Source organism: Nicotiana sylvestris, chromosome 12 (assembly GCF_000393655.2).
Source record: "Nicotiana sylvestris chromosome 12, ASM39365v2, whole genome shotgun sequence".
Classification (NCBI taxonomy): Eukaryota; Viridiplantae; Streptophyta; class Magnoliopsida; order Solanales; family Solanaceae; genus Nicotiana; species Nicotiana sylvestris.
The window spans coordinates 37,155,022-37,227,110 of NC_091068.1; the positions used below are offsets into that span (position 1 = coordinate 37,155,022).

The 72,089-nt window shown below is 39.7% G+C and overlaps 2 protein-coding genes across 2 annotated transcripts; both read right to left on the minus strand.

Annotated features, from left to right (window-relative positions):
• Positions 1-35,125: 35,125 nt before the first annotated feature.
• LOC138882915 (uncharacterized) lies at positions 35,126-35,659 on the minus strand. The gene has a single exon (XM_070163559.1). It carries the CDS (start codon positions 35,657-35,659, stop codon positions 35,126-35,128), a length of 534 nt encoding a protein of 177 aa, XP_070019660.1.
• A 410-nt stretch (positions 35,660-36,069) lies between these two features.
• LOC138882916 (uncharacterized) lies at positions 36,070-36,861 on the minus strand. Its single transcript, XM_070163560.1, has one exon. It carries the CDS (start codon positions 36,859-36,861, stop codon positions 36,070-36,072), a length of 792 nt encoding a protein of 263 aa, XP_070019661.1.
• Positions 36,862-72,089: the final 35,228 nt, after the last annotated feature.

Consider the following 72,089-nt stretch of genomic DNA (forward strand, 5'->3'; position numbering starts at 1 on the left):
TCATTGATTTCGGAGGTTCATGAGATGCGTTTCTACCGCTTGCAGAGTTTGGTTATAATAACAGCTACTAATCGAGTATTAAGATGGCTCTGTATGAAGCTTTGTATGGGTGGCGGTGTAGATCTCCAGTGGGTTGGTTCGAGCCCGAAGAGGCTAGGCTATTGGGGACTGATTTGGTTCAGGATGATTTACAGAAGGTGAAGGTGACTCAGGAGAGGCTTCGTACAGTGCAGTCTAGGCAAAAGAGTTATGCTGATAGGAAGGTTCGAGATGTGTCTTACATGGTTGGCGAGAAGGTTCTGTTAAAGGTTTCACCCATGAAGGGTGTCATGAGATTTGGGAAGAAAGGGAAATTGAGTCCTCGGTTCATTGGGCCTTTTGAGGTGCTTCGGAGGATTGGGGAGGTAGCTTATGAGCTTGCTTTGCCACCCAGCTTGTCGATTTTGCATCCGGTATTGCAAGTTTCTATGCTCCGGAAGTATATTGGGGATCCGTCTCATGTTTGGACTTCAGCACGGTTCAGTTGGGTGATGACTTGACCTTTGATGTGGAGCCAGTAGCTATTTTGGGTCGTCAGGTTCGGAAGTTGAGTTCAAAGGATATAGCTTCAGTGTAAGTGCAGTGGAGAGGTCGGCCCGTGGAGAAGGCTGCCTGGGAGACCGAGTGGGAGATGCAAATCAGATATCCTCACCTATTTGAGGCTTCAGGTATGTTTCTTGACTCGTTCGAGAACGAACGTTTGTTTAAGTTGGGGAGGATGTGACGACCCGTCCAGTCGTCTCATGAGTTACCACTCCGTTTCCCCCATTTTTGCTTCTTTATGCTTCGTTATCTGTGTTTTATGATATCGGGTTGGTCGGATTGAGTCCGAAAGGAGTTTTGTGAAGTTTGAGACACTTAGTCTCTTTTAAGAAGGTTTAAGTTAGAAAAGTCAACCGGATGTTGACTTATGTGTTAGAGGGCTCAAATGTGAGTTCCGATGGTTCGGTTAGCTTCGAGAGATGAATTATGACTTAGGAGTGTGATCGGAATGGGTTTCGTAGGTTCGGAGTAGAATTAGGCTTGAATTGGCGAAGTTGATATTTTGGCGATTTCTGGTTGATAGGTGAGATTTTGATATAAGGGTCAGAATGGAATTCCGAGAGTTACAGTAGCTTCGTTGTGTCATTTGGGATGTGAGTGCAAAATTTTAGGTCATTCGTACGTGGTTTGGTTGGGTTTTTGATCAAAAGCGTATTTCAGAAGATTTTAGAAACTTAGGCTTGAATCCGATGTGATTTGGTAGATTTGATATTGTGTGAGGTGTTTTGATGATTGGAGCAAGTTTGAATAAGGTATTGGGTTATGTTGGTGCTTTTGGTTGAGGTCCCGAGGGGCCTCAGGGTGATTTCGAATGTCTAACTGAAGAGTTGAAGAGTAATTGCAACTGTTGAAGTTGTTGCTTCGGGTGTTTTCGCACCTGCGGTTTGAGGACTGCAGGTGTGGTGTCGCATATGCGGGGGAAGAACCACCGAAGCGGTATTGGAATAAAAGTCTGCGACCGCAGATGCGGTAAAGGGCCCGCACCTGCTGAGCCGCAGATGTGGCGAGTGCACCGGCGAGTGCACTGCAGATGCGGTTTTGGTCCCTTAAGTGAATTCCGCAGAAGCGGAGGGTAGACCGCAAATGCGGTACTGTAGATGCGGTTAAAGTGTCGCAGATGCGAAAAGGACTGGGCATAAGGTATATATTTCACCCTTCGTGATTTTTGAAGAGTTTAACCATTTTTGAACTCGGAATTGGAAGCTTTGGGCGATTTTGAAGAGGGAAATGAAAGAGACTTCATTGAGGTAAGGATTTTGGACCTAAAACACACTTTTATGGTAGAATTTCATGAATTAAGGCTGTAATTAATGGGATTAAAGGGCTAAAAATGGAGGATTAGGGTTTGAGTTTAAGATGCCTTTAATGAAGGATTTGAGGGGTCATTTGAACTCCGATTTTTGTATTCTTGGTATGTATGGACTCGTGGGGAGACGAGGAATCTATTTGTATAAAAATTTCTGAGTTTTGAGAAGTGGGACCAGGGCTCGGGTTTTGATAATTTAGGGATTTTTGGTATTTTTCGGTTGCTTTTGCTTGGGCTTTGTTTCCTTGGCATATTGTGACGTATTCGTTCTGATTTTTGATAGATTCGACGCGAGCGAAGGACGATTTGAGGAGAAAAGGCATCGCGGAGTAGTATTTTCACCGGTTCGAGGTAAGTAACCATTGTAAATCTGGAACTGATGGTACAAAACCCTGGTATTTGACTTGTTTTGATAAATGCGGTGACACACATGTTAGGTGACGAGCGTGTGGGCGTGCACCGGTAGGGATTGTGACTTGGTCCATCCTGTAGCAACTATTAAGCCGCGTATTTGATTTGGAATCTTATATTATTCGGCACTTTAGTCATTTATTCTGTATTATGGGTTGTATGCCATGTTTGGGGCCTTGTACCGACCTGTTGAAATCCTTAGGGGCATTTTTACTATTTTTCCTCACTTTACTTGTTGAAAGCATATCGTCAGTCATGTTTTACCTGTTTAAATATTTAAAGCTGGTTTTATCACTCCACTTCTAAATGTGAGGACTATTTGGGCTGAGTTCCCTAATTTCTATTGTTATGACCGAGAGGCTGTGTGGTTAATGACTGAGAGAGGTTGAGAACCTAATAGTGGGGATATTATATGTATATATTATGGATCGGTCTGCACGCTGTAGCAATACTTATATGGATCGGGCTGCACGCCACAACGATATATATATTGGATCGGGCTGCACGCCGCAACGATATATATATTGGATCTGGCTGCACGCCGCAGTGATATGATGTTTGGGCTGTAGGAGCCCCTCCGGAGTCTGCACACCCCCAGTAAGCGTAGTTGACTATAAATACATGGATCGGGCTGCACGCCGCAACAGTTACTATGATTTCTGTTATAATGAGGTAAATATGAGCCGAGTGCTGAGAGTGAGCACTAAGTGATGAGAATTGAGTCCCGAGTGACTGAGAGGCTGCCCGAGGGCCTATATTCTGAGTGATTCCTTGCCCGAGAGGCCTTGTTATGCTATTTTCATTGCTTTACTCTTCTTTTTAAACTAAGCCTCTGTTGGAAATACTTCTAAGTATGTGGTTTCAAGTTTTTAACTGAAAGTATGGATTTTATGACGAAACTGGATTTAAACTGTTAAGTTGAGCTATTATCCTGTTGCTATTTTCAGTTATATGTTTTAACTGCTTGTCACTATCTTTAGTCTTTATTTACTTTAGTTACTTACTAAGTTGGCATACTCACGTTACTCCCTGCACCATGTGTGCAGATCCAGGAGCCCGTGTGGCAGAGTGAACATTCTTTAGCTGGTTCAACTTCTGTTGGGGATTCCGAGGTAGCTGCATGACGTTCACAGCCCCGAATTCTCCCCTCTATCTTATTATTTTTTGCATTTCTAGACTATCTATGTAGTAGGTTGTTCAGACTTGTAATTAGAGGCTCTAGACTTGTGATACCAGATCATTTGGGTTGTGTAGTTATTGTCATTTTTACTTTCGCATATTTTCTGTTATTCTACATGTTTATTATGAAATCAGTATTTAAATCGTGTATTGAAAATGGTTTATTACTATAGGAATGGGTTATGGTTAGTTGACTGGTTGGCTTGCCTAGTAATGTGATAGGTGCCATCACGACCGGTGTTTGGAGTCGTGACACCTAAACAGTACACATACCAGAGGGGCAAAACTTAATAACCTAAGAGTAAGTGAGAGTGCTTAACATAGTTTGAAAGGCTTAGTGAAAACAATTTAGGAGTGAAAAATATTTTTTTGAAATAAACTAGTTTTGAGAAATGCTAGGAATGAAATCCAGTTTTTAGAAGAATACTGATAACATTTTGGAAATCTATTTTGAAGAGAGCAAATTCAGTAGACAGTTAATCAATCATAGAAGGTTCAGTTTGACTAACACTTTAGCAAACATGTTTGCACATAGGGGAAAAGGATTGGGAACATATAGGAGTCTCATTGAGGGTGCATGAATAGGGTGCAGGGAAGCATGTAGACAACAATGTGCATAGAACACTTACGAGCTTCATAGCCCTAAAAGATTAACCAAGATAGTGGGCAATTAGGACATGGAGGAAAGATGTAGAAGACTGAAATAGACACACAAGTAGGATGAACACATAGATAAGAAATTAAACATGAATTACAAACATGCAAGCATCAGATAACAGGTGAAGTGTAGACATAATAATTATACATTTCGATAGGACAGAATTAAAGTAGTAGATAGGCTAATATAGTTAGACATGCTAATCACATATTGATCAAGACAATGCTAAGCAAGACAGTGGACATGAACAAGAACGAAACTTATAATTGATGAACTTAAGGCGGTAATTGAACACGTAAGGTTTAGATTTAAAAAATAATTAGGGACATACCAGTTAGGAAGAGAAAAACAGAGAATGCAAAGAAGATGTTGAGCAATATCTAGCCTTGGCATACAGCCGGCTAGACCAATGAATACAACAAGTAATAGAGAAGAAAATATAGCTTTTTAGAGTGCAAAAGTGTTTTTTATGAACTAATGTTCGTTATAGAAGTGAGAATAGAGGAGAGTATATATAGTAGTTAGGAGAAAAACATAATAAGGTAAAGGAGATCAATCAGTCAGCAATTAAGGAAGCTTACTGAATCAATTATGCACAAAATTAGTATAGTCTCCCTTAATTAAGGGGTAATTACCCAACGGTAAAGTGGAGGACAATATTTAAGGAAAGAAAATCAAGTAAGACTTAAGTACAAAGTGGAAAATTAAGGGTAAATAAGCAGGGGTTCAATTAAGGAACAATCTTGAAGAATCAGTAAGTATCACAATTAATCAAAGAAGGTAAGAAAGTAGATAAGGTCGCAAATAAAGGAATAATCAAGAGTCAACCCCTAGGTTTTTACGGAGCAAATCAGTGAATCAGGAATCCAAAATAGTACTGATTTAAAGGAGAATAATATATGTTTCCACAAATACACGAATAGGCTAATTAAGTATAACACACAAAATTAGTCAAGAAATCAAGTCAGAAACCTTAATAGAGGCATACTAGGGTAATAATCACAAGGCGTTTAAATTAGACTAAAGAGAAATTACAATAATCAAAGCATAGAACGAAACAATGCACAGGTAACATAGTCAAGCTTAGAATCAAAGCAAAAATGTAAAAATTGGGGTTCTAGCATGAATCAACTAGGGCTAAGGCAAACTTAACATAAATCGACCAAAATCACACAAGAACAAAAGGTTAACCATCCAAAGTCAGAAAACGTTTGGAGAAAAGGATTTCTAGGAAACCCTAGCTTTAGAAAAATGAAAAATCACTCGAAAAATCAGAAGATTTGTTATGAAAAACATGTGAAATAGGTCCGATTCTTATAAGATTTGTACAAATCTGAGAAGATTAAACAAAAAATTAGGATTTTCAGGAGTAAATCAGATATGAGAACATAGACTTAGGAACCCACGGATTTAAGACGAAATAAGAAGTTCTTGCTCAAAATTGAGCCATAACGGCCTGAAACAAGCAAGAAAGACCTAAAGGCGTAAGCAGACTAGCCCTGGTCCCTTGAGAATCTTCTCAAGGACCTTAGAGATGGAAGTACCCAACATAGAAGAGGCCAGGGGTGGTGACGAACCACCATGAATGGTAGTAGGTGAGTGACGACGAGGGGAATTAGGGTTAAAGTTAGAGAGAGTTTGAGAGAGAAGGGAAAAGGTGACAGCGGGGTATGGTGGAAAGTGATTTAGGTTAGGAGGGGGTCGTTTGGAGTTAAAATTGGTAAGAATTAGTATGGGCCGTTGATCTCAGAGATCAACGTCCAGGATTAGGGGGGCCTGGGTCAGGTTTAATTGAATTTGGGCCTGGGTGAATTGGGCTAGGGACTTGGGCTGGTATTTAGGTCAGAAAAATTGGGGGAAATTAAAAGGCTATTTGTTAAATACCCAAATAATTGAATAAAAAGTATTTTATAAAATAATTAATAATGAAGGAAAAATAATTTTAATGCATAGAAGGTCTTCAAAATAATTATTCAACAATTTAAAAATATAATAGACCAATTTCTGGTAAAATAATGCAATGAGGCATGCATGGGCTATAAATTCAAAACTATTGCAATTGTAACCAAAATATGTAAATCTGGCCATTTATGAAATGATTTGAACTTAATAGGGCTATAAATAGCAAAATTAAATCAATTAAGTGTTGTAGAGCCATTTGTGATGTAATTTTGTAATTATTTATATAAATAAAATACTAGAATAAATTAAATTAAAATATAAAAATTATGAAAAAATATCAATTGATGCTAATGCATAGTTTTAAAGGTATATATGCCCTTTTAAAAATATTATAGGGAAACATTGGGTATCAACATCTGCCCCTCTTTACCCAAGAAGGATGAAAGAGTTTTTGGGTAAAGAAAATGATGGCCAATTTTGACAGAATGGGATATTTTGAAAGATAGAGGCCGAACTCTAGTCTTGAGCTGCCTACATATCCCTGGTTTTATAGGAATCAGGCCATGTATAGTTTCGTATCCATTGGTGGAATATGCCGACGAAGTCATTACAAGAACGGATAGGAGATTTCGGGATGGGTGAAGGAATGGTTATGGTGGGCAGTCAGGTTTGAGATAGTTGTAGGAATTGGAGCGAGGTCGCTCCTGCTGGGATAGCGGTTGCTTATTGTTCACCTGCAGATAAAGAGATGCAACGAATATGTATTTGTGCGAAAATTTAAATATTATACAGATTCCCTTCGGACCATGAAAGTTGTCTTTGGATGGTGCGGATGATGTCCTTAGACCATGATGTCCTGGGCCATGAATTATTCAGTGAGGGATTTTGTCACGACCCAAACTGAAGGGCCATGACTAGAACCCGACCACACTTGCCGAGCACCAACGTACATTTCATCTAACCTTCATTATTATCTTTTAAGGCTAAAGAGATCAATATAAATGGTAGACCTAGATCATGGACAACCAGCAATAAAATATGACGGCATGAACATACATAGCAGGGGATGACCAGACAATCAAGAAACTACATATAAGGTATGAGCTACCACGCTACTATGAAAGACTATACAACAAAAACTAGCCGACAAGGCATACCAAACTATACATGAGCCGACACTTGTCTATGAGCCTCTAAAAGAACATAAGTGTTGCAACATAGCCGGAACAGGGCCCCGACATACCCATAATGTCTATAACAAAAATTGCATACCAAGACCAAGGCAAGTCCGGAGAAGGGATCTCGCCAATCACCGCTGAACTGGACAGTCTACTGTGGTGGGGGAGCTGCACCTGTCTGTCTATCAGGACCTGCAGCACGACATGCAGCGTCCACAAATAAAAGGACGTCAGTACGAATAAAGTACTGAGTATGTAAGGCAAGGAACCATAAATACGATCAGTAATGTAAGCAAGGATAAAGAATATACCACCTGTAACATCTTAGTACCTCTGAGGGCTACTTACATGAAATGCATGATACATATGTATAAATACATAAACCTTTAAAGCATTCGCCTCTGTGGGCATCATCATCATCATATCGTACCCGGCCATAATAGGCTCGGTAGAATCGTACCCGGCCACGTGGAGCTCGGTAAAACCCAACTGATCAGTGGTTGCACAATAGGTGCCGTACCCGGCCAACTATAGTGTGGCTCGGTAGAGTAAAATAGATACATATATATAATGCATGCTCGACTCATGGAATCACATTCTAAACCTTTCGGAGTGACGTAAGGTCGGTATCCTCTGTACACGTTATTAGGACTAACTCTTCACTATGAACCTTATAAGAATTAGGAAGTACCAACAACATTGATAACATAAGAATAAGAGAAGTAACATTAACATCAATCGTTCCCTAAGAGGGAAAACAATGTAAGTACTGCTAGCTTCTAAGAGTAGAGTATCTTTGGAAGCTCGTTCATTACATTATGTACAATCGGAGTCGTGCAAAAGAAGGAAAGGGATAGCCTCACATACCTTGTATATACTGCCCCAATCTCAAGCTATGCAATTGTCAAAACTCCTTAGTCTACAATAAGAGAAACGATACTATCGTTATCATTTAAGCGTCATAACTATTATGTATCGACCACAACCTATTTTACGATGAAACGGACAACACCTCCCCTATATATATGACCTCACACCATTCAAAATAGTCACCAAACAGCCCAAACAACATCAATAATAAACATATTGAGCCTCCCAATATAGTCCACACACAGCCTAATCACTCCATACATACGACGACCACCATAGTCGTGTCAAACAATCTGGAAATGTTACGAATAACTATCAGCCCATAACCCTACATATATATGGTGTTTCCCCACACCCTTCCTCCTCCAAAACTCCACAAGATAGTAGTAAAATACGCAGCCCAACAACAACGCAAAACAGTCCACAAAACAATAACATTACTACCAAACCTTTCGATATATATCTCACAAGTTCTAGCTTCAATGGCTTAGCCGCAACTTGGATAATCTTAAATACATATAGAGTAAGAGGTTCCTTACCTTTATACAGAAAGAACAACTCCAATTTGACCTTAAATTTCCATGAAATATCCCTCCAATGCTGCCACACAACAAAAAAAATGAAACTAGCGATCAATTAGTGTTTTTCGGCACTAGAATCACTTTAGAAGGCTTGAAATCACCTAGGATTGATATTAAGAACATGAGGGAGTATTTACAGAACATAAACCCTTTAAAACAACCTCCCACACGGGCTGGAACGACACAAAAATGAGCAACAACAAGAAGAACAAGAGACTTACTAGCGCCACGGAATTCCCGACACTTGATTTGTGTTGTTTGCCCTTTTTGGGTCTTGAATCTTGAGAGAACCTTGAGAGTATGTTCCTAGGGTTCTAAGGTCTGAAAATAGTGAAAAGAAATGACTTAAAACGGGTTGTAGTCATCCTATATAGGTCCAAATATCTTAAACCGACTTAGTGGGCCCCATAGAGGTGCTTGGCGCAGTCTCGCGAAAACGCGAATATCTCTCTACTCCGAGATCGTATCAATGAACGGTTTAATGAGTTGGAAACTAATAAGGTAAAGGAGATCAATCAGTCAGCAATTAAGGAAGCTTACTGAATCAATTATGCACAAAATTAGTATAGTCTCCCTTAATTAAGGGGTAATTACCCAACGGTAAAGTGGAGGACAATATTTAAGGAAAGAAAATCAAGTAAGACTTAAGTACAAAGTGGAAAATTAAGGGTAAATAAGCAGGGGTTCAATTAAGGAACAATCTTGAAGAATCAGTAAGTATCACAATTAATCAAAGAAGGTAAGAAAGTAGATAAGGTCGCAAATAAAGGAATAATCAAGAGTCAACCCCTAGGTTTTTACGGAGCAAATCAGTGAATCAGGAATCCAAAATAGTACTGATTTAAAGGAGAATAGTATATGTTTCCACAAATACACGAATAGGCTAATTAAGTATAACACACAAAATTAGTCAAGAAATCAAGTCAGAAACCTTAATAGAGGCATACTAGGGTAATAATCACAAGGCATTTAAATTAGACTAAAGAGAAATTACAATAATCAAAGCATAGAACGAAACAATGCACAGGTAACATAGTCAAGCTTAGAATCAAAGCAAAAATGTAAAAATTGGGGTTCTAGCATGAATCAACTAGGGCTAAGGCAAACTTAACATAAATCGACCAAAAGCACACAAGAACAAAAGGTTAACCATCCAAAGTCAGAAAACGTTTGGAGAAAAGGATTTCTAGGAAACCCTAGCTTTAGAAAAATGAAAAATCACTCGAAAAATCAGAAGATTTTTTATGAAAAACATGTGAAATAGGTCCGATTCTTATAAGATTTGTACAAATCTGAGAAGATTAAACAAAAAATTAGGATTTTCAGGAGTAAATCAGATATGAGAACATAGACTTAGGAACCCACGGATTTAAGATGAAATAAGAAGTTCTTGCTCAAAATTGAGCCATAACGGCCTGAAACAAGCAAGAAAGACCTAAAGGCGTAAGCAGACTAGCCCTGGTCCCTTGAGAATCTTCTCAAGGACCTTAGAGATGGAAGTACCCAACATAGAAGAGGCCATTATAGGCCAGGGGTGGTGACGAACCACCATGAATGGTAGTAGGTGAGTGACGACGAGGGGAATTAGGGTTAAAGTTAGAGAGAGTTTGAGAGAGAAGGGAAAAGGTGACAGCGGGGTATGGTGGAAAGTGATTTAGGTTAGGAGGGGGTCGTTTGGAGTTAAAATTGGTAAGAATTAGTATGGGCCGTTGATCTCAGAGATCAACGTCCAGGATTAGGGGGGCCTGGGTCAGGTTTAATTGAATTTGGGCCTGGGTGAATTGGGCTAGGGACTTGGGCTGGTATTTAGGTCAGAAAAATTGGGGGAAATTAAAAGGCTATTTGTTAAATACCCAAATAATTGAATAAAAAGTATTTTATAAAATAATTAATAATGAAGGAAAAATAATTTTAATGCATAGAAGGTCTTCAAAATAATTATTCAACAATTTAAAAATATAATAGACCAATTTCTGGTAAAATAATGCAATGAGGCATGCATGGGCTATAAATTCAAAACTATTGCAATTGTAACCAAAATATGTAAATCTGGCCATTTATGAAATGATTTGAACTTAATAGGGCTATAAATAGCAAAATTAAATCAATGAAGTGTTGTAGAGCCATTTGTGATGTAATTTTGTAATTATTTATATAAATAAAATACTAGAATAAATTAAATTAAAATATAAAAATTATGAAAAAATATCAATTGATGCTAATGCATAGTTTTAAAGGTATATATGCCCTTTTAAAAATATTATAGGGAAACATTGGGTATCAACATCTGCCCCTCTTTACCCAAGAAGGATGAAAGAGTTTTTGGGTAAAGAAAATGATGGCCAATTTTGACAGAATGGGATATTTTGAAAGATAGAGGCCGAACTCTAGTCTTGAGCTGCCTACATATCCCTGGTTTTATAGGAATCAGGCCATGTATAGTTTCGTATCCATTGGTGGAATATGCCGACGAAGTCATTACAAGAACGGATAGGAGATTTCGGGATGGGTGAAGGAATGGTTATGGTGGGCAGTCAGGTTTGAGATAGTTGTAGGAATTGGAGCGAGGTCGCTCCTGCTGGGATAGCGGTTGCTTATTGTTCACCTGCAGATAAAGAGATACAACGAATATGTATTTGTGCGAAAATTTAAACATGATACAGATTCCCTTCGGACCATGAAAGTTGTCTTTGGATGGTGCGGATGATGTCCTTAGACCATGATGTCCTGGGCCATGAATTATTCAGTGAGGGATTTTGTCACGACCCAAACTGAAGGGCCATGACTAGCACCCGACCACACTTGCCGAGCACCAACGTACATTTCATCTAACCTTCATTATTATCTTTTAAGGCTAAAGAGATCAATATAAATGGTAGACCTAGATCATGGACAACCAGCAATAAAATATGACGGCATGAACATACATAGCAGGGGATGACCAGACAATCAAGAAACTACATATAAGGTATGAGCTACCACGCTACTATGAAAGACTATACAACAAAAACTAGCCGACAAGGCATACCAAACTATACATGAGCCGACACTTGTCTATGAGCCTCTAAAAGAACATAAGTGTTGCAACATAGCCGGAACAGGGCCCCGACATACCCATAATGTCTATAACAAAAATTGCATACCAAGACCAAGGCAAGTCCGGAGAAGGGATCTCGCCAATCACCGCTGAACTGGACAGTCTACTGTGGTGGGGGAGCTGCACCTGTCTGTCTATCAGGACCTGCAGCACGACATGCAGCGTCCACAAATAAAAGGACGTCAGTACGAATAAAGTACTGAGTATGTAAGGCAAGGAACCATAAATACGATCAGTAATGTAAGCAAGGATAAAAAATATACCACCTGTAACATCTTAGTACCTCTGAGGGCTACTTACATGAAATGCATGATACATATGTATAAATACATAAACCTTTAAAGCATTCGCCTCTGTGGGCATCATCATCATCATATCATACCCGGCCATAATAGGCTCGGTAGAATCGTACCCGGCCACGTGGAGCTCGGTAAAACCCAACTGATCAGTGGTTGCACAATAGGTGCCGTACCCGGCCAACTATAGTGTGGCTCGGTAGAGTAAAATAGATACATATATATAATGCATGCTCGACTCATGGAATCACATTCTAAACCTTTCGGAGTGACGTAAGGTCGGTATCCTCTGTACACGTTATTAGGACTAACTCTTCACTATGAACCTTATAAGAATCAGGAAGTACCAATAACATTGATAACATAAGAATAAGAGAAGCAACATTAACATCAATCGTTCCCTAAGAGGGAAAACAATGTAAGTACTGCTAGCTTCTAAGAGTAGAGTATCTTTGGAAGCTCGTTCATTACATTATGTACAATCGGAGTCGTGCAAAAGAAGGAAAGGGATAGCCTCACATACCTTGTATATACTTCCCCAATCTCAAGCTATGCAATTGTCAAAACTCCTTAGTCTACAATAAGAGAAACGATACTATCGTTATCATTTAAGCGTCATAACTATTATGTATCGACCACAACCTATTTTACGATGAAACGGACAGCACCTCCCCTATATATATGACCTCACACCATTCAAAATAGTCACCAAACAGCCCAAACAACATCAATAATAAACATATTGAGCCTCCCAATATAGTCCACACACAGCCTAATCACTCCATACATACGACGACCACCATAGTCGTGTCAAACAATCTGGAAATGTTACGAATAACTATCAGCCCATAACCCTACATATATATGGTGTTTCCCCACACCCTTCCTCCTCCAAAACTCCACAAGATAGTAGTAAAATACGCAGCCCAACAACAACGCAAAACAGTCCACAAAACAATAACATTACTACCAAACCTTTCGATATATATCTCACAAGTTCTAGCTTCAATGGCTTAGCCGCAACTTGGATAATCTTAAATACATATAGAGTAAGAGGTTCCTTACCTTTATACAGAAATAACAACTCCAATTTGACCTTAAATTTCCATGAAATATCCCTCCAATGCTGCCACACAACAAAAAAAATGAAACTAGCGATCAATTAGTGTTTTTCGGCACTAGAATCACTTTAGAAGGCTTGAAATCACCTAGGATTGATATTAAGAACATGAGGGAGTATTTACAGAACATAAACCCTTTAAAACAACCTCCCACACGGGCTGGAACGACACAAAAATGAGCAACAACAAGAAGAACAAGAGACTTACTAGCGCCACGGAATTCCCGACACTTGATTTGTGTTGTTTGCCCCTTTTTTGGGTCTTGAATCTTGAGAGAACCTTGAGAGGATGTTCCTAGGGTTCTAAGGTCTGAAAATAGTGAAAAGAAATGACTTAAAACGGGTTGTAGTCATCCTATATAGGTCCAAATATCTTAAACCGACTTAGTGGGCCCCATAGAGAGGTGCTTGGCGCAGTCTCGCGAAAACGCGAATATCTCTCTACTCCGAGATCGTATCGATGAACGGTTTAATGAGTTGGAAACTAGACTCATAGATCTTTAATTTGGTGGGTATATCACCCCGTAATTCCTTGTAAATTATGAGAAAAGATTAGAAACATTTGACCTAATGTTTAAGTAAAATTATGAACCTAAGTTGCGACAACTTTTGTCGACTTTTGTTTCATAACTCGTTTGACTTCAAGACTTATGATACGGATATTATATGATTAAAATACCTTCATAAATGACCTCTTGAGTGTATTAAGCACCGCTAGATTACCTGAAAATTCGAGTTACAACATCCTTGATTCGTTTAACTTCTAATACTGGTTAATCACCCTTATACACTCTTGTATCACTTAAGACCAATAGGATTGACTTCTTATCATCTCAAAGATAATTCCTTCTTGGATTTATGTTAACTAATATATGTCATGAACTAACACATGTGGATATGGGTTGTAACACCCTCCCCCCTTAGGAACATTCGTCCTCGAATGTAAGGGTTTATGGGGAGTTTAAATCATCGTGGATTCCAATGGAAATTTCCGATCAATTTTCCCCTATAAAATGGTCACTAGCAAAACTTGCAAGTAATTAAGCCCAACATATGGTTTCACAAGTCTACACAAAGCATTATGCGTATTTACATTATCTACATATCATCATTTTGTATTAAGGAGGAGTATTCTCAAATTATTGCTTACCTCATAGAGCCGTTTCTTCTTCCAATGTATCCTGTCTTCCACCAGCATCCTTGTTATCTTCATTCTGGAATAAGTAAGGGTATTTTGACTTCATCTCCTTTTCTGCTTCCCATGTCATTTCTTCCATATTTTTGTTCCTCCACAATACTTTGACGGAAGCTACATCTTTTGTTCTCAGCTTGCGGACTTGCCGATCTAATATCGCCACTGGCACTTCTTCATATGATAGGTCCTCTGTAACTTGTACATATTTGATAGGGACGACTCGAGAAGGGTCTCCAATACATTTTCTCAACATAGATACATGGAATACCGGGTGGACAAATTCCAATTCGGATGGCAATTCTAACTCATAAGCAACCTGTCCAATCCGTCGAAGAATTTTATACGGCCCGATATACCTTGGACTCAGCTTACCTTTCTTCCCAAAACGCATAATACCCTTCATTGGTGAGATCCTCAGGAAAACCCAATCACCAACCTCAAACTCTAGATCACGACGTCGGACATCAGAATAAGATTTTTGCCTGCTTTGTGCCGTCCTCAATCGCTCCTGTATCACTTTCACCTTCTCAATAGCTTGGTGAATCAAATCTGGCCCATATAATTCTGTTTCACCGACTTCGAACCATCCAACTGGTGATCTACATCTCCTCCCGTATAGTGCCTCGTATGGGGCCATTTTAATACTGGAATGGTAGCTATTGTTATAGGCGAATTCTATGAGTGGAAGATGATCATCCCAATTCCCCTTAAAATCTAGAACACATGCTCGTAGCATATCTTCCAGTGTCTGAATGGTACGTTCAGCCTGTCCGTCAGTCTGCGGATGAAATGCAGTGCTGAGATTTACTTGTGTGCCTAAACCCTTCTGGAAAGACCTCCAAAAGTTAGCCGTAAATTGAGCTCCTCGGTCTGATATAATAGATATGGGCACACCATGAAGCCTAACAATCTCCTTGATATACAACTTTGCATAATCTTCAGCCGCGTAAGTTGTCTTCACTGGCAGAAAATGGGCACATTTTGTAAGTCGATCAATTATCACCCAGATGGAGTCAAACTTATGATAAGAGCGAGGTAATCCAATAATGAAGTCCATATTAATCACCTCCCACTTCCAGGTCGGAATCTCTATATTTTGAAGCAATCCACCGGGTTTCTGATGTTCTATCTTTACTTGTTGACAATTGGGACACTGGGCTACAAATTCAGCAATAGACTTCTTCATATTATCCCACCAATACTGCTCCTTGACATCATGATACATCTTTGTCGAGCCGGGATGGATGGAATATCGGGATTGATGAATCTCATTCATAATCTTCTCTCGCAACCCTGCCACATTAGGCACACATAATCGGCTCTGGTATCTCAGTGCCCCATCTTTTCCGATCCTAAAAGCCATACTTTTACACTGTTGAATGCTTTCTCTTAATCGTACTAAGATAGGATCTTCATATTGTCGTGCTTTTACCTCGGCTACCAAAGATGATTCTGATGTATTCTGTACAGTAACACCTCCGTCATCAGAGTCTAACAATCTGATTCTCATATTGGCTAGCTGATGAAGCTCTTTAATCAACCCCCATCTACCTGCCTCAATATGTACTAAGCTTCCCATTGATTTACGGCTGAGAGCGTCTGCCACAACATTGGCTTTACCGGGATGATACAATATCTCGACGTCGTAGTCTTTCAATAATTCAAGCCACCTACGCTGCCTCAAATTCAACTCTTTCTGCTTGAAGATGTATTGTAAACTCTTGTGATCTGTGTAGATGTCAACATGGACGCCGTATAAGTAGTGCCGCCATATCTTCAAAGCATATATTACTGCAGCCAATTCCAAATCATGGGTTGGATAATTCTTTTCATGCTTCTTCAATTGTCTTGATGCATAAGCAATCACATTCCCATGCTGCATCAATACGCACCCCAAACCTATACCTGAGGCATCACAATATACCACATAACCTTCTGTTCCTTCAGGAAGAGTGAGCACTGGTGCAGATGTCAATCGATTCTTCAACTCCTGAAAACTACGTTCACAAGTGTCAGACCACTGGAATTTGGTAGCTTTTTGTGTTAACTTAGTCAATGGTGATGATATAGAGGAAAATCCTTCTACAAACCGCCTATAATATCCTGCTAGCCCTAGGAAGCTGCGGACTTCTGATGGTGTTGTAGGTCTCGGCCAATTCTTTACTGCATCGATCTTCTGAGTGTCGACACTAATACCCTCATCAGATATCACATGGCCAAGGAATGCTACTGAGTTCAGCCAGAATTCACATTTGGAGAGCTTAGCATATAACTTACGATCCTGAAGCGTCTGTAATACTATCCGCAAGTGGCCCGCATGTTCCACCTCCGAACGAGAATACACTAGAATGTCATCAATGAATACAATCACGAACACATCAAGATAGGGCCTGAATATAGTATTCATGAGATCCATAAAAGCTGCTGGGGCATTTGTTAGCCCGAACGACATCACCAAGAACTCAAAGTGCCCATATCTTGTCCGGAAGGCCGTCTTTGGAATATCCTTCTCCCTAACCCTCACCTGATGATACCCTGAACGTAAATCAATCTTAGAGAAATACTTGGCACCCTGGAGTTGGTCAAACAGGTCATCAATTCTTGGAAGTGGATACTTGTTCTTTATAGTAGACTTATTCAACTGTCGATAGTCGATACACATCCGTAACGACCCGTCTTTCTTCCGCACGAATAGGACTGGTGCACCCCAAGGTGAAGTGCTAGGCCTAATAAAGCCCTTATCCAGCAAGTCCTTCAACTGCACCTTCAACTCTCGCAACTCTGCCGGGGCCATTCTGTATGGAGGAATAGAGATCGGTTGAGTGTCAGGCAACACATCAATGCTAAACTCAATCTCCCTTTCAGGAGGAAGGCCTGGGAGTTCATCTGGGAAAACATCTGGGAATTCGTTGACCACAGGGATTGATTGTAAAGTAGGCGGTTTCGCCTCCGCATCCCTAACGCGAACGAGATGATAAATGTAACCTTTTGAGATCATTTTCCTTGCCTTAAGATAGGAAATAAACCTACCTTTCGGTGTAGCAATGTTCCCTTTCCATTCAATGACGGGTTCACCCGGAAATTGGAACCTAACCATCTTCGTACGACAGTCAACATTTGCATAGCATGAGGCCAACCAGTCCATTCCCATTATCACATCAAAATCAACCATTTCTAACTCAAATAAATTTGCCGAGGTTTGACGACTACAAATCATCACAGTGCAACCTCTATATACCCTTCTAGCAATCACAGAATCTCCTATCGGAGTAGATACCGCGAGGGGTTTACTTATCAATTCAGGTTCAATGCCAAACTTATTAGCCACAAAGGGTGTAACATATGATAATGTAGATCCCGGATCAATCAGCGCATATACATCATAAGAAAATACAGATATAATACCTGTAACAACATCTGGAGACGACTCGAGATCCTGTCGACCTACTAGAGCATAGGTTCGATTTTGAGCACCACTCGAACTCGGCACTGCACCTCTACCCCTACCACGACCTGTCGACTGCTGAAAACCCCGTGCTGGAGGTCGAACTGATGAGGAAGAACCAGACACAGATCCAGTCGGCTGAGCCATACCATCACCTCCTCTATTAGGACAATCCCGCATCATATGGCCAGGCTGCCCGCACGAATAGCATGCATCAGAACCTCGACGACACAGTCCAAAGTGGGCCTTGCCGCACTGATCACAATGTGGTGTTGGGGGTCTCATCTGACTAGTATCCCTGTGATGTTGCGAGCCAGATGCCCGCGAACTCTGACCTGGACCAGAATAGGATCGATCATATCGAGGCCTCTGAAACTGTGGAGGAGCACTAGCTACAGGTGGCGCCGAACTCCTCGAAAACTGTGGCCTGATGCGGCCTCTGAAGTCATCAGAATACCCTGCAAATCTCGCCCTCTTATGTTGGCCCCTATCCTGCTCCCTAACTGCCCTCTGCTGGCGCTTACGATCCTCTAGGGTCTGGGCATAAGCTTGAATACGGGAAATATCCATGCCCTCCACCAAGGAGGCTGTCGTACACTCATTTATTAGATGTGGTCCCAACCCATTCACGAACATATGCACCCTATCACTCATCTCGGCCACCATATGGGGAGCATACCTTGCCAAAGAATCAAACTGCATACTGTACTCTCGCACACTCATATTACCTTGTCTAAGGTTCAAGAACTTATCAGCTCTAGCTCGTCGTATCTCAACTGGCAAGTAGTGACGAAGAAAGGCCTCAGAAAATTCCTTCCACACAGCTGGAGGAGGGTTCGGACCCCTGGATCTCTCCCAACTATCATACCAGAGAACCGCTAAATCCCGTAACCGATAAGAAGCCAACTCTACTGCCTCTGTATCACTAACATGCATAACCCGAAGTGTACGATGAACCTGGTCAATAAAAGTCTGTGGGTCCTCCTTGGGGTCTGATCCGGTAAACACTGGAGGGTCTAAATTAATAAAATCACGAACTCTTGTACTAACTGGTTTCTCAGCAGCACCTGTATTCTGCCTCTGAGCCTGAGCAGCTACCAAGCTAGTCAATAACTGCAAAGCACTCTGCATATCCTGGTCTGGAGTGCCAGACGGAGGAACTGGAGGCGCTGGGTGCCTTCTAATATCCTCTGGAGGAGATGGAGTAGATGAGGTATGAGAGGGCATCTCACTTTGAGCCTCACTTTGTCCTGCTCTGACTTGGGGCACCTGACTGGTACCCTCTCCCGCTGCTGTATCAAGCCGTCTACTAATCGTTTGCTTCCTAGTCGAAGGCATCACTGAAAAAAACAAGGTGAATATTAGAGACAAACACTTACGACTCAACTCTACGCACGATCTAGATTCAGGAAGAAGGTAACAACCCTAGATGTCATGTAGCCTCCTGATTATAAATGTGGCGCGCTACACATCCATAATCAAGACTCTACTAGACACGGCTCATAGACAACCCCTAGGACAGACTTGCTCTGATACCAAGTTTGTCACGACCCAAACTGAAGGGCCATGACTAGCACCCGACCACACTTGCCGAGCACCAACGTACATTTCATCTAACCTTCATTATTATCTTTTAAGGCTAAAGAGATCAATATAAATGGTAGACCTAGATCATGGACAACCAGCAATAAAATATGACGGCATGAACATACATAGCAGGGGATGACCAGACAATCAAGAAACTACATATAAGGTATGAGCTACCACGCTACTATGAAAGACTATACAACAAAAACTAGCCGACAAGGCATACCAAACTATACATGAGCCGACACCTGTCTATGAGCCTCTAAAAGAACATAAGTGTTGCAACATAGCCGGAACAGGGCCCCGACATACCCATAATGTCTATAACAAAAATTGCATACCAAGACCAAGGCAAGTCCGGAGAAGGGATCTCGCCAATCACCGCTGAACTGGACAGTCTACTGTGGTGGGGGAGCTGCACCTGCCTGTCTATCAGGACCTGCAGCACGACATGCAGCGTCCACAAATAAAAGGACGTCAGTACGAATAAAGTACTGAGTATGTAAGGTAAGGAACCATAAATACGATTAGTAATGTAAGCAAGGATAAAGAATATACCACCTGTAACATCTTAGTACCTCTGAGGGCTACTTACATGAAATGCATGATACATATGTATAAATACATAAACGTTTAAAGCATTCGCCTCTGTGGGCATCATAATCATCATATCGTACCCGGCCATAATAGGCTCGGTAGAATCGTACCCGGCCACGTGGAGCTCGGTAAAACCCAACTGATCAGTGGTTGCACAATAGGTGCCGTACCCGGCCAACTATAGTGTGGCTCGGTAGAGTAAAATAGATACATATATATAATGCATGCTCGACTCATGGAATCACATTCTAAACCTTTCGGAGTGACGTAAGGTCGGTATCCTCTGTACACGTTATTAGGACTAACTCTTCACTATGAACCTTATAAGAATTAGGAAGTACCAACAACATTGATAACATAAGAATAAGAGAAGTAACATTAACATCAATCGTTCCCTAAGAGGGAAAACAATGTAAGTACTGCTAGCTTCTAAGAGTAGAGTATCTTTGGAAGCTCGTTCATTACATTATGTACAATCGGAGTCGTGCAAAAGAAGGAAAGGGATAGCCTCACATACCTTGTATATACTTCCCCAATCTCAAGCTATGCAATTGTCAAAACTCCTTAGTCTACAATAAGAGAAACGATACTATCGTTATCATTTAAGCGTCATAACTATTATGTATCGACCACAACCTATTTTACGATGAAACGGACAGCACCTCCCCTATATATATGACCTCACACCATTCAAAATAGTCACCAAACAGCCCAAACAACATCAATAATAAACATATTGAGCCTCCCAATATAGTCCACACACAGCCTAATCACTCCATACATACGACGACCACCATAGTCGTGTCAAACAATCTGGAAATGTTACGAATAACTATCAGCCCATAACCCTACATATATATGGTGTTTCCCCACACCCTTCCTCCTCCAAAACTCCACAAGATAGTAGTAAAATACGCAGCCCAACAACAACGCAAAACAGTCCACAAAACAATAACATTACTACCAAACCTTTCGATATATATCTCACAAGTTCTAGCTTCAATGGCTTAGCCGCAACTTGGATAATCTTAAATACATATAGAGTAAGAGGTTCCTTACCTTTATACAGAAAGAACAACTCCAATTTGACCTTAAATTTCCATGAAATATCCCTCCAATGCTGCCACACAACAAAAAAAATGAAACTAGCGATCAATTAGTGTTTTTCGGCACTAGAATCACTTTAGAAGGCTTGAAATCACCTAGGATTGATATTAAGAACATGAGGGAGTATTTACAGAACATAAACCCTTTAAAACAACCTCCCACACGGGCTGGAACGACACAAAAATGAGCAACAACAAGAAGAACAAGAGACTTACTAGCGCCACGGAATTCCCGACACTTGATTTGTGTTGTTTGCCCTTTTTTGGGTCTTGAATCTTGAGAGAACCTTGAGAGGATGTTCCTAGGGTTCTAAGGTCTGAAAATAGTGAAAAGAAATGACTTAAAACGGGTTGTAGTCATCCTATATAGGTCCAAATATCTTAAACCGACTTAGTGGGCCCCATAGAGAGGTGCTTGGCGCAGTCTCGCGAAAACGCGAATATCTCTCTACTCCGAGATCGTATCGATGAACGGTTTAATGCGTTGGAAACTAGACTCATAGATCTTTAATTTTGTGGGTATATCACTCCGTAATTCCTTGTAAATTATGAGAAAAGATTAGAAACATTTGACCTAATGTTTAAGTAAAATTATGAACCTATGTTGCGACAACTTTTGTCGACTTTTGTTTCATAACTCGTTTGACTTCAAGACTTATGATACGGATATTATATGATTAAAATAACTTCATAAATGACCTCTTGAGTGTATTAAGCACCGCTAGATTACCTGAAAATTCGAGTTACAACATCCTTGATTCGTTTAACTTCTAATACTGGTTAATCACCCTTATACACTCTTGTATCACTTAAGACCAATAAGATTGACTTCTTATCATCTAAAAGATAATTCCTTCTTGGATTTATGTTAACTAATATATGTCATGAACTAACACATGTGGATATGGGTTGTAACAGATTTGTAAGCCATGAAATGATATTCTCGGGCCATGAAAATGGTGCCTCTGAAGCATGTCGCCTTTGAATGATGATATACAAATTCTAGAGATCCTTAGGCCATGGCATGGTGTCTTCTGGCTATGAGTATGGTGCCTTTAGACAATGATGCCTTTGGACAAATTGGCGATGTTTGAGCCCATGAGATGTAAGAATATGATGCTAAAATTAACAAGACAAGGCTTAGTCTTATGAGATTGAGGGCAGAGCTTAGCCCGAAAGAAGAGCAAATAGATAGTGTTGGAATAGAACAATATTTATGCAAGGAGGAACACTGATTAGTCCCATGAGAAGGCAGTGCTTAGCCTTATGCAGAATGGAGACAGAGCTTAGTCTCATACAAGATGTGGGACAGGGCTTAGTCCCATGAAAATAGAAGGCATTGCTTAGCCTTATGCAAATATGGTGGCATTGCTTAGCCTCATTCAAGGTTCAGGTCAGCTCTTAGTCCCATGCAAATGGAAGGCAGAACTTAGCCTGATGCAAATATGGAGGCATGGCTTAGCCTCATGCAAGGTTCGGGACAGGGCTTAGCCTCATGCAAATAGAAAGCAGAGCTTAGCCTTATGCAAATATAGAGGCAGGGCTTAGCCTCATGCAAGGATCGGGACAGGTCTTAGTCCCATGCAAATGGAAGGCAGAGCTTAGCCTTATGCAAATATGGAGTCAGGGCTTAGCCTCATGCAAGGTTTGGGATAGGGCTTAATCCCATGTAAATGGAAGGCAAAGATTAGCCTTATGAAACTATAGAGGCAGGGCTTAGCCTCATGCAGGGTTCGGGACATGGCTTAGTCCCATGCAAGTGGAAGGCAAAGAGCTTAGTCTTATGGAAATATGGAGGTAGGTTTTAGCCTCATGCAAGGTTCGGGACAGGGCTTATTCCTATGCAAGTGGAATTGCAATGCTTAGCCTTATGAAAATATGGAGGCAGGGCTTAGCCTCATGCAAGGTTTGGGACAAGGCTTAGTCCTATGCAAAGAACGAATAGCAAATAAGGGTAGAATGTTTCTTAGCTGAAGATATGTTTAGTGTTTGGTGGCCTGTTTGATAGTGATTTTGCTTCGTGTGTATATATTGCGAATATTATTGCTACGTCAGAAGTGCCTGCGCTCAAAGAAAAATTATAAGTTTCATAAGGGGAGGTTGGTTTGTGCCTTCGTCTGTTGGCCTTGCTCTGCTCCATTCATGGAGGCCTTATTTGAGTTTCCCTGGGTAACACCTAACTTTTACAAAAATAGAGCTTTCGAAAATATGCAATTATTGATTAAAATAGAGTTATTTTAGAAAAAGAGTGAAATATCAAGTAATTTTAGATGAACTAGTGACTGTAACACATTTCAGAGACATTTCAGCTTTCTCGTGTTAGAATTTTGAGGGTCCTCCTCAAAATTCTGCCCCAGTTTGGTCTATGATCCTTCGGCCAATTGCGAGTAACGAAACATTTTGAACCTTCTTTGGAAATTTGAGAATCCTTCTCAAAATTCTACCCTAGTTTCTTAACTAATTTCTAATTGTCTAGCATATGCTGGTGTCGGCTGGACTTGCTCTGGAATTTTGAGGGTCCTCAAAATTCTTCCCTAGTTTCTGGTTCTAGGGAAAAAGAAAATTTTATTATGATATGACCGAACCTACAGGGCTTCATACGTATCCCCTCTTAAACGGGAATCAGGTCAAGCATAGTTCAATTACATCAGATGAAGAAATGTAAGCAATGTAAACATAGTATCTATTGACTGCGTCTGAATTGATTGGTTTCAGCCAAACTTCTCCATCCATTTCCGAAAGTATGAGTGCTCCTCCTGTTAGCACCATGTGAACCATGTAGGGACCTTGCCAGTTGGGAAAGAATTTCCCTTTGGCTTCATCTTGATGTGGGAAGATCTTCTTCAGCACCAGCTATCCTGGTGCAAATTGCCTTGGTTTGACCCTTTTGTTGAAAGCTCTGGACATTCTGTTCTGATAAAGCTAACCATGACATACTGCGTTTATTCATTTTCCATCTATAAGGTCTAATTGCTCATAGCGGCTCTTTATCCATTATGCATCTTGAGTTTGGCTTCCTGTATGATTCTTAAAGAAGGAATTTCTACTCGGCTGGGATGAAAGCTTCGGTACCATTAACTAGCATGTAGGGAGTTGCCCCGGTTGATGTGCAAACTATAGTGCGGTATTCCAACAAATCAAAGGGTAGCTTCTCATGCCATTGTTTGTGGTTTTCTACTATCTTCCTTAGTATCTTCTTGATGTTTTTGTTGGCAGCTTCTACGGCTCCATTCATCTGAGGTCTATAGGTTGTGGAATTCTTGTGCTTGATTTTGAAAGTCTCACACATGGCTTTCATCAGATCACTGTTGAGATTGGCGACATTATCAGCCGGATCCGTAATATTTATTCGACTGCGCTCACTGGGGGTGTGCGGACTCCGGAGGGGCTCCTATAGCCCAAGCGCTATATTGCTGCGGCGTGCAACCCGATCCAACATATCACTGCGGCGTGCATCCCGATCCATATATATATATATATATATATATATCATTGTGGAGTGTAACCTGATCCATAAATATATAGTCCTCACCATCGGGTCCTCAACCTCTCTTAGTCATTAACTTCACAGCCACTCGGACATTTCAGTGAAAATCAGGAAACTCAGCCCACACAGTTTCCATATATTTAAAAGTTGAGTAGTGAAACTGAATCAAAATAAACAGGTAAAAATCATGAATAAGGATATGCTTTCAAATCGAACGGTGTGAGAAAAGTAGTAAAATACCCCTGAGGATTCGAACAGTTCGGCACAAGGCCCCAAACATGGCATTCAACCCAAGTTAATAGATTATTTTCTAAAACACATGGATATCATATAAAATTTATCAAAATATGCAACTCTACAGTCACAACGGGATGGACCAAGTCATAACCCTTACAGGTGCACGCCCACACACCCATCACCCAGCATGTGTGTCACCTCAGTTATCAAAACAGTATAAAATTCCGGGGTTTCATTCCTTTAGGTCTAGATTTACAATAGTTACTTACCTCGAACCGGATGAAAATCTACTCCTCAATACCCTTGCCACCCGACTCGGCCTCAAATTGTCCTGAATCTAACCAAAATCCGAATCATAACATCAATACAAGCCAAAGAGACAAAGCCCATATGAAAATTATCAAATTAAACTCAAAATCCAGAAATTGGTCAAACCCGACCCCCGGGCTCACATCTTGGAATTCGATAAAAATCACATCACTAGAATCCTTATCCTCCCACGAGTATATACATACCAAGAACATCAAAATCGGACCACAAATAACCAATTTAAACTCTTCAATTTCAAGCCCTAATTTCTCAAATTTTCACCCTTAAATCCCAAAAAGTTCATGCTTAATCAACTGAAAATCACCATATAATCGAGTTTTAGGTTCAAGAAACTTACCTCAATGAAAACCCTCTTGATTCCCTCTTCAAAACCCTTCAAAAAGCTCCAAGTCCGTGTAGAAAAGGTCGAAAATAACCTAAATTTCGTGAAGTCCACCTTGTATACTTTCTGCCCAGGCATCTTGCACCTGTGGCCCATTTTCCACATCTGCGGTCCAGACCACCGCATCTGCAACTTCCACATAATCCACCAGAACCGCTTCTGCGGTCACCTTACCGCACATGTGGTCACCGTACCGCACCTGCGGTCTTGCAGGTACGCTCCACCTTCCGCACCTGTGATTCCTGCTCTTCTCAGCCATGGCCGCACCTACGTCTTTCCTTCGCTTCTGCGGTCTTGCACCTGTGGTCCCCACTCTGTAGGTGCGGTTATGACAGAACCAACAACTTCAACTACATTCCCAAATTTCCAAACTCTCTGATAACCACCCAAAATCATCCTGAGGCCACCGGGACCTCAACGAAAAATATGAACAAGTCACATATCACTATTCGAACTTATTCCAACCTTCGAAACACTCAAACTACATCGAAACACCAAATCACCCTCGGATTTAAGCCTAAGGATTCTAAAACTTCCAAATTCCACAATTAATGCAAAAACCTATCAAACCTCATCCGAATGACCTGAAATTTTGCACACACGTCACAAATGACACAACAGACCTACTCCAATTTTTGGAATTCCATTCCAACCCCGATATCAATATTTCCACTTCCAATCGGAAAATACAAAATTTCTAATTTCGCCATTTCAAGCCTAAATCTACCACGAACCTCTGAATTGGATTCTAATTACACTCATAAGTCCCAAATCACCTAACGAAGCTATCCGAATCTTAAAAAACTAATTCCGAGATCATTTACAACAAGTCAACTTTCGATTGACTTTTCCAACTAAATAGCCAACTTAAGAGACTAGTGTCTCAAACCTCTCCAAAACTACTCCAAACTCGAACCAACCAACATGATATGATGAAATAAAGCTGAACAACACATAAGGAAGAAGAAATGGGGGAAAAATGGGCTGTAACTCGTGAAACGACCGGCCGGGTCGTTACATCCCCCCTCTTAAACAAACGTTCTAGCCGGGTCGTTACATCCCCCCTCTTAAACAAACGTTCTCCCTTGAACGAGTCAAGAAACATACCTGAAACTTCAAATAAGTAAGGATATCTGCTCCGTATCTCCCACTCGGTCTCCCAAGTAGCCACCTCTATGGTCCGACCTCTCCATTGCACTTTCACTGAAGCTATATCCTTTGATCTTAACTTTCGAACCTGACGCTCCAAAAGAGCCACTAGCTCTACATTATATGTCAGATCACCCTCTAACTGAACCATGTTGAAGTCCAAAACATGAGACGGATCGCCAATATACTTCCAGAGCATAGAAACATAAAACACTGGATGCACACTCGACAAGATAGGTGGCAAAGCCAGCTCATAAGCCACCTCCCCAATCCTTCGAAGCACCTCAAAAGGCCCAATGAACCGAGTTGAGCACCTAATTTTTGCCCTACATGGAAATAACTTCTAAATATAGACCAAAAATAATTTTAGGAGTTTTTCTTTATTTAGTTGCGTTTCATGCATTTTTAATAATTTTAAATCATAAGAAAGACCATAAAAATTGTCACATTTTTCATTTCATGTCATTTTAGGTTTAATGTGCATTTTTAGAAATTAATTACTCTTTAATCGTTTAAAATTAATACATAAAAAAGAAATTTTTTTTTTAAAATTTTACATGCATTTGTTAAAATTGGAAGATTAGTTAGTTGTTAGAAAATGGATAAATAGAATTAATGTTGCAAATTAGATAAGGTTTAATTTAGATTTTTTAAAAAAAAAGCAAAGAAGAGGAATTAATGTTCTTTGGGTCTTGCTTAGGATTTGGGCCAAAGGAAATTTCAATGGCCCAATTGTGCAAATCCGCTCCAGCCCAGATCCCATTAAAACCGACCCGCCTGACCTATATCCCTAAAATGCCTAAGAAAACCTATACCTAAGGCATCAGATCTTGGACACTCAAAAAGATCAGACCTCACCCATAGAGAGAGCAAAAACGGCGCATCTAGAAGGAGCTCTCATCTTCTTCTTCAATATCATTTTTTTCAACCCCAAATCAAAGAAAAGCTTCATGAGAGAGCCCTCACACACAACAAAAAATCGAACACCCTCCCCTTTTTCATTCTATTCTCACTTTCACAAACAGAAACATTCAGATTTAAAAGCACCAAATTTCATATCTAAAGAAAAGAACTCCGAAAAATCAATAAAAAAAAGAAAAAAGAAAAAAGATAAACGAAGAAGCTGAAAACAAATTCAAGAGTTCAAAATTGAGTCCAAAGTCTACAAAATTGAGTTCAAGAGTTCTTTGGATTTAAAATTCTGCTGATTCTACTGCTGCACCATGCTTTGATGAACTTCATCTAGGAGCGATTTCTTGGCTTTTGTTTGGCTCACCTCAGGTTTCAATTTCTACACTTTAGGTATTCCTTTAATCTCTTCTTAATGTGTGTTCAAGCCTGTTATCAACATGCTGAAGATCGCAATAAAAGGCTTATTTTTTATATCAAGAGGGATCTAAATCTTTATGTCATGACCCCGGTTCGCCCTCCGTTAACCATCATGATGACACCTAGTCTCTACGACTAGGTAAGCCTAAAATGCGGAAGATAAACCAAATTTGCGGAAGAAAACAATTTAAAACAGAAATAGAGTAATAAAACAGCATTATACAAAATATTAACTCTTAAAACCAATACATTTTCCCAAAACCCGGAAACCCATGAATCACAAGATTAGAGATACATAAGAAGCACTAACTCCAGAAATGTCTAACCAAAAGGGGAATACTAAAGGGCTATACTATTATAGAAAGATAGAAAGGGACTCCTCGGTCTGCGGACGCAGCAGATATACCTCGAAGTCTCTATAAAAACGCCTCGCCACAAGAATGATAAGACAGAGTGAAAGTATGATACGCTCAAATTACACTTTAATAAATAGTGTAAGGCAGTCAGTGTCAAATATAATAACCCAACAAGGTTGGGGTCGAATCCCACAGGGAATAGGTGTGAAAAGGTTACTCTTATAGTGTGTTGCTCGACCAAAGTCGTATCTCTATTCGGTTAACCGTAACAAGAGAATGGTTTTATAGTAACAAGAGTATGAATTGAGTTTGTTTGGAAGTTTCAACTAATTGGAATATTTATAGAGTAATTAATTGGATTAAAGAAACCAAGGTTGTGTCCCCTTTAATGGAGTGTAATGCTTATCGGTGTTAATATGATATATTTCTAATGGAAGGTTCTTTTGATATGCAAATGATGTCTAAGTGACTACCCAACATTTCCCAATAGTTGAGTAGTATTTCCTCTTTATAATTTTCCCAAATATAAAAGAGTTGCAATTTAGAACCATCAATATATGCCAAGTAAAACTCACTTATTCCTAAGCGATTCTATTAAACAAGGTTTAAAACCGTGAGTCATTGATATTTACTACCAAATTCTAACCCACTTTCCCAAGCAAAGCAAGAATTTAATGGCACTTGTTAATGTTTGCAACCACCAACAATAAATGAAGAATGAGAAATAAACAAATATCAACCAACCAATATATATATATTCAATGTTATACACCCATTAGCATAACACCCATTTAGGGTCCACAACCTTAGTATTTAAAGTTAGCTAATCATACTACAATACAAAAACCAAAGAGTATTTAATGTCATAAAAGCTTACAAAGTAGAGAATCTTCACCCAAAAGTTTCCAAAAGTGAGGAATATTAATATCTTGGAATGTGGTTCAAAGACTAGACAAGATGAGCCCACAAAGACATCATAAAACTATTTTTGTGGACTCAAAATCGGGACAGAAAATGGACAAAAATGCCCTTTCAGGTCTGATATGTGATCACATTCTTGTCGCAGAGCACGTATGTGGTCCGCAACTTAAACATCCTTATCAAAAACTTGAACCCTAGTTTACAGGTCTTCTTTGCATTCCAATTATTTGGATCGCATTGCATAAATGCGATCACATTTTGCATCGCATCTTCGTCCTTCAGTGACCTTCATGTTTGGTTTGCGGTTCACTCTACGGCTCGTATGTTGGTTCTGCAGTCGCATAATGGACCGCATTCTTGACTTGAGATTTAACCCAGATCATTGCTTTTGTCTGCGATTTGACGTGCATTCTGCGGCTCACATGTCTGATCTGCGATTGCATAGTGTATCGCAGACCAGCATTTTTGCTACATTTTGCTCTTTTCTTGTCTTTTTGCTTCCATTTCCATGTTCTTGGGTTCTCAGTCCTTATGTACTGTAGAAACAACAAAACTACACAAGTAACGAAGATAATTGCATTAAAACAAGCTAAAATCTAAGCAATTAGTATTGAAATGTGCCGAAATTCTCCGGCACATCAACACCCCCAACTTAAACTCTTGCTTGTCCTCAAGCAACTAAAAAAACTTATCCTATTCTATACTTTATTTACAAAACATGAAACGATAATGACTACGGGCGGTGTTCATTGCTAGTACTTCAAGCATGCATCTATAATTGTTTTACCCTTCCTGAACTGATAGTATATACAAGGAAAACTAATCAACTTGTGAACCTTGAGCCTCTGACATTGTGACAAAATGTTACCCTCAGCTGAGTGCAATTGCATTTGACTCAAAAGCTCAACTTTTGTTTAACTCCACAGTTCATGTACCCTCACTAGAAAGAAGGTCCCAAAATCACAATATTTACAAGGACAACAAAAAAGGGACAGTTTACAAATACACTCAATCTCACAAAGAACTTCAAGTGTTACACCATTTCATACCATAAGCTTGCCCTTATTTTAATTAACCGCTTATTCAAGAATGTTCGGTTGGAGGTCTCATAAGGACGTTTTAAGCTTGTAATGTAGGTTTCGGGAAGGGTTGGATAGACATTTGGGTACAAGTGACTTCACCCTCCTTGAACACTACTCACAAATTTCCATTTGTTTTTACTTTGCTTCTTTTCAAACCCTCATAGCCTCATTTGCGTCTAGTTTCCAATATAGAACCACCTTACATTACCTCTTCTAATTTTATTCAAGGCTCCATACTTTATATACATACACATATTTTCTCTTTTTTATTTTCTTTTTTTTTTGTACACAAATCTTTCTCTTGTTTTTTTTCTCTTTTGGAGCTTGAATAGTCTAAAACAAACACTTTTGAGGCATGTGGTCCTAACTCAACGTACAACCTTGCCAATATCCACTGCGACACCACCCCCAACTTAGGCTTTTAGCCTCGTTCTCAATGTTCAAGGAGGGACGGGTTCAAGAGAGGGGATTATTTTACAAAACAAAAAGGGAGAGGTTTGTAATGAGTTGGCCAAAGAAAAGGCTTAAAGGCTCAAATTGGGTACTAGTGATATTATTTATGTACAGGTCGGCTTGAAAGGCTACAGAGGTCTAGCAAATAAGACAAAGAATGCCTAAGATCATCCCTCCAACCAAACATACTATCATTTTTCTGAAAGACCAACCGGGCAAGTTCTAGATGATAGAAGTAAACACGAGAGTTATATACACACAGAGAACTCACACACACATGGTACATGAACTGTTTCATTCACATAATTTGACGCTTTCGAGTCAACACTTGGAAACTCAAGGCTTTCATCATAGACACATGTATAACTCTAGGTCGCCATAGAGTCACAGAGAGAGCCTCAAGTTCACAAAGTTTATCATAAAGACTAATTCCCTTAAGAAAGTTGTCAATCTATCCATCATCAGGAAAAGTCGACAAAAACAATATTTTTTATATGTGGAAGGGTATATGCTATGTACAGACACACATGCTTGATACTAGGCAATTACACCAAACCGGTCAAAATGATTCATTATACGATCCCGGTTCTACTATTACACCCTTGGAAAAGAACCGGGAGAAACAAAACGAAGAGGAATTGATTCCTAATCACTATCTACTTGTTTTTGTTGTTTTTCTTTTATATGGACAACGGTATCATATTTAACCGGGAGAAGAAAAACCAAATGGAATTGATTCCTAATCACTATCTACTTGCTTTTGTTGTTTTTCTTTTATATGGGCAACGGTATCATATTTACACAACGTTATTATGAACACAAAACAAACACTAATATTAACATCATCACGAATTTCATAACACAACTCATGTACCGAAGTCATACTAATATATACAGAACACAAAATACACATAAGTACAAGAGTCTGATTGTAATATAAAGATATGCATATGTACAACAGTTTCCAATATCACAAAAATATTTACAATGCTACCATCCACCCCCAACTAAAAGCATGCATTATCCCCAATGCATAAAAACAGAGAGACGAGTTTGAGGGGGGCTCCCTGAGTCACACTAAGTGCTATAGGAGTCAGTAGATGGCTGACTACTGGAGAGGTCACCCTCGGATGTGGAAGCTGGGACTAATGAGAGCTCGGTCTGAGGAGCGACCTCTCCTGATGGAGTAATGCTCTCAGACTAGTCCAAAGCAGAAGTTGGAGCTGGAGCTGGTGCTGGAGCCTGTGAGCTTCTACTCTTGCCCACCGATGGCGGGATGACTGATGGAGCTATAGGGCTGGCCATGTCTACTAGAGACCGCTGGATCGCTCTCTGCATATCTACTTGTTCCACTTCTGCAATAGCAGCCTCCTCAATAATAACATCCTCGATAGAGGCATCCGCAATCTGCTTTCCTTTATCCTGAGGGCCATCATCGCTTGAATATACAGAACTTTCCTCATCCTCGCTCCCATATTCCTCCTCATCTTCTAATTTACCAAAACCTCCGAACTCCTCCCCAGAATGGATCACAATATGGGCTGGAGGGGCTTTAGGCTGGGAAGCTCCGGCAGTAGGAGGGGCAGTATCAGTCATCAATGCAGTGAAGTCAAGACCTAAGTCCGGAGGTGTTGTGCCTGTCACATGATCACCATCTGTGAGAAGGAGGGATGATAGATCGAACTCCAAGTTCTACATCTTTTGGAGCTCGGTCTTCATAGAAGAAACCTCCTTCTTGAGTCCAGGCAACCAACTAACTTCACCCCGCTCTATCTTCTCCACCCTCAACTCAAGTTGTTGTAGACGATCCTCATATTTTGACTGTTGTTGTTGGAGGGCCGTCACTGAGGATTTCATGGGTGTCAGGGCTTGTTTGATTAGATTTGGCAATGTTTTCAAAAGCTGATCTACTTTGGCATTGGCATGCTGAGCCAGTAGACCAAGCTTCGAGATAGCAGGAATGGTGATGGCAGGCTGGACAGTGGTGGACTGAGAATTAGGCTCGAAAGTGGAAGTGGGGGCCACTGTAACCTGAGGAGTCACTGGTGTCTGGGAGTCACTGTGCTCTAGATCAATCGGATCTCGGACCTGAACCTCTGATGGGGCAGCATCAATAGTGATACGAGAGATATCAATGATACGTGTGATATCTATATCCCTCATTTCCTTTCCAGTTTTATCAGTTGGCAGGATGGTAACTTTCACAGCTTTACACAGAGTTGTGATCAGGCAAGGGAAACGAAGCGAAGTTGCATGCTGTATTGATCGAATCCCTATTTCTTGGAAGATCAACGCTCCCACATCTATCTTGATACCAGTCATGATGCAAGCAATCAGAAGGGACTTCTCGATGGCTATTTCAGTTTCATTTTGAGTTGGTACCAACCGAGAAGTGACAAAACTGAGGCAGTAGCAACCCTATCTCGTGAGATCTTCCTTATATATCTTGTGCTGAGGATCGACCCAAGCAGGAGTCCCTTTTGCTATCACTGAGGCAATTCATCCACATTCATTCTCCTTATTTTTGAATTTTTCAGTGTACTCAGTTGTGCCTGCTCTCCATCCTTTGACGTAGAACTCATTAAGAGCCTCAATGTTACAAAAAACAGTCTTTCCCTGGACAAGCACTTGGTCGGTGAAAACTTTGTTGCATTTGTGGTATTTTGTCCTGGAGGCCCCATAGGATGCATAGAATTCCCTCACAAGGGTCTCATTGTACTTCGTGGGTGGCTCAGTGAAGTTCTCCCATCTCCATGTTTTTATGTTTTCCAGGATATGGGGGTATTTGTCTTTGAGCCCGTTCATGCTCAATTGTTTCTCGCCCATGATTTTGCGCTTTGTGAGCCCTTTTCTAAATACCTCCCTGGACCCATCAACCCCAAATCGGAGTTGGAAATCTTCACCTCGTTTCCTTCTCTCTTCAGCCTCTATATTTATTGAGGGCCTGAGCTCCTCCACCTCAGACTTGGAGGGGCTCGGCACGTTGTCCTCTATCTTCAATCGCTTACTGGTGGAAGCCCGCCTTGATGTAGAGGATGAGCGTCTCTTTTGACCCATATCTGCACTATGGTGAAGAGTGAGTAACATCATTAACAATACGGAGAAGATACAGACAAATCAAAAGCAAGAAAGAAAATGCGATCTGGTCTGCGATAGCAAAACCATAATGCGGACCACAGACTTGTCGCAGATCTTGTAGTCTCAACTGGTGGTCTCATTTTGCGGTGAGTTATGCGATCGCATAACCACTATGCGGACCGCATAACTATCGCAAAATTGACATGGCTATATGGTTCAAAACTGAAATCTCTGTATCACTCTGCGGTGAATTTGCGGTCCGCATGTCAAATCTGCGATCGCAAAGACACCTCATTTCATCATCTTCTTTAGAAGATTTAGGGTTTAGTTATACGGCCAAAATGCGGATCGCATTTTCACAATGCGGGATGCAGATGCCTTCTTCTTCACAGGTCACCCAAGCTTTCAACAATGGCGGTCCTATTTCATTCTACCCCGTACCCCAAATTATTTTCAACCCAAAAGCATCTACACTACAGAGAAGCAACTACACAAGCATCTAAACACATTTTTGCACAGGATTTAAACGAAAAATCTCTGAACCTACAGTGGAAATCAAAGATAAAACGAGGGAGAAACGGGTACATACCAGTAGAGATTGATGATTGGGACAATGAGTGTGACAAATGGAGTCCTTTGGTTGCAAACAATTTGAGCTTGATTTGGTTCGAAGTTCCATTCGTGTTCTTCCCCCCCTTTTTTTGTTTTGTTTTAAGTAAGTAAGAGACGAGAGGGTTATGCGGACTTACCTTGTCGATTCTGCGATGGATAGGACACCGCATAACACACAGTGCGACCGCATATGTGTTATGCGATGAGGTTAAGGACCAAGCTGAAGGGATGCAAATGCGGTCGCATAAATCAAATGCGGACCGCATAATGTACCACCACACCGCATTTTCAACCACAATTTTAACCCAAATCTCTGCTTAGATTTGCGGTCAGAGTGCGGTCCGCATAGATAAAATGCGACCGCATTTGTGCAGCAGAATTCACCTAGTGGTTTTTCTTCCACTTTTTATGCATTCGTACCAATTATTGTGATCTTTTGAACCCCCTGCACTCTGACACACACTTTAAATTTCTCAAATAAATCTATCTATCAAAATCTAAAAATTCATAGAACAAAAGAGTGTTACCACACATGGGTTGCCTCCCATGAAGCGCTTGATTTAACGGCGCGGCACAACGAAGTTGATGTTCCTTTGGTTTCACTCAATGGTCAGGCATGGACCATCTTTGAGAGCCAGCTGCTCCACCAAATGTTTTTCTCCATCAGTTCCCAAGTAGTGCTTGATGCATTGGCCATTTACCTTGAATGTCCGGGACCCATCTGTTGATTCTAATTCCACCTCTCCATAAGGAGAGGCATTGACCACTTTGAATGCACCAGACCATTTTGATTTAATCTTGCCCGGAAACAATTTGAGCCTTGAGTTAAAGAGTAAGACCAAATCACCCGTCTTGAACTCTGTTTTCAAGATCTTCTTGTCATGGAAAAACTTCATCCATTCTTTGTACACAGCTGCACTTTCATAAGCATGGAACCGGAATTCCTCCATTTCATTGAGTTGTGTTAACCTCAAATTTGCAGCTTCAGCCCAATCTAACTTCAGCCTTTTGAACGCCCACATAGCTTTGTGTTCTAATTCCACGGGTAGATGACATGCTTTACCAAAGACTAGCCGATAAGGAGAAGTACCAATAGCCGCCAATGCATTTACCAACTCCATGTACCCATCCATGTCCTCACCTTCAAAGTTTACCAAGATAGCCGCCAATGCCTCACCAAGGTATTATTCTTCCATTTTCAATTCGACGGCATCTTCAACATCATCAACCACATCTATCACTGAAATGCTCTCATACTCATGGGGTAATTTCATACCCTTGCTCTCTTGAAATGTGACTTCTTCATCATTCACCCGGAACTTAATTTCATTTCGCTCCGAATCCACAAGTGCTCTTCCCGTGGCTAGGAATGGTCTCCCCAAGATGATAGGGATCTCTTTATCAACAGCACAGTCAAGAATTACAAAGTCGGCGGGCAAATGGAATTTTCCAACTTTCACAATCACATCATCAACAATTCCTACCAGTCGCTTAATAGATCGATCGGCCATTTGTAACCTCATGCTTGTTGGCCTCGGCATCCCTAATCCGCTTGCTTGTAGATGGCAAGTGGCATCAAGTTGATGTTAGCCCCATTTTCACAAAGGGATTTTGCAAAGTCACGCTCCTCGATAGTGCATGGAATAGTAAATGCTCCCGGGTCCTCTTTCTTTTGGACAGGGCTTGTGGCAATAATAGAGCTAACCCGGTGAGTCATGTTTACCACCTCATTCTTTGTGGTCCTCTTTTTGGTGATCAAATCCTTCAAATATTTGGCAAACCCCGGCATTTCTTGAAAAGCCTCCAAGAATGGAATGTTCACCGACAATTGCTTTAGAATATCATAGAATTTCTCAAGCTTGCTATCATCAACCCTTATAATAAGTCTTTGAGGAAAAGGCGGAGGAGGTCTAGGAGTAGGAGGTGGAGCTTTTGATGTCTCCTTATCCTTTTCATTCACCCCTTCTTGGTTCACTTCTTGCACCTTCTCTTTTTCCGGCACCCTTTCAACTTCAACAACCCCTTGCTCTTCTGCTTCAACTTCTTGTTCGGCTTCTTCCCCAACAACCTCTTTCTCAATGTCACCTTGTAAAACCTTCCCACTTCTAGTAGTTATTGCCATGACGTGAGAAGTTGAGCCACTTCCACCACTCTTCGGGTTCGCAATGGTATCACTAGGAAGTTGCCCTTTTTGCTTTGGGTTATGCTCTCTTGAAAGGTCTCTCATTTGCATCTCTAAATTTTGGATAGATGCGGTGTGAGAGCCAACAACTTCGGTCATGTTTCTCCTGGACGCGTCAGACTTTTCTTGGTTTTGCAATACTCTTTCAAGCATGTTTTCTAACTTTGACTCACTTGACGACCCTTGAATTGCATAATGAACTTTTGGGGGAACATATAGGTTGTAGCTCCGGTTTGCAAAGTTGTTGTTGTTGTTCCAATTTCCTTGATGCGAGTTACCTTGATCATTTCTCCATTGTTGGTTGCCTTACCCTTGCGGGTTTGGCCTCCACTGGCTTTGTTGACCTTGACCATGGTAGGGTTGCCTTTGATACCCTCCTTGAGGGTTGTTGATATATTTTGCTTCCTCAAAAGTTTCATCTAAGATGGGTTGGACATCTTCCACTGCATTCACTTTATTTGTCTAATTCTCGGTAAACATCTTTGTCAACACATTTACATTTGTTGCAAGCCCGGCAATCACCTGATTCCTCTCTTGTTTTTCCTTGATTAAGTTGCTCAAGGAAGGAGAGCCATATGAGATTCCTCCGATAGTATCCTCTGAATGCCATGCTTGGTTGTGCTTTGCCATTTTGTCCAGTATTTGTGTCACTCTTGCAAATGATTTGTCCATGAAAGATCCGCAAGCTGCATTCTTGGCGATGGCTTGATTCATGGGATCCAAACCCATATAAAATTTTTCCAACAACATGGAATCCGGAAAACCATGGTTTAGAGACCTTACCAAGTATAATTTGAAGCAATCCCATGCCTCATGCAACTGCTCTCCATGTATCTGCTTGAAGAAGAAAATCTTATCCCGCAACTCAAACTTTTTGCTCTACGGGAACCACTTGGACAAAAACGCCCGGACAAGTTCGGGCCAAGAATGGATAGAGTTGGGTGGCAGATTCTGGAGCCATTTCCTTGCATCTCCAGCTAGAGAATACTTGAAGCATCTCAACCTCAGGGCATCGTCAGAGACATTGTTTTGTTTGTGCATTGCACACACACCCAAGAAATTCCTAAGGTGTTAGTTTCTGAAAAATCCTTTTGCCTTGAGTATCAAAATTAGACCGTGTTCCACTTTAAACGTTACAGCTCCAATAGCTAGTGGTACAATGGCGTTAGTATCCTCAATGTACTCCTTAATGTCTGCGAAAGGATTCTCTCCTATTTCTGTCTCTGCATCATCACCATATTCAGACATGTTTTCCTATCAACACCAAGCAAAGCAAGCAAAGTGTGATGGAATAGAAATAGACGTTAAGTAAAGTACACACTAAATAGTAATTTCAAAAAAGTATTCCCCGGCAACAGCGCTAAAATTTGATACGCTCAAATTACACTTTAATAAATAGTGTAAGGCGGTCGGTGTCAAATATAATAACCCAACAAGGTTGGGGTCGAATCCCACAGGGAATAGGTGTGAAAAGGTTACTCTTATAGTGTGTTGCTCGACCAAAGTCGTATCTCTATTCGGTTAACCGTAACAAGAGAATGGTTTTATAGTAACAAGAGTATGAATTGAGTTTGTTTGGAAGTATCAACTAATTGGAATATTTATAGAGTAATTAATTGGATTAAAGAAACCAAGGTTGTGTCCCCTTTAATGGAGTGTAATGCTTATCGGTGTTAATATGATATATTTCTAATGGAAGGTTCAATTGATATGCAAATGATGTCTAAGTGACTACCCAACATTTCCCAATAGTTGAGTAGTATTTCCTCTTTATAATTTTCCCAAATATAAAAGAGTTGCAATTTAGAACCATCAATATATGCCAAGTAAAACTCACTTATTCCTAAGCGATTCTATTAAACAAGGTTTAAAGCCTTGAGTCATTGATATTTACTTCTACCAAATTCTAACCCACTTTCCCCAGCAAAGCAAGAATTTAATGGCACTTATTAATGTTTGCAACCACCAACAATAAATGAAGAATGAGAAGTAAACAAATATCAACCAATCGTTATATATATATTCAATGTTAAACACCCATTAGCAAACACCCATTTAGGGTCCACAACCTAAGTATTTAAAGTTAGCTACTCATACTACAATACGAAAACCAAAGAGTATTTAATGTCATAAAAACTTACAAAGTAAAGAATATTCACCCAAAAGCTTCCAAAAGTGAGGAATATTAATGTCTTGGAATGTGGTTCAAAGACTAGACAAGATGAGCCCACAAAGACATCATAAAACTATTTATAGTGGACTCAAAATCGGGACAAAAAACGGACAAAAATGCCCTTTCAGGTCTGATATGCGATCGCATTCTTGTCGCAGATCACGTATGCGGTCCGCATCTTGAACATCCTCATCGCAGACTGGAACCCTAGTTTACAGGTCTTCTTCGCATTCCAATTATGCGGATCGCATTGCATAAATGCGATCGCATTTTGCATCGCATCTTCGTCCTTCAGTGACCTTTATGTTTGGTTTGCGGTTCACTCTGCGGCTCGCATGTTGGTTCTGCGGTCGCATAATGGACCGCATTCTTGACTTGAGATTTAACCCAGATCTCTACTTTTGTCTGCGATTTGACGTGCATTCTGCAGCTCGCATGTCTGATCTGTGATCGCATAGTGTACCGCAGACCAATATTTTTGCTACATTTTGCTCTTTTCTTGTCTTTTTGCTTCCATTTCCATGTTTTTTGGTTCTCTGTCCTTATGAACTGTAGAAACAACAAAACTACATAAGTAATGGAGATAATTGCATTAAAACAAGCTAAAATCTAAGCAATTAGTATTGAAATGTGCCGAAATTCTCCGGCACATCAAAGTACCTGGATCTGCACATGAACAACATGCGCAGAAGGGGCATGAGTACACCACATCCGTACTCAGTAAGTGCCAAGCCTAACCTCGGTCAGGTAGTGACGAGGAAGGTCAGGGACCTACTGAGGTTAAATAAAATATAAGGTATAACAGTGTAGAATAAGACAATATAATTAAGTGCAACAGTAAGAAATAACATTGAATAAAAAGAACAATAACAACTAGAACAAAGACAAAATAATCACGGAAAGGAAATACAACTCAACACAGAGATAATAACTGGGGTACCTTCCATGATATCGTCTAGTAGTCCCAGTTACATCTATCCAGTGGATCTCCCAGGATACCGTTCCATAGTCCATCCGAAGGATCTCCTGGGATCTCGTCCCATAGTCCAACTATCAGTGCGTGTGGATCTACCGGAATCCCGATCCGTAGTCCCAAATATAAATACCCAGTACTAGGGGAATCTGCTAGGTGCAGTCTCGTAGTTCCATATAACTGTGCAGGGGGATCTACCGGAATCCCACATCTGTAGTACCAATTAAACATACAAGGGGTATCTACTGGAATCCTACATCTGTAGTCCTAAATAAACAGACAAGGGGGGATCTACCGGAATCCCACATCCGTAGTCCCAAATAACAGACAAGGGGGGGAGGTCTACCGAAATCCCACATTAGTAGTCCCAAATGTAATTACACAGCAGCATCAGGAAAATATTCAGAAATGTCAATTTCATATCGAGGAAAACAAGTAATTCTAGACTGGCGTGCTGCACGGAATTCATGTAAAGCAGTTTGAGTAAATAAGGCAATTAAAACACTTAGACATGCTTTCCTAAGCTAACAACAGGTTTTAAATACAGGTAATATGAACAGGAAAAGAAATATACTAGTAATTACTTAATGAAAATTGGATTTTCAACAATTAGCACAAGTACGCACTCGTCACCTCACATACAAGGCATTTCAATTAATAGTAATACAAAATCCTAAGGGGAAGGTCCCCCACACAAGGATAGGCAAGCCACTTACCTCGAACAAGCTCAAAATCAACTCGAAACCACGTTCTTGCCACAAGTACTTGACTCCAAATGGACCAAATCTATTCAATTCAATTTCATAATGTAAATAACACTTCAAGTAACTGATTCTACAAAGAAATTCCAAGCTAATATGCGAAATTACGTAACATGACCAAAATGCCTCTCGGGCCCACATCTCGGAATCGGGTAAAATTTATATTTTTAAAATCCTCATACTCTCACGAGTTCATGCATACAAAAATTATCCAAATCTAAGGTCAAATACCAATCAAAAGTCGAATTCTAGGTTTAAGAACTTTCTTCCAACTTTTCCCCAATTTTCATCTCCAATCCAAAATTAAATGATAAATTCATTTTTATATTAATGAATTACAAGAAAAAAGGAGTAAGGAATCGTTACCCAATTGATATCTCTGAAAATTCCTCAAAACCTCACTCAAATCCGAGCTCCCAAGCTCTAGTTTTCACAAAAATGGTTGAAGCCCCGATATTGAACTTAAACATTCTGCCCAGCTAATTCCTTCTTTGCGAACACGGAAGGCCCCTCGCATTTGCGAAGCACAATTACACTTGGACCAAGATTTCTTCATCGCGGACGCGATACACGGGATGCGAATGCGGTTCAAAACTTCCTCCTCCGACGCGAACGTGGGAAAGCCATCGCGAACGCATAGTTATAGAACTCCCAGCTTCGGGAACGCGGGAGACACTTTGCGAACGCGAAGCACAAATTCCCTGTCAGCCCAAGCTCCTCTTCGCGAATGCAAGACCCCACTCGCGAACGCGAAGAAGGAAACCAGAACTAACTGTTGCAACAGTTTCTGCAATTTTCTAAGTTCCAAAGATGACTCATTGGGCATCGGAAACACACCCGAGGCCCCCGGGATCTCAACCAAACTTACCAACATCTCCCATAACTTTATTCAAACTCGCTCCAACCTTCGGAACACTCAAAACAACATCAAAACACCTAGTTTTCATCAGATTCAAGCCTAAGACTTCCAAAAACTCTAAAAATACTCTTTCAATCAAAAGGTCTATCAAACCTCGTTCGAATGACCTGAAATTTTGCACAAACGTCACATTAAACACTACGGAGCTACTCCAACTTCCGGAATTCCATTCCGACCCTCGAATCAAAATCTCACTATCGAACCAGAAACTTCAAAAATTCAACTTTCGTCATTTCAAGCCTAAATTAGCTACGGACCTCCAAAACACAATCCGAACAGGCCCCTAAACCCGAAATCACCCAACAGAGCTAACAGAACCATCGAATTTCCATTCCAAGGTCGTCTTCACACTATTCCGACTACGGTCAACTTTCCAACACTTAAGCTCTCATTTAGGGACAAAGTGTCCCAAAACTCTCTGAAACTCAAAACCAAACATCCCGGCAAATCATAATAGCAGAAATAAACATGGGGAAAGCAGTTAATAGGGGATCGGAGCATTAAATCTTAAGATGACCGGCCGGGTCGTCATATCCTCATACACTTAATCATTCGTTCATCCTTGAACGAGCATAGAAACATACCTAAAGTAGTAAAAAGATGAGGGTACGGGCTGCGCATATCCTGCTCGGTCTCCAGGTCGCCTCCTCGACTGGCTGGCCCCGCTACTGAACCTTTACTGATGCAATGTTCTTTAACCTTAGATTTCTAGCCTACCTGTCCAATATTGCCACTGGCTCCTTAACATAAGATAGATCCTTGTCCAACTGGACTGAACTGAAATCCAACACGTGCGACGGATCACCGTGATACCTCTGGAGCATCGAAACATGAAATACCGGATGAACTTCTACCAAGCTAGAAGGTAAGGCAAGTTCATAAGCAACCTCCCCAACACGCCTCAATATCTCAAAATGGCCAATAAACCTTGGACTCAACTTTTTCTTCTTCCCAAATCTCATAACGCCCTTCATAGGCGAAACTCGAAGCAAAACTGGAACCTTCCGGTCCACGTAACTCTTCTGTCTGGACTGGGATATACGGAGTCTATCCTGAATCACCTTAACCTTCTCCAAAGCATTCAGAACCAAGTATGTGCCCAGTAATCTAGCCTCACCCGGCTCAAACCAACCCATCGAGGGTCTACACCGCCTACCATATAAGGCTTCGTATGGTGCCATCTGAATGTTGGAGTGATAGCCGGTGTTGTAGGCAACTCCACCAATGGCAAGAACTGATCCCAAGACTCTCCAAACTCAATCACACACGCACAGAGCATATCCTCAAGAATATAAATAGTGCGCTCGGCCTGTCTATCCATCTAAGGGTAAAATGTTGTACTCAACTCTACCCGAGTACCCAACTCATGTTGAACGACCCTCCAGAACCGTGATGTGAACTGAGTACCTCTATCTGAAATGATGGAAACCAGAATACCATACAGACGAACAATCTCCCGAATATAGATCTCCGCCAACCACTTCGAGGAATAAGTAGTACACATAGGAATAAAGTAAGGGGACTTGTTCAGTCGATCCACAATCACCCAAATAGAATCGGACTTCCTCAAAGTCCGTGGGAAGCCAACTACAAAGTCCATGGTGATCCGCTCCCACTTCCACTCCGGAAACTCCATCTGCTGAAGCAACCCACCCGATTTCTGGTGCTCACACTTCACTTGCTGATAGTTGAGGCACCGAGCTACAAATCCAACTATATCTTTCTTCATACACCTCCACCAGTAGTGCAGCCTCAAATCCTAATACATCTTCACGGCACCTAGATGAATGGAATACTGTGAACTATAGGCCTCCTCCAGAATCAACTCCCGAAGACCATCAACATTGGGTACACAAATCCGACCCTCCATCCTCAATACACCATCGTCACCAATAGTCACATCTTTGGCATCACCTTGCTGAACCTTGTCCTTGAGGGCAAGCAAATAAGGGTCATCATACTGACGCTCCCTAATACGATCAAATAAGGAAGACCGAGAAACCACGCAAGCAAGAACCCGACTTGGCTCCGAAAGATCCAATCTCACAAACTGGCTGCCTAAGGCGTGAACATCCATCGCCATAGGCCTTTCTGATGCTGGTAAATAAACCAAACTCCCCAAACTCTCTGCCTAGCGACTCAAGGCATCGGCCACCATATTAGACTTTCCCGGGTGATACAAAATAGTGATATCATAGTCCTTCAACAACTCTAACCACCTTCTCTAGCGCAAATTTAGATCCTTTTGCTTGAACAGGTGTTGCAAGCTCCAATGGTTAGTATAAATCTCACAAGGAACCCCGTATAAGTAATGGCGCCAGATCTTTAGGGCGTGAACAATGGCAGCTAACTCAAGGTCGTGGACATGGTTATTCTTCGCATATACCTTCAACTGTCTGGACGCGTAGGCAATAACCCTACCGTCCTGCATCAACACCACTCTGAGGCCAATCCTTGAGGCATCACAATAAACTGCATAAGACCCTGAACCTGTAGGCTGTATCAAAATTAAAGTTGCTGTCAAAGTTGTCTTGAGCTTCTAAAAGCTCACCTCACACTCTTCCATCCACTGGAACGGAGCACCCTTCTAGGTTAACCTGGTCATAGGGGCTGCAATCAATGAAAACCCCTACACAAAACTACGGTAGTAAGCCACCAAGCCAAGTAACCTACAGATATCTGTAGCTGAGGATGGTCTGGGCTAATTCTACACGGCCTCTATTTTCTTCGGATCCACCTGAATAGCCTCACTCGATACCACGTGGCCTAGGAATGCCACGGAATCCAACAAAAACTCACGTTTTGAGAACTTAGCATATAACTTATTCTCTCTCAGAGTCTGAAGCACAGTGTTGGCCCAAGAACAGGTGAAGTTTTGAAGAATGACAAATGAACTCCGTCATGGACCAGGTCCATCTTGTGAAGAACTGTCATGATCAACCTACACATGTGAGATGTACGTAAAGGAGATAAGTCCTACTGATCAAGCAACAATATCTCCCGATATGATCGAAAAGTTTGCATATTGGATAAGGAGAGAAAGTCTCCTTATATAAAGAGAACACAATTCGAATAAAGAGAGTGTTAGAGTTTGATATCTTCAAGGACTCAACTACGATAAAAGATCAAAAATTGAGTCCCAATCAAACTCTAATTTCTAACCTATTAAATAATGGTGATTGTTCTCTTTTACAGTGATTTGCACGATTGCAGAAGTTAAACCAAATTTAAAGCAAAAGAGCAAGGCAATTTTGCAAGCAATTTATGTAAGATTTGATTGTGTACTCCTGAAGCTACTTGAACGAGATAGAAGAACTAGTTCCATTGTGGTTTTTCTTATTCTAGTTTAATTGTAGTAGGTGGTTTAAAGTTGTACCCTTCAGCTTTCATAGAAGAAATTGTATTAGGTACTTTGAGTATTCAAGTTATAAGCTAACTTAATGTTGCCGCAACAGTTGAGGCTGTGTGCCACAACGGGATTAGAGTTAATCCTTATGTTTACAAAGTGTTTTTGTAAATGCTGTTTTGGCTCAGTGATTTTAGTGGAAGTTTGGGAAGATCCAACTGAGTAGTAGGTCGTGGTTTTTTACCTTTTGAGTCAGGTGTTTTCCACATAAAAAACTCTGTGTTCTATTTTTTATATACTTTTTATTCCGCAAACAATAGTAGTTAGAACACCTAGAAGAACCAGGTTCTTCTACAGCGAAAATTGGGTACCACACAAATCACCCCCCCACCCCCTCTTGTGTGGTATTGACATTTAGAACATCAATTGGTATCAGAGCGGGTTATCCTTGAAGAGGCTAACACCTTAGGAAAAGATCAACATGAGTGCACCACCTGGAAATTGGGAAGGACAATCCACTCCTAGGCCTCCACTTTTCAATGGTCAATACTATTCTTGGTGGAAGAACAGGATGAGGGATTACATCATAGGAGAAGACTATGAACTCTGAGACATAGTCACTGATGGTCCTCTTGCAACTACTAAGAAGAATGCTGCAGGAGTGGATATGCCAAAGACAATAGCTGACTGCACTATTGAAGACCTAAAGAAGTGGGAGAAGAATGCCAAGGCCAAGAAATGACTTGTATGTGGATTAGGTCCAGATGAGTACAGTAGAATTCAAATCTGTATCACTGCTAAGGAAATCTGGGACACTTTGCAAGTGGCTCATGAAGGAACACCTCAAGTGAAGAGGTCTAGAGGAACACTACTGTATTCTCAGTATGAGAATTTCACCATGAAGGAAGGAGAAACCATCCAAGAGATGTATACAAGGTTCACCACACTGAAAAATGAACTTAAGTCTCTTGGAAGGATTATTCTTGAAGAATACAAAGTTGAGAAAATCTTGACAAGGGTTCTGCCAGTCTCTTGGAAAAGCAAAATCACTGCTATTCAGGAATCAAAGAACATTGTTATCCTCAAGCTGGATGAACTAATTGGAAACCTTACTGCCTATGAACTGAGAAGGAAAACCATGAAAATGGATGCACCAAAGAAGGAAAGAAGACTGGCTCTCAGAATTGCTGAAGGTTCAGATCTGGAGGATGATGAAATGGCTATGATCATAAGAGATTTCAAAAAGTACCTGATGAGAGGAAAGGATTCTTCAAGAGGTACAACCTTCAACAAACCAAGGGCTCCTGAGAAATAGACCAATGAGGTTTGCTACAAGTGTGGTAAGACTAATCAAATGATCAAGAATTGCCTTCAATGGGAAATTGAGTGGAAGAAGGAAAAGGCTGAACGAAGGAATAGGAAGAAGGAACAGGTTCAACCAAAAAGGAAAAAAGGATCAACAAAGGCTATGGTTGCTGCCTGGGGAGAAACATCAAATGAGGACTCAGAAGATGAAGCTGGAGATGAACAAGCACTTATGGCCATCGGAAAATCAGATGATGAAAAAGAGGTAAGTATTCTTCATCTCAAAGACAAGATTAAATTCTTGTCTAAAGAAAGGTTGTCTGAGCTACTGCTAGACTTCATTGATGAGTCTGTGATAATTAACAATGAGAAGGAAGATATATCTAGGGAATGTATGATCCTAAAATCCAAGTGCAAAAATCTAGAGTCTACGGCTAATGAGAGTGAAAGTGAAAATACTGAGTTGAAGAACCAGGTTCTGGAACTGGACACTAGTGTCCTAGAACATAGGTCTGATAACTTAAAACTGAAACTAGAAACAGGAAAGAAGAAAGCTGATCACACACATCTCACCCTAGAAGAAAACTTAGGAAAAATTAAGGATGAGTTGTACAAGAAAGATGAGCAGATAAAAGTATTAAAAGATGATCTAGGGAAGGTAAAACATGAACTAGACAAAACTTGCAAATGGAACAAGGCTACTAATGCACTCTCTTAGCTACAAGAACATCACAGTAGCAAAAAAAAAGGACTTGGTTATGGGACTCAAGCACCTAAGTGGGATCCTAAAAGCAAGTACCTCACTCTTCCTGAGAACAAAATTTGCACACACTGTGGTAATACTAGCCATTAAAAAAATAAATGTAATGCAAAAGAAAAGGCCAGTCAAAAGAACAAAACTTTTGTTCAAGAAACAAATAGGCTGCCTGGGTGGGCTAGAAAGAAGTTGGTTTATCCCTTTGCCCATAGAAAGGGACCCAAACTAGTTTGGGTTCCTAAGACTAACCCCTGATTTCTTTTTGCAGGTACAAATGAAGGGAAACAGCCAAACATAGTACATGGATAGTGGTTGCTCAAACCATATGACTGGAAGCAAGAACCAGTTCCTTTCACTTGAGGACTTAAGGGGAGGCAATGTCTCCTTTGGAAATGGGAAGAAAGGTGAGATCATTGGGGTTGGAAAGGTAGGTAAGACAGACTCTCACTCTATTGAGAATGTCTACTTGATAGATGGCTTGAAATATCGCCTGATCAGTGTGTCACAACTATGTGACAGAGGTAACCTTGTAGCATTCACCTCTACTAAATGCTTTGTGATTAACCTGACCACTGACAAGATTGTTTTTCAGGGAATAAGAGTTAACAATACATACATTGTAGATTTGTCTACTCTCTCAAAAAATGAACTAACCTGCCTAAGTGTGCTGGATAATGATCCCCTCCCGTGGCATAAAAGACTTGGTCATGCCAGTCTGAATCAGCTAAACAAGTTAGTTTCTAAGGACTTGGTGATAGGGTTACCCAACATCAAGTTCAAATAAGACAAAGTTTGTGAGGCCTGTGCAAGGGGGAAGCAGGTAAGATCATCTTTCAAAAGCAAGAAAATGGTAAGCACAACCAAGTCGTTGGAACTGGTCCATATGGATCTTTGTAGTCCAATGAGAACCATGAGCAGAGGAGGAAACAAATATGTAATGGTACTTGTTGATGATTATTCTAGATTTACCTGGGTACTATTTCTAACATCTAAAGATGAAGCATTTGACATGTTCACTGCCTTTGTTAAAAAAACTCAGAAACAATTAGGAAATCAACTTGCATCAATCAGGTCTGATCATGGAACTGAATTTGAAAATGCTAAGTTTGCTGAATTTTGTGATGAAAATGGTATAGTTCATAACTTCTCTGCCCCTAGGACCACTCAACAAAATGGAGTAGTTAAAAAAAAGAACAAGACTCTTGAAGACATGGCTAGGACTATGCTTCTTTCTAGTAAACTGCCCCATAGCTTCTGGGTAAAGGCTGAAAACACTGCATGTTACATTATCAATAGATGCATGACTAGACCTCTAGTAGAGAAGACTCCCTATGAGTTACTTAAAGGGATAAAACCAAATATATCCCATCTTAGGGTATTTGGATGCATGAGCTTTGTGCACAATAAAGTAAAAGACTCCCTAGGTAAGTTTGATCCTAGAAGTGATGAGGGAGTATTCTTGGGATATTCTTCACATAGAAAATCATATAAAATGTTCAATAAAAGAACTTTATGTGTAGAAGAAAGTGTACATGTAGTATTTGATGAAACTAACATTCTTTCTGAGAGACAGGAACATTAAGATGAAGCCATTGGATTGGTAAAGGATTTGACTGAAGCCTCAGCACAAGTCAAAGTGGCACCAAAAGAAGGACATGTGATGGAATAGGTTCTTCCATCTAGGGCAACCTGATAGGGGAACTGATCAAAGAGGAATTGAAATAAATCCCTTAAATGAACCTGTTTATGACCTTGTTCCTCAGCAACAGAACATGGGAGAAACATCTAGCAGAAACCAGTTGGTTGTGAAACCTCACAAGTATCAAAGTTCTCATCCTATTGAGAACATTATCACTGATCCAACATTTGGAGTCAAAACTAGATCACAATTAAAGAATCTGTGTGCTTTTTATGCCTTTTTATCTCTTATTGAACCTAAAAATGTTGTTAAGGCTTTGTAGGATGCAGATTGGGTGAATGAAATTCAAGATGAACTCAATCAGTTCGAGAGAAGTAAAGTTTGGCATCTAGTTCCAAGACCCAAGGATAGACCAGTTATTGGTACAAAATGGGTCTTCAGATACAAACTTGATGAAGATGGAACAATTACAAGAAACAAGGCAAGACTGGTGGTCCAAGGTTACAGCCAAGAGGAGGGCATAGATTATGATGAGACTTTTGCTCCAATTGCAAGACTAGAGGCAATCAGACTCCTCATAGCCTTTGTAGCACACATGGAATTCACTCTTCATCAGATAGATGTCAAAAGTGCCTTCCTGAATAGCTACCTGAAAGAAGAAGTGTTTATAAAACAACCTTCAGGGTTTGAGAGAAAAGCATGTCCTGAGCATGTGTACGAGTTAGACAAGTATCTATATGGACTCAAGTAGGTCCAAGAGCATGGTATGAATGACTGTCCAAATTCCTAATGGAGTATGGTTACAAAAGAGGTAAAATTGATAGTACCTTATTCTTAAGGGAAAAAGGTAAGGATATCCTTGTGGTATAAATATATGTTGATGACATAATCTTTGGGGCTACCACTGATAAGCTAAGTAAGGATTTTGCTAAATTAATGGAGAGTGAGTTTGAAATGAGAGTGATGGGTGAGCTTAACTTCTTCTTAGGCTTGTAGATCAAACAAAGTCCTAATGGAACCATAATCCATCAGCATAAGTATGCAAAAGAGATTATCAAAAAGTTTAAAATGGAAGAATAAAAATAATAGACACACCCATTGCAACTGCCACTAAATTACACATTGATGAACCTGGTTCATCAATTGATCAAATGTTGTATAGGAGTATGATTGGTTCACTCTTGTATCTTACTGCCAGTAAACCTGACATTACTTTCAGTGTAGGGCTTTGTGCTCGTTTTCAGGCAAATTCAAATAGTCTCACTTGACTGCTATCAAGAGGATACTAAGATATTTGGAAGGCACCACTGATTTGTGTCTTTGGTACCCCAAAGGTAGTAATTTAAATCTAGTAGGATATGCTGATGCTGATTATGCAGGTTTCCTAGTGGATAGGAAGAGCACCTCAGGTATGGCTCACTTTCTTGGTTCATGTCTTGTATCTTGGGCCACTAAAAAGCAAAATTAAGTGGCCTTATCCACTGCTAAGGCTGAATATGTTGCTATTGCATCTTGTTGTGCTCAATTGTTATGGATCAAACAGCAGCTGGTAGATTTTGGCATTGAAGTTGTTTGCATTCCTATATTCTGTAATAACACTAGTGCTATAAGTATGACAAAGAACCATGTTCATCATAAGAGGACTAAGCACATAGATGTTAGATACCATTTCTTAAGAGATAACTATGAGAAATGATTGATCTCCATAGAATTCTGTGCTACTGATGAGAAAATTGATGACATCTTCACTAAAGCACTGAGTAGAGAGAAATTTGAAAAGAACAGGTTGGAACAGGTAAATATCAAGATTAATTCTTACTCAACTTCATACTTTCATTAGTACACTCCTATGACATGTGTATATATGATCATTGATCTCTTACAACATTTTCTCTATTATGGCATTTGAAGCATGTTCAAGAGAGTTCTATATGAAGAACCTGGTTCATCAGTATGGGTTCATATGAAAGCTCAGGTATGTTTTCTATACTCTACACAATTAGAAAGATTAATAATTCAATCATGAGCAGAAGTCCTATACTTGTAAAATTCCTATAAAATTCTATCCGTTGAGCATTGTACCAGTTCCGTCCATCTAGAAATCTAAACCGTGATTTTTGCCTAATATCTAGGGAAGCCAAATCTATCATTAAAATTATGGAATTTCAGTTTGATTAGACTTCTATTTGACCCCTGAAAAAGCTGTTGTTACTTACTTAATGTCTAATTCGCTTTAAATACACACCACATCTCCAGTCTTCTTCATAATTCTAAAACCGTCAAAAATTCCTCTTCAATTCTAATTGCCCTCTTCTCCAAAATTTCAAAATACTCTCAAGAAACGAAAAATCATGTCTAACCCACAAGATCATCCTGGCACTCCTCTACCACCATTTCCCTCAAATTCATCCTTATCTACTCCACCTAGTGCATCTCTAAAACCTAAGTTTCGAAGGCAGAAAATGCTTGCTCGAAAAACTATAGCATTTGGGGCTCTGAGGAAGGTTTTAAATGAAAGGTTGAAAGCTAGCCAAGTGAAAGAAAGCCCAGCTCTAAAGTCTAATTCTAGCTCTGAGTCTGAATCCTTTCAATCCGCGACTGAGGGAGATGGACATGGGTCTTCTGGATCTGAAAAGACTCAAGAATCTCCTTCTGAGGTAAGTTCATCTGTGGTTGAAAACTTAGAAGCTAGGTTTGTTCTGGTTGGACCCATTAGGGATGTTGAGTTGCCTAAGATGAGTAGGAGTGGAGGTAAAAAGAAGTCTGAAAAAGAAAAAGAGAGAAAGGGTGCATCTGGTGAAGAAAGGGGAAAAGGGAAGGGAACAGTTCTTTCTATATGTGGGGTTGCACAAGATAAGTTAGATGAGAGTGGCATGAATTCAGGGGGAAGTGGTTCTGGGGAAGCAGCTGAGGGGTTGGTTCATCTAAGCAAACAAAGAGGTGAACTTATTTCATCTACTGAAGAAACCTTGGCTGACCTTCTGAAAAAGGTTGGGGCAAGTTATGACCCAAACAAACACAAAGCTACTACACCAAAAGCCCCAAATGTTCCCAAGTCATCCAATAAAAGAAAAGCCGCATCCCCAACACCTACTTCCTCTTCAGCGCCTAGGGGTAGAGCCACAAGAAGCAGGGTAAAATAGAGTAAAGCTAATCTACAAAAGGCTTTAGAAAAAAGCAAGAAAAAGAAAAAGGATAAGGGAAAGGGAAAGGTTGTAGAATCCTCAGAGGCTGTTGAGGAAGAAGAGATGGAACTGGTCCATCAAGAGAGGGGTACAACAGTGAAGGTTCCTACACTCAAGCCTAAGAAACCCAAGACTTCCTCCAAGAAGTCCTCCTCTGTGCCTGTAGCTGCTGAACCCACACTAGCCAAGAGAATAAGATCTGCAGTGAAAGCTAAACAAACCAAAGTTTCTGATGATGATGATTAGAGTGGAGAAGAAGAAGAAGATGATGAATCCAAGAAGGAACAGGATAAGCTTGCCACTTCTTAGATTGTTTAAGGACCTAGTGGAACCAAGGATGATGACATTAGTAAACTCTTTGACTGCTCAGTGATGGAAGGACATGGTCCTTCAGATGGAAGGTAGGCTAGCTAGAAATGAGTTGATTGAATTTATGGCAAATGTTGTTGTTAAAAATGGAGTTGTCAGTAGCCAGGTGAAGGGAGTTGAAGTGCAGTTTGATGCTATGAAACTGGGAGAGATTTTGTACATACCCTCTGAAGGGTTTGATGACTATAATAGGCAAAGGTGGCCATGCCTGGACTCCCTCCCCACTGCCCTTGAAATCACCAAAAGGTTCTATGATTCAGACAATGTGAATGAAGCCAGAGCTATGCAGAAAAGTGAGATGAGGCCTCAGCACAAGGTGGTGTTTGAGTTCGTAAACAAGTTCTTATTTCCAAGATAGGAGAGAAAGCACACTGCCAACTACATAGATCTGGTTCTTTTAGAATGCTTGGAGAGAGGAAAGCAAATCAACTGGCCTGTCCTCATAGTCAAACTGCTAGACAGGGTCATAAATAGTTCCAAAGATCATGCTACCCCATATGGCTTCATACTAACCACAGTTCTGGACAGGCTCAATGTGCCTCTGAAGAAATGGGAAATGGCCTCAAGCAAAGAATATTTTGGCATCAAAAATCTTCTTGCTTGTGACTATCCAGTCAATCCCATCCCAGTTGATCCCGGTTCATCCTTGAGGACACCCATCAACAGCAAGGTTAGGACTTTGGTTTAGGAATGTGCAGCTAATGATGCTGAAATTACTAGTCTCAAGGCTCGTGTGGTTGAAGTGGAAGCTAAGAGGGATGGTCTCAGAATTGAGCTTTCAAAGGAAAAGTAGAAGAATGATGGAATTCTTTAGAACATGCTGAATCTTCTCAAAACTCAAACCTCCAGTTCCTCCAAGCCTTAGGACTCCTAGTTTCTGTCTCCTGAACTAGTTCTAGTACTCCCAAGTGACCCAGATTAGGGATTTTTCTATTTTTTGCTCATGGTTTGGATGTTTTTCTTTCTTTTTGTGGATTGTTAGTGGCAACATATCTCTCTCAATGACAACTGTTGTTGTCTCTTGTTCAATGATTATTCTGACCTTGATAGTTTAAATATGTTTGTTTGATTATTGATGATTACACCATGATTGCGCTTGCAGTTGCCCCAGTGGCCATGAGTACTTATTAAAATCTGGAATTCACACTGTGTATGCAACTTTTCAATGTTTCCAAAAGGGGGAAGAGATATTGTGCTTTACACATTATTCTGAAATAAGTGATATTTATAACCTAATTAACCTGGTCCTTGATGAAAAGAAAATTTTCTGAGTTTAGTGTTGATGGTTAAGCTGAGTTCTTATAGTTTTTTTATCAGTAAAAAGCACAGAGTTTGTTATCATCAAAAAGGGGAATTTGTAGGCCAAAGAACAAGTGAAGTTTTGAAGAATGACAAATGAACTCAGTCATGGACCAGGTCCATCTTGTGAAGCACTTTCATGACCAACCTACACATGTGAGATGAACGTAAATGAGATAAGTCCTACTAATCAAGCAGTAATATCTCCTGATCTAATCGAAAAGGTTATATATTGGATAAGAGGAGAAAGTCTCCTTATATGAAGAGAACACAATCAGGATAAAGAGAGTGTTAGAGTTTGATATCTTCAAGGACTCGACTACGATAAAAGACCAGAAATTGAGTCCCAATCAAACTTTGATTTCCAACCTATTAAATGACAGTGATTGTTCTCTTTTACAATGATTTGTACAAACACAAAAGTTAAACCAAATTGAAAGCAAAAGAGCAAGGTGATTTTGCAAGCAATTTATGTGAGATTTGAGTGTGTACTCCTGAAGCTACTTGAACGAGATAAAAGAACTAGTTCCATTGTGGTTTTTCTTATTCTAGTTTAATTGTAGTAGGTGGTTTAAAGTTGTACCTTTCAGCTTTCATAGAAGCAATTGTAGGAGGTACTTTGAGTGTTCAAGTTATAAGCTAATTTGAGGTTGTCGCAACAGTTGAGGCTGTGTGCCACAACGAGATTAGAGTTAATCCTTAGGTTTACAAAGTATTTTTTAAATGTTGTTTTGGCTTAGTGATTTTAGTGGATGTTTGGGAAAATCCTACAGAGTAGTAGGTCGTGGTTTTTTCACCTTTTGAGCCAGGTGTTTTTCACGTAAAAATCTTTGTGTTCTTTATTTTATATACTTTTTATTCCGCAAGCAGTAGTAGTTAAAACACCTAGAAGAACCAGGTTCTTCTAGAGCGAAAATTGGGTACCACACTAATCCCCCCCCTCTTGTGTGGTATTGATGTTTAGAACATCACACAGTCAAGTCCTCTGGTGCTGCTCATGATCTTCCCAACTTCGGGAATACACCAAAATATCATCAATAAAGACAATGACGAACGAGTCAAGATACAGCTAGAACACACTGTGCATCAAATGCATAAAGGCTGCTGGGGCATTGGTCAGCCCAAATGACAAAACAAGGAACTCTTAATGACCATGCCGAGTCCTGAAAGCAGTCTTTGGGATATCTAGCTCCCGAATCTTCAACTGATGGTACCTGAGCATAAGTCAATCTTAGAAAACATCCGTGCACCCTAAAGCTGGTCAAACAGATCATCAATACGAGGCAAAGGATAACGGTTCTTAACTGTAACTTTGTTCAGCTGGCGATAATCAATACACATATGCATAGAACCATCCTTTTTCTTCACAAACAAGACAGGAGCACCCCAAGGTGATACACTAGGCCAAATAAAACCCTTGTCAAGCAATTCCTGTAACTGATCCTTCAACTCTTTCAACTCAGGAAGAGCCATACGATACAGAGGAATAAAAATAGGCTAAGTGACCGGTAACAGATCAATGCCAAAATCAATATCTCTATCAGGTGGCATGCCCGGAAAACCAACTGGAAACACATCGGGAAAATCTCGTACGATTGGAACTGAATCAACTGAAGGGGTATCAATACTGACATCTCTCACATATGCTAAATACGTGTCACACCCCTTCTCAACCATATGCTGAGCTTTAAGAAAAGAAATAACTCTACTGGGAGTATGATCTAATATACCCCTCCATTCAACACGCGGTACACCTGGCATGGCCAGCATCACGGTTTTGGCATGACAATCAAGGATAGCATAATGGGGCGACAACCAGTCCACGCCCAATATAATATCAAAATCTACTATACTGAGCAACAATAAATTGGCTCTAGTCTCAAAACCACTAAGAGCAACCAAACACGATTGATAAATACGGTCTACAACAAGAGAATTCTCCCATAAGAGTAGAAACATAAATAGGAGAATTCAAAGAATCCTGAGGTACATCCAAATACGGAGTAAAATAAGAAGACACATAAGAGTAAGTGGAGCCTGGATCGAATAAAACCGATGCATCTCTGTAACAAACTAGTATAATACCTGTGACGACAGAATCAGAGGCAATTACCTCGGTATGGGTAGGAAGGGCATAATATCTGGCATGGCTTTCCCCTCTAGCTGGCTAAGCAGGTGTGGTAGCAACTGGTGCTGTGATCATAGCCTAAGAACTCTACGGATAGCATGTGGCTGAGAAGTTTGTAGAGGTGCACTCCTCCCAAGTCTAGGGCAATCCTTTACCATATGGCCTCTGTTACCACACTCAAAACAAGCTTTGGGGAGAACGTGGTAGTAGGAACTATGCAGTATGGGTACTCCAAGACCCCTGAACACCTGAAATACTGTGTGAAATCTGAGATGCAAACTGAGTTGGCTGACCCACAAAACCTCTTCCACGCCGTACTCTTCCTCCAAAATAAGGACTAGCGGGTCTCTCCAATCTATGAGGTCTCCTCACTTTCCTATGCTCTCTCTTTTGACCTCATCTATCCTCTCTCTCCTAGAACCACCCGTCCTCTACTCGGTGAGAGGTCCTCACCACCCATTGAACTGGGACCATAGGCTGTGTCGCTATGACACCTAGAACCTGACCAATGAGAACTCGCTGCTCTGGAGTTGGGGTGGCGGAAGTCTGGGTCCCTTCCCCCATCTGTGAGGTAGTTGGTACAACCTAAATCAACCTCTCCTGAACTAATGTACCAAACATGCTCAAGAACTATGCTAATGTCTCCTCAAGTGCTAGAGTAGTAGTAGGAGTTGGCGCATCAGGTGCCTGGGCTCTAGCTAGAACTGATGGTGGCTCCTCAGTGGCAGCTCGCGCGGGTGCTCTGGCTATACCGTGTGTGCGTCCTCGGCCTCTACCCCAGCCCAGACCTCTGATGGCTCTCGCAGGGGGTGCGGGTGTCTGATCATCTCTGGTAGCACATGTCCTTACCCTCTGAAAGAGAATGGAAGCAGAGGTTTAAGATTCGTGATGTCAAAAATTTCGCACGACAGGGAAATCAAATGAAGTGGAATTTTCCTAAAGGTTACATAACCTCCCGTAGATAAGTACAAACGTCTCCATACCAATCAGCGAGACTCTAATAAATCGGCTTGTGATTCATGACTCCTATGAACCTAGAGCTCTGATACCAACTTATCATGACCCCGGTTCACCCTCTGTGAACCATCGTGACGGCACCTAGTCTCTACGATTAGGTAAGCCTAAAATACAGAAGATAAACCAAATTTGCAAAAGAAAACTATTTAAAACAGAAATAGAGTAATAAAAGAACGTTTAAAAGTGCTGCTCGACATACACAATATTAAATCTTAAAACCAATACATTTTCCCAAAACCCAGAAACCCATGAATCACTTGTAAGAGATACATAAGAAGCTCTAACAACATAAATGTCAAACCAAAAGGAGAATACTGAAGGGCTATACTAATAGAGAAATATAGAAAAGGACCTCTCGGTCTGTAGACGCGGCAGATATACCTCAAAGTCTCTACAGAAGCGCTTCGCCTCAAGGATGATAATATAGAGTGAAAGTACCTGAATCTGCACATGAAAAACATGCGCAGAAGGGGCATGAGTACACCACAACAGTACTTAGTAAGTACCAAGCCTAACCTCGGTCGTGTAGTGACGAGAAATGTTAGGGCCCTACTGAGGTTAAATAAAATATAAGGTATAACAATGTAGAATAAGAGAGTATAATTAAGTGCAATAGTAAGAAATAACATTGAATAGAAAGAATAACAAAAACTAGAACAGAGACAAAATAATCACGGAAAGGAAATACAACTCAAAGCAGAGATAACAACCGGGGTACCTTCCAGGATACCATCCTGTAGTCCCAATTACATCTATCCAGTGGATCTCCCAAGATACCGTCCCGTAGTCAATCATATGTATCCGAAGGATCTCCCGGGATCCCGTCTCGTAGTCCAACTATCAGTGTGCGAGCATCTACAAGAATCCCAATCTGTAGTCCCAAATATAAATACCCAGTACTGGGGAAATCTACCGGGTGAAGTCCCATATGTCATGACCCAAACCAATGGGCTGCAATGGGCACCCGGTACCTTACTTAACCGAGTACCAACGTAGCATATCTTTCTTATTACATCATTATATACATGTGACATATGGGCCTAGTAGGCCAATATAATCATTTATAAAATCAAACATAGGCCGACAAGGCCGTACTGTCATTCACGTATACGACATATGTCTACAAACCTCTAAGAATACATAAATGTCATAGAGGTCGGGATAGAGTCCCGCCATACCAAACAATACACGTCTAAATCACACTAACCAAACAAGCAACTCCGAAGAAAATGGAGCGCACCAACATTTTTCGCTTAGCTGATAGCCTACTTGGAGGGCTCTCGGCCTGTCTATCGGGACCTGCGGGCATGAAATGCAGCGTCCCCAAGCAAAAGGTACGTTAGTACAAATAATGTACCGAGTATGTAAGGCACATAAGTAAGTACATCAGAGACATAGAAGAAATATAGAGTACATGACTTAACCTGCAAGTCTGAATAACTTTGTAAATTATAAATTACTTTTAGCATCATGCATGTGCGTATGAATGTCATGTCTTGCATAGGTACATGTTTCATAACATCATCAGCCTCTGATGGCATTCCATTATATCATACCGGCCACTGTGGGCAAAATCATCATCGTATACCAGCTGATCAGGTAGTGGTACGTATATAACGCCATAACCTTTCCCATATCCCATGTACATATATATACATACATATATACGCGTATATAACGCCGTTTAATACATACATATATATGCGTATATAACACCGTTTAATACATACATATATATGCGTATATAACGCCATTTGAATACATACATATATACGCGTATATAATGCCATTTGAATAATATTTCAGCCATTGTGGGAAACATCATCATCATATACCAGCTGATCAGGTGGTGGTGTATATATAACGCTGTAACCTTTTCCCATATCCCATATACATATATATATATACATATATACGCGTATATAATGCCGTCTGAGTCATGGGTCAATGTACATGTATAAATGCATGAAATGCATATGAAATACGATAACAAAATCTCTCGGTATGTCATAAGACCATTATACCTCTGATTAATATCATAAAATCATTTTACGTATTTTTTGAGACCCATGAACAGACGATGGAATAATAAGACATATGGAAATTCAAGAACATATGCACTTCTAATACTTCTATGAATAGGGTCATATATGGAATTTGTGCATTTGCACGTTTCGTTCGTATCGTATATATCATGCCAAAAGAATAGAAGGGATAACCTTAACATACCTAAACTGATTCTCTTCACAATCCCTCTAACACACATCAATTGCGACAACACATGGAACAAATTGTATGAAGAGCTTGAAACAATTACGTTGTTATGCAAAGAAATTCTTAGCCGAAGCTTTTCCTTAAGAACACAGTAGTAACGTTGCATATGTAAGGAGTGAATTAATGTTGGGGCTTTAATTGAAAGGTTTTTATGTAAAGATTTGATTGTAAGGTTTCTATGTAAATCTTGGATTGTAAAGTTTCTGTGTAGCGTTTGTAAATGAATTGTAAGAGCTTAAAATGAATCTCTATCCTTATATGAGTAAGGTGACTCATGTTCAAGACTTTCCCACATATCTAAATCTTGCCACCTACTATTAATGACTTAAGAGTCATCTTAAATAAAAAGGGTAGGGGCTGCCATGTTCATGCTTTATCTTGAAGACTTAATTGATTTATATTATCTTATTTAATTAATTAATCGTCCATTAATCAATAATCGCCCTATACCCACATAAATAAGAATTATCTCAAATTACTTAAAATACTACTCACTTTAAACACACCTTATACACCTTACTATCATGGCCATGGGGTAACTTGTACGGTACTAGTCTATTAATATCGGGTATTAACACTTGGCCTGAATTGTACCCCCAACATGCCAAACTTGGACGAAAATTTATTTTCTTTGACTTTCTTCCGCTCTCACCTTTACGATTTTTCTCATCACTTGTTTGAAATAGTATAATCCTTATAATCTCCAAATAATCTTTTCCTTAGACTGATGCCAATTACCTTACGATAAATTCAATGTACAATACTACAGGGTGCAACATCGTCGTAATTTAATACTGTGAAGCGTAACATCATCGTAATGTGGTGCTGCAAGACATAACATCATCGTAATATAACAATGCGGGACGTAATATCGACATAATATTGCGGGCCGTAACACCATAGTTCCATATAACTGTGCAGGGGGATTGTCGTGCCCCCTTTTTCTCGCGAAATCGGGTTTATGACATTTGGGAGGACAACTCGTTCCCTTTTGGTAATTTGGGTTTTAATTGAAGAGCCGCCACCTAATGATTAAGGTGCATTAGGACACCAAGGAGGTTTGATTTGAGTAACTAGAGATTGGATAAGGGCTTGAAATTATCCCAAGGGGAAGGTGTTAGGCACCCCTCAGGATACACTAGTGTCGTTCCAGGCTAGACTATTGTTGTGAATTTAGGTGCAAATAACAAGAATGCAAATAAAACATCAAATAAGAGGGGATTTCACATAATGGTTACAAACAAGATTGGAAAGAATTAAAAGGAAACTGATTTTCTTAAAAAAATAATTTGAAATCTTTAAAAGAAACAAAGAAACAAAAGGAAAAAAAGGGGTCTTAGGTTTATTAATAATATGGATCACCCCACACAACATTCGGTAATCACTCCTCAATGAGGGGCTACACGAGATGTTATCGCATGGTCATCATATTCATATCTACCCTTTCCCACGGCGTTAAGGTATTAAAGCGCGGAATGGTCTCGTTTACTTATTGCATGCTATTACCCATCCCAATCTTGTCAGTCCCGGAGGCATTTAGGACTACTAATACTAAGGGGGAGGGATATTAGGCTTATTTGTAGTTTCAAAGGCAAAATTCTAAGGCAACATACAAAAACACGTATAGCAAGTTGGGGGAAAAGCACATAACAAGTAAAGGGCTCATATATACCTCCTTGAACAAAGAAAGAACATAATTAGCATGACTTTCACATACTGATTATGGTCTGATTAAGAACTTAACGGTTGAGGCAGAGTGATTTATTACATAATTCAGATAAGAAGCCCGAATCAGGCCTGCCTGCTGGTTGTAGTTAATAGCACATATTCAAGTTATAACTTCTCCCTAAGGCTTGCCTAAGTGTCGGACAAGGATCCTATAGGCATGGTATCTAATGAATTCAAAAAGCAATAATAATAAACTGAATACGTACTGGTTAAAAAGGTTGTCAGATTATTAAAGAAAGCAAGTTTTTACGAAGGTCATGAGTTCTGCAAATGATGATCCTTGTTATTACTGGTTTAGCTCTAGACGTGAATAAAGCGATTCAGATTTGATTAATAATTCCTATAGACATGTTTTCTACGCGTAGTTGGTCATAAGCCTTAAAAGTGCAGAAACATTATAAGCATGATATCTAGGTGCTGAATTTTGTTTAAGACCTATGAACATGATATCTAATTGCAGTTGATTGTTTAAGACCTATGAACATGTTTTCTAGATGAAAATGGATATACACGATTCAGAAGGACCTATTGTCATATTTTCTATATGCATATGCAAAATTCAGATTTCCAGATACTTATGGACATGATTTCTATATGAGAGAATGCAGAATTCAGAAATACCTATAGATATGATATATATGTGAGAATGCAAAATTTAGAAATACCTATAGACATGATATCTATGTGAAAATGCAGAATTCAGAAATACCTATAGACATGATATCTATGTGAGAATGCAGAATTCAGAAATACCTATAGGCATGGTATCTACCCTTTGCTTACATAGTTACCCGCCCTTTTTCACTAGCCATCCCCAAGAGTTTATTACAAATTATCACAGCCCAAAATAAAGTAAAATACATCAGAAAAATGTAAATAAAAGTACAACTAAAAGGAGAGCCTGATTCAGACTTCATGTCTGAAATATGAGGTAAACCAACTCCATAAGATCAAGATCAAAAGCCTTTCTCTCATTCGAGTGTGTCAAAGTTCCTTAAGAGCCTCAAAAAGGACTCCGGGCAATGCTCACACCCAAATGTATTATTAGATCAGGACAAGTGCAGTGTGAAAGGGCCAGCCCTCAAGTGTCCAAGTTCATAGGGAGCTCAAAGGGTCCCAAGGCAAGGCTCACAAGAGAGGGGAATAACTTAAAGACTAAGAGAGTGTGCAAGTGCAAAAACAAAATTCTAAAAGGGGGAAATGAGAGGGAAATAGCTACAGATAAGTACACATAAGGGGTTCAGGGGGAATAGAGAAATTGAAAGAGGCAAGGGCAGGTTGTAGGCATGCCCAACAATGAAGAATGCCAGCATACACATAAGCCTGTTAGAACACACTATTTAGACGCTAGGATCCCAAGGGATCAAATTTAATTCATGGACAATAATTTGCATATTGTCATGCCTTAAACCATAGCTCAAACACATAGGGGGCAGGGGTTTACGATTAAGAATAGAACATGTAGAAAGGAATTGGCATGATAAAGTAAGTGTTGAACTATACAGAAACAGTGAGTAGACATAGGTACGAAAGCTGTAAATAAACACTTTGTTATGGTGCTAAAGCTTAAATCAGGACATACTGGTTTCAAAGAAATAAATAAAGTAAAGGAGTAGGTCTTGTAAACAGGCCACAGTGCAGAAAATAAGAGAGAATACTATTGCATGTAAGTGTAAGTTCAAAAAGACTATGAGTGATGGGTTTGCTAATTAAAGAATCACGTATTTATAGTGTGAAAAACATGAAGAAATAAGGTAAGAAAACAATTAAGGAACTGGATGTCAATTTAGATTCAATCAACACAAGACTTCCTTTTACTAAAGAATTCGGACTCAAAAAACTATTTAAGGAAAGAAATCAAATAAACATGTTGTGCAAAGTAGGCAATTAGGGGTAAATACATAGAAGTTTATTTTAGAGGTAGAGCTTTGAAATATACGGTTGCATAAATAAGGTAAGAGAAATCAATTAGTAGCCAGTAAATCAAGGATTAGAGATTTTGTAATCACTAGTCCATGAATGAACCAAGTCAGAAAAGCTGAGAAACGTTTTTAACCTAAGTCGAGTAACAGGGCAGTCAACAAACAAGGAAAGAAATCAATTAAACTTATACAAAAGGAAGTCTGAAATTAATCAAAATTTGAAAGCCCTTTTAGAGGGAAGTTCAGCACATATAAATAGCACACAAGTATTGGGCATGCGAAAAGGGGTCAAGTAAAAGGTCTTATAGTGTTTAGCAAAAGTCAGAATCATATGAAGAAACAAAATTGAAACAATGATTTTGAAACTTAATGAAGCAGTAGATGAAACAACTCCAAGAACTCAAATAGGTCCAAAAGATTAGAGTTTTTGAAATCAGGCAAGTTCAGAGATGAAGCACAAGCTAATCACATAACCAATAGGCTCAAAACTAAGATAAACCCCCAAATTCTATGTTACACCCCATATTTTCGTACGTGAAAATACGCAATAAATAAATTAATGAGATCCCGGAAGTGAGATGTCACATTCCGCAGTACTACATTATGACGATGTTGCACCCTGTAGTACTGTACGTGGAATTTTTCGTAAGGTAATTGACATTAGTCCAAGGAAAAGATTATTTGAAGATTATAAGGATTATGCTATTTCAAATAAGTAATAAGTAAATTCGTGAAGGTGATAGGGGAAGCAATTCAAAGGAAACGAATATTCGTCCAAGTTTGGCATTTGGGATAAAATACGGGTCGAGTGGTATTTTGAGCAATAATACCTAGTAATTATAAACTAGTACCATGCGAGGTACCATATTACCACGGTAGTGTAATATATAATGTATATATGAAGTATTTTGAAAATAAATAGAACTTTAAGCAATTTGTGATAATTCTTGAATTATACGGGTAATAGATTAATTATCGGGTAATGAAACATTACCCGGTTAACTAATAAGTGGATAAACTTAAAAAAATCACCTCTCAAGGAGGTACGTGGCAGCCCCCTCTCTTTAACAAAGTGATTCATCAATCACCTTTAATTGGTGCCAAAAAGCACAATTTGAAAGTCTTATCAAGACTTTATGGTTAACTTTATCAAATCAAAATGAGATAAAAGAAAACATTTCACTTAAAGGATCAAAGACCATCATTCTGTCAACTAACGTGAATAGCAGAAGCAATACTTTGGCATTTAAGCCAAGAGGCATTTCTATTTCATCCAAAGTTCCTAGGTTAATCAAAAATTCTGCCGTGGATTTTAAAATCCAAGAACTTGGAACAGAGTTGTTTTCGTCCAAATTATTTAGCCAAGGTTCGATTGGAAATTCAAAGAACAACAACAATATTGTTCAAATAAATTCCAGGAATAGGTATGTTAAGGCTATCCCTTCTTTCTTTTGGCATGATCCATACGATACGAACGAAACGTGCAATGCACAAATTCCATAAATGACTCTATTCATAGAAGTATTAAAGATATCTATGTTCTTGAATTTTTTATGTATGATAATATTTTATCATGTGTTCATGGATCTCAGAAAAATACGAAAGTTGAAAAGAGTTTACTTTATGATATTACTCAAAGGCAAAATGGTCTTATGAGATTCCGAAAGATTTTATTAACGTACTTTTCATGCATTGCATTCATGTGTATTGACCCATGACCAGATGGTGTTATATACATGTATATATGTAAATATATGTATATGGTATATGGGAAAAGGCTACGACGTTATATACGCAGCACCACCTGATCAACTGGTATATGATGATGATGATATTGCCCACAGAGGCTGAAATATGATTCAAAAGGCGTTAGAGCGTTATATATGCGTATATATATGTATATATATGTATAAGGGATATGGAAAAGGTTATGGCGTTATATACGCACAACCACCTGATCAGCTGGTATACGATGATGATTTTGCCTACAGTGCCAATATGATATGATGGGATTCCCTCGGAGGCTGATGATGCTATGAAATATGTACCTATGCACGACATGACATTCATACGCATATGCATGATGCTAAAAGTAATTTATGATTTGCAAAATTTATTCAGACTTACAGGTTGAGTCATGTACTCTATATGTCTTCCATGTCTTTTATGTATTTATCTATGTGCCTTACATACTCAGTACATTATTCGTACTAACGTCCCTTTTGCTTGGGGATGCTGCGTTTCATGCCCGCAGGTCCTGATAGACAGGTCGAGAGCCCTCCATGTAGGCTATCAGCTCAGCAAAAGATGTTGGTGCACTCCATTTGCTTCGGAGTTGATTGTTTGGTTAGTATGAGTTAGACGTATATTGTTGGTATGGCGGGAATCTGTTTCGACCTTTATGATATTTATGTATTCTTATAGGCTTGTAGACATATGTCGTATACGTGAAAGATTTTATGGCCTTGTCGGCCTATGTTTTGAGTTTATAAATGATTATGTTGGCCTATTAGGACCGTATGTCACATGTATATGATAATGTCATAAGAAAGATACATTACTTTGGTACCCGGTTGAGTAAGGTATCGGGTGCTCGTCGCGGCCCATCGGTTTGGGTCGTGACAAAAGTGGTATCAGAGTAGTTCTATCCTAGGGAATCTACAAGTCGAGTCTAATAGAGTCTTGTTTATGGGTGTGTCGTACACCACACTTATAAGCAGAAGGCTACATGGCATTTAGGATTTTCACTCTTTCTTCTTACTCTAGATCGTGTGGTAGAGCTCACTTATAAGAATCCAACTTCTGAAATTCTATTTTATTCATAATAAGACGATGCCTACTTCCCAAAAGAAGGTTGGAAAGAGAGATAGTTGTGCAAGAACTGAGTCAGAGGAATTGAATTTTGTATGATGCCTACGATAAGTAAATATGAGGTCTTTAGTCGATCATGGGTGTACTAAAATGGGTAAGCTTCCTGATAAGAAGCCTTAAGGCAAGAATGCATATCCATCTTTATGGTGAAGAACAATAAGAGATTAAGAAGATAAGTACAAGTTTCGGCAAGTAAAAGAAGCAAGGTGAAAAAGGGTATGAGGTACCTAGTTAATGAAGGTTAACAGCATTTATAATTGAGGCAGAGGAACATAAGCTTCTTGAGTATATTTAATAGTAATAGAGATATATACAACTGGTCACACCCTTTCCAGATATGTCCTATAGGGGTTAACAAAAGTAGTATAAGAAGATATGATGGATGAATTGATTGCGTCAGTTGATATTTCTGTAGGATATTGCAAATGTGCTAATAGATCTCTTTATGAGAAACCTAGATGGTGCACTCTAAAGTAGTGCAGCCAGATATGAGTACTACAAAGACTTGCACTATAAGCCTTGAAGGGATAAATATTACCTTAGTGTGGCTTGCGTCCATAGTAAAGGGAAAACGTTAAGCAACTTGAAGAGCCACTAGATGGAGCAAAGGAAATCTAAAAGTGAAAGAATGTCGTATTGAAGTTTTCACAAGAAAAGGGATATGAAGAAATATTATCAGAATAATGAGAAGAGAGATAAGGAAGCATTATGAATAAGGTGTGATACATTGATGAAAACGATAGAGTATTACAGAACCTATTGTCAAATGAAGGAAGAGATGAAAGGTGATGGGACTTAAGACAACGAAAGAGTATTGGCCATAAGGTTATATCCTCATTTGGAGAAATAAGTTCGTGACTCCAACGCGACTACCAGAGGGGAGAGTTAATCCCCAGAGTAACAGAAATCAGTATGGACTTGTAAATAAGATAAACTAAATATGAATTAGAGACTGAATGATTGGAAAGTACTCGGCATCATGGGAATTTCATATTTCGTTCTGACGGAAATTGAATGGACCACAAAAGAAGATTCACGATGAATTCAGAGAAAAGTCATTCAGGGAGAAGCTTCCCTAGAGCAAGCAATGTGAGCAAAGTTAAGCTTAAGAGACTGTATGTGCCAGTTACACTATGTGTCACCCTCGCAAGTAAGGGAAATTGTCATCTTTTTTACAGGAGAATTGCCGCAAGGCAAGTAAGGATCATTGATATTGAGAAACGATTCCAAGGATGAAGAGGGAAAACATCTATAGGTAGATCCTCATGGATTAAGCTTTTAATACACCCCTGAAGGGGGGAATATGGAGTGATATGACATAAAGTTAGAATTAAGTGGTTCTAGTGACTATGGAATGGTAAAGGAAGAATGCGATAAATGAAAGAGGAATAAGATGGCACTTATACAAATCTTACAGATACGCTACAATTCAAGAATATCGTGCAAGCACGACGTCAAGGAGGAAAAGAACAATTAAAAATAATATTCGAGATCATATGAGTTGCACGAAAACTCTGGCATGCATGGGGGCTAAGATAAGCTAAGTATGCATGCAACAAGGACAAAAAAAGACTAGGAAAAGTAATAGCCTATGTTGAAGAAAGCTAGGAAGGAACAAAAGGAATTACTCGATCAATAATCCCGAGTTGGTAATGTTATGAACATACTTAAGAGTTTGGAGTTCTATACCTGTAGCATATACAACAGTAGAAGATTCTGGTATACTTTAAAAGAAAGAATTGAGCCTAGGTCATAGACGAAGGATTGAAGTGTTAAAGGATTTTATCATGAATATCACTCAGTGCCTATGAAAGGCAAAAGTAATAACTAATACCAGGAGCCGCGGATTAGAAGATAGCTTAAGCCTACATAAAGGCTGATTAGAAAGAAGAGGAAACTAAAGAGTTACATCGACTAAGCAAAACAAGAGGGACCAAGAGAATTATAGACCTCAAGATCACTCTTAAATAGCAGAGGTATAAGAGAGATAGCACAGTAGCCATATTTTATAACGGCTCTACGATGAAGCCAACTGAAGAGTACCAGCCTCTTAAGAAGTCAGTACGAAGCTCCCACCGGATTGTGTATGCACCAGAGGTGTAAGAATTATAATAGAGCTTCAAGTTATGGACGTGAATAATACCTAGGTGGAAGGGAAGTCATGAAAGAGATAGAAGATACGATGCAAGATTTTAAGGTAAGAAAGGTAAATATGAATAGCATATGAGATACTCAAGGCAGAATATGTGAATAGTCCATACTTCGAATAGAAGGCTAGAAGTGCTGGGATTCAATATTCAGGAATGATAGAGGCATAGCCAGTGGCATATCTCATAGCCTATGGTTTCTGGGTATCAAGGAGACTAATTAAGACAGTAAAGAAGAGTTAGAGATGATGTGATGTCTCGCTTGATGTCCCAAAATGACATAAGAAAATCTATGATGCATGCAAGTTGAAAGGTTGCAAGTAATATAATAGAGTTATGTAGGTCGCAAGTCATTGTATGGTGAAGCAACAAGGTTTTATAAAGACAAGAGTAAGGATAAGAGAAGGGCAAGTGAGAAGATGATGAAAATGGATAAGTCCTCGAGATTAAGCCTATGAAAACAAGGGAGCTGATGATTCATATAAGTTATAGAAAGCTCAATATAATTTGAATGAACTCAAAGGAGTCTAAGACTAGTAGCATTTAGAAGAGATGAAATGATGCCCTAGCAATAGAATAATAATGTAATCGTGATAGATAAATGATGACGTTTGGACCTTCGATTGAGTAATGATTCAACGAAGAAAAGAAACAGATCTTATGAATTGGACAGGATTAAAGTACCCACGCAAGGTGAATCGCATTGGGATGTTGTGATGTACGATTATGAAGGCAGGGTATCTCCCCAGGTGGATCAATCTAATCATTTCAGACGTTCCCCAATAAAACGTGAATCCTAGCAGCAATATTACATAAAAGGTTAAGTTATCAATGGTATATTGTAGATCAATATTGAGGTGAATCAACAATGGATGGACATAAGTTACAAAGTATGAGATAAGATTAGGCTTTCATTCTAAAGATGAACAGTAATGCGGAAGCATTAAGGGACTTAAATTTATAAATATGGAAGAAGCAATGAGAGTAAGCTGGGATTTGGTAGCAGATCTCAATAACGATAAATCAAAGTAAGATTTATGGCATAGTATGACCTATATAGATGCAGTAAAGACATACAAATGGATAACCACGTCTATAAAATAAGTTATAGCAATATTCGTAAGTTCGACAAAATACGAAGCGAAGAACTTCAGGATTGGTTAAAAACTAGAGGAAAAAGGAGAGGAGAGTCTCATAGGCACACTTACACGGTCAGTACCGTAGAAGCTGCATGATCGAAGGTAGAGAGAGTTACGAGATTGAAAGGAATTCGATCACAAGTCATGACATGGGAAAAAAGCCTAAATGGGGGAATGCCCTGGCCTTTGGACTTATTCACAGAACAGTTGCCTAGATGGCAAGAGGACTACTAAAGTATTCTCAAGAGCTATGGGATATGAGAACGATAAGTGCATCAGTCAATATTCGAGGACGAATTTTCCAAAGGGGGGAATAATGTTACACCCTATATTTTCGTACGTGAAAATACGCCATAAATAAATTAATGAGAGTCCGAAAGTGATATGTCACATTCCGCAGTACTACATTACGACGATATTGCACCCTGTAGTACTGTATGTGAAATTTTTTGTAAGGTTATTGACATCAGTCTAAGAAAAAGATTATTCGAAGATTATAAGGATTATGCTATTTCAAACAAGTAATAAGTAAATTTGTGAAGGTGATAGGGGAAGCAATTCAAAGGACACGAATATTCGTCCAAGTTTGGCATTTGGGATAAAATACGGGTCGAGTTGTATTTTGAGCAATAATATCCAAAAATTATAAACTAGTACCATGCGAGGTACCATATTACCACGGTAGTGTAATATATAAAGTATATATGAAGTATTTTGAAAATAAATAGAATTTTAAGTAATTTGTGATAATTCTTAAATTATGTGGGTAATAGATTAATTACCGGGTAACGAAACATTACCTGGTTAACTAATAAGTGGATAAACTTCACAAAAATCACCTCTCAAGGAGGTACGTGGCATCCCCCTATCTTTATCAAAGTGATTCATCAATCACCTTTAATAGGTGTCAAAAGCACAATTTGAAAGTCTTATCAAGACTTTATGGTTAACTTTATCAAATCAAAATGAGATAAAAGAAAACATTTCATTTAAAGGATCAAAGACCATCATTCTGTCAACTAACGTGAATAGCAGAAGAAATACTTTGGCATTTAAGCCAAGAGGCATTTCTATTTCATCCAAAGTTCCCTAGGTTAATCAAAAATTCTACCGTGGATTTTAAAATCCAAGAACTTGGAACATAGTTGTTTTCGTCCAAATTATTTAGCCAAGGTTCGATTGGAAATTCAAAGAACAACAACAATATTGTACAAATAAATTCCAGGAACAGGTATGTTAAGGCTACCCCTTCTTTCTTTTGGCATGATCCATACGATACGAACGAAACATGCAAATGCACAAATTCCATAAATGACTCTATTTATAGAAGTATTAAAGATATCTATGTTCTTGAATTTTTGTGTATCATAATATTTTATCATCTGTTCATGGGTCTTAGAAAAATACGAAAGTTGAAAAGAGTTTACTTTATGATATTACTCAAAGGCAAAATGGTCTTATGAGATTTTTGTGTATCATAATATTTTATCATTTTATTAACGTACTTTTCATGCATTGCATTCGTATGCATTGACATGACCAGATGGCGTTATATACGCGTATATATGTAAATATATATATATGGGATATGGGAAAAGGTTACGACGTTATATACGCACCCCCACCTGATCATCTTGTATATGATGATGATGTTGCCCACAGTGGCTGAAATATGATTCAAACGACGTTATATACGCGTATATATGTATGTGTTCAAACGGCGTTATATACGCGTATATATGTATGTATATATATGTATATGGAATATGGGAAAGGTTATGGCGTTATATACGCACCACCACTTGATCAACTGGTATACGATGATGATTTTGCCCCCAGTGGACGATATGATATGATGGGATGCCCTCAGAGGCTGATGATGTTATGAAATATGTACCTATGCATGACATGACATTCATACACATATGCATGATGCTAAAAGTAATTTATGATTTACAAAAGTTATTCAGACTTACAGGTTGAGTCATGTACTCTATATGTCTTCCATGTCTCTTATGTATTTATTTATGTGCCTTACATACTCAGTACATTACTCGTACTGACGTCCCTTTTGCCTGGGGATAATGTGTTTCATGCCCACAGGTCCCGATAGACAGGTCAAGAGCCCTCTATGTAGGCTATCAGCTCAGCGAAAGATGTTGGTGCGCTCCATTTGCTTCGGAGTTGCTTTTTTGGTTAGTATGAGTTAGAGGTATATTGGTTAGTATGGCGGGACTCTGTCTCAACCTTTATGATATTTATGTATTCTTAGAGGCTTGTAGACATATGTTGTGTACGTAAAAGATTGTACGGCCTTGTCGGCCTATGTTTTGAGTTTATAAATGATTATGTTGGCCTATTAGGCCCGTATGTCACGTGTATATGATAATGTAATAAGAAAGATATGTTACGTTGGTACTCGGTTGAGTAAGTTACTGGGTGCTCGTCACGGCCCCTCGGTTTGGGTCGTGGCATTCTTGGGTTTTTACCATCAATCGAGTGCAGAGGTGAGAGGACAAGCAATCAAGGAAAAGATACTAATCGAAACAGGTTCAGAGGTCTCAGAAAGGAACTGAGACCCTTAGCATACTCTTTCAGTAGTAGTAACTCATGAGAAGCATAGTAAAAGAACAACATGCGAGACACAGTAAAAGAAACATAATAGAAGAAGCTAATGAGAAACATAGTAGAAGAAACTGATTAAGAACAGAGTAGCAGAAACTTAAAAACAAAGTAGAGGAAACTGATAAGAACATGGTAGCAGAAAAACGATAACACAGTAGAATAAACATAGTAGAAGAAACACAAAGAACACAATAGAAGAAACATAGTAGAAGAAGCACACAAAAGAAAAAGAAAAATCAGAGAAATATCTAAAAATCCTAGATCGGAAAATAAAGGCATTGAAAGCATAACTTTTGAAAGAAATATCAGAAAATCGTTTAAAGCTTAGGTAAAACATGGATCTGGAACAGATCTATAGAGATCAGAAAAACCTCAAAAGCTAGGGTTTCAGAGAAACCCAAACGGTGAGAAAGGCTTATATCTAAGCAGGAGGAGTCGAGTCCAGGCTCAAAATAGACATGGCTTGCCAGAGCAAGGCCGGAGATGGCCTTGAAACTTGAATCAACAAGGGTCTAGACCCAGCTCTTCGTGGTCAAGTCATGAAACTTCAGTAACCAAGCGTGAGGAGCCATAGAAGGCTGGTGGGTGGTGAAAGCACCATGGATTCAGGCCAGGAGGTGGCCGGAGAAGATGGATGGAACTCATCGGAGAGGAGGGGAAGGGGAAGGGGGAAGCTTCTATAGAGAACCAGAGACATAGAGATAGATAGAGAGTCGGTTGAGTGAGGAATGAGAGGGGTCTTGGGGGGTCGATTAGTTTAATTTGGTAAGGGGCAGATCTGGACCGTTGATAAAAATGATCAAC

What these genes read in the sequence shown, in the direction of transcription:
- LOC138882915 (XM_070163559.1), bottom strand. Translation starts at nt 35,659, where the DNA reads ATGGATGGGTACATGGAGTTGGTAAATGCATTGGCGGCTATTGGTACT.
- LOC138882916 (XM_070163560.1), bottom strand. Translation starts at nt 36,861, where the DNA reads ATGCTTGAAAGAGTATTGCAAAACCAAGAAAAGTCTGACGCGTCCAGG.